This window comes from Elaeis guineensis, chromosome 1, assembly GCF_000442705.2.
Source record: "Elaeis guineensis isolate ETL-2024a chromosome 1, EG11, whole genome shotgun sequence".
NCBI lineage: Eukaryota > Viridiplantae > Streptophyta > Magnoliopsida > Arecales > Arecaceae > Elaeis > Elaeis guineensis.
In genome coordinates, this window is record NC_025993.2 from 20,795,717 (window position 1) to 20,861,240 (window position 65,524).

A 65,524-nucleotide genomic window follows, 5' to 3' on the forward strand; every position below is an offset into this window, starting at 1 on the left:
ATCTTTCCCCAACTGCTCATGCAGGAAAAATCGAACTTGCTTAGGTGCTCAATCATCTCAATCATGTATAATACATGATCAGTGACTAATGCTCATTTCCTTATTTGAGTATTGAAGATGGCACAACTAGTCTTGTGCCTCTCAACATCGTCAGGTGTGCCAAAAGACTCGTTCAACATTTACAACATGTCCTGTGATTGAGCATTCTCAAAATGATGGCTAAACTTATTATTCATCATCGCCAACATAATACAATAAATCATAGTCCGATCATTGAGCCACTTCTGATAAGTATCTCTAATCGAGCTACGTACATTTAGAGCTGGCTCCTCGGATGCTGGATTTGTTAATACATACAAGATCCATTCATGCTCTAAGATAATTTTAAGCTTTCGATATCAGCTATCGAAATTTAGTCCCATCAATTTATCACTATCTAATAGTGATCGGAGCGATAAGGTGGTGGCCATAACTATAAAAAAAATCAGAACCTAATTAGTATATGAATTGATTAAGCCTAAAGATATGAATTTTAGTCTAAAAGTTCTTCCACTATTTTATTCAAATTGATAGTCTCTACCTTCAATTCGAAGAATTACACTAATTCCTTAGTGGATATTAGAATCCACATAGACTGCACATGAGTCCGAGTGTGGCTCGGCCAACCCTTATATACCCATGGGTAGGTTTTTAATCAATTATTTCATCAAATAATTTTTAGTATTCAATTTTGCCCTAGATACCTCTTCAGCAAGCATGTGGTGCCTCCACTGAAAGTTTTGGTTAGGTCCAACCATTAACATGCAAAAATTTAGTATATCTAACAAATGAGTGACCAGACTCGAGTGTGGCTCAGCCAACCTGACCATCATCAAAAAGATATAATTAAAATAATATATTATGAATGATAATTCTGATAGCCAGATGAGTACCAGGCGTGTGGCGCCTCCAATGATCATCTAAACTGTTGGACTTATTATCACCCAACTTAATGGAAGGATATGATCTAGTTATCACCATAATTATTTTATTTTTAGTGACCTAATAATTTTAGAGGATTTAATTAGTTGAATTGAGAGATAAGAAAAGACTTGACCAGTTAATCTTAATCCTCCCACTGATTTCATCAAGTCAGATTAAAGAAGATTAGGTAAAAGCTGGTCCAGTCAACCAGTCATAAATCCTTTCACTGACTTCACCAAGTCATGAAGAGGACTCAAGATAAGTCAAACTAGGGGCACCTAAATTAGTCACACTGATTTCTTAGTTAGCATGGGTCAACTCCAATCATTAAGTGATCTAATCAAACCATGATTCACCATGTTGGCCAAATAAGGAGATCGATGGGAGGGATATGCCATTAACTCGACATAGACTCAATCTATATGAGTAGCTCCCAATTAATGACCATCGATCAAAGCTGCCATACTTACCTTGACACCAACTGATTAGTCATTTTCAATTTGATCAACTTATAGATTTGAATTCGATCACGGAGCTATGATCAAAATCCATATTGGTCTAATCAAAGACATGGACTTGACCAATTACATCTATTGAAATTGATCAAGAGAAGAAATTGACCCAATCAGAATTAACTTTTAATTAAATTTGATCAATTACTAACATAGTCCATTATTAATGATTTCTAACCCTAAGTCTAACCCAGTTAAATGGATTTGACTTGAGCTAACCCATTAACCCATGAGTTATAAAACTAATGCCTTAGATCTTTGATTCTTAAATCTAGATCGCTTAATTCTTAATTAAATTTGGAACTGATATGGGTTCGATGTTTGAAAATAATTTTTAATTTTATAAAATATTTTTACAATCAATTATCTAATGATTAAGACTCTAGTTTCAGATCTAATATATATTATTTTAGATCTAAAATAAAATTTTAATTTTTTTTTCATTGTTCATTGTTATGAAAAAGATCGTGCAGCACCTCTACACGCCATAGGAGATCCCATCGAATGGGTAAATAAGATTGTGAAATCCTGATTTCTCTTATGACAAGACGACTATGAGGATCTATCCAATCAGATTACTATACTACTCAAATTTAAAATTAACTATTTAGATCTAATCTAAATAATTAAAATTAGATTATATGTAAAAAATTCATATCATAAGAAATCTTGCTCTTATACCATCTGAAGGAAAAATGGATAGTTCAAAGTATGTATTTTTAAAATTTTACAACAGAATAATAAAAGATTAAATATTTTAATTTTTTAAATATATCTTAGATCAGATCTAAACTACCATTAAAGATTTATGATATAAAAAATTTATATATAAAATCTGATATAAAATAGAAAACTGCATCGATCACATCGATGTCCTCAATCTGATCTAACTTTTAGATTATGTCGGTAGAGTTCAGAACTCATCACCTTTTTATGGGTCGATGATCTCTACTGCTAATAAATATGGTACAAAGCTCTCACTGATATCGAGCAGCCACACAGATCGTCCGGCCTCTACAGATCATCCACTCGAAATTCTAATCGGATCTTCCTTTACGGGAGTGCTAGCTCATGTCGAAGGCTCTGGATGGCTAATCCAAACTTCTTTCTTTGGATCTCCAAGATTTCTTTGGATCAGAAGATGAAGCTTTATGAGGAGGTGGTGGTGTGAAAGATTGGATAAGACTTACTCTTGTATTTTTCTTCTCACAAAACCTAGAGATGAAACTCTAGAACCCATAGCTCACGCTCGAGAGGAAGAACAGTTCTTCTGTTTCTCACGCACGGAAGCCCAACCCACTCTCAACTTTTTACGTCCCCTCTCTCAGGTTTCTCACACTAAAAATCACTTTTAATCTCATACAAAACTAATCTCCTTTTAACGTTGGCATCCCATGGAAGATAAAGATAAGAATAAGGTAGTTTCGATTCAAATTCAAGTGTTGGTTGATCCTTATCATCAATTCAAATCAAATTGAATTAAATTTTAAATCAAACTTTATCTTTATCTTATGAACTTAGAGAGAGGTTGACTAACATCAGAATGGTATAAAAAATCTCACGCAAAAATACTTTATGTATGGAGAAATGTGATGGCATGAAGAGGAGAGTCCAACTCAATTTGGACTCTAGATTTTTATTCAAATTTAAACCAATTTGATCTCAAATTTAAACTTACCAATTTCTAATTCAAAAGGACTCAGATGAGGATGTGGGAAAGACTTCTTGGCATGAGTTAAAATTATGTAAAATATTTCTCATATGAAGAATAAGAGGGCACAGATAAAGGAGGTGCAAGGGATTCGAATTTGAATTATTTTTCTCAACCAATTAGATTCTTAACCCGACCAAATTAGGTTAAACCCAATTGGACTATTAAACCCAATCTAATTAGGTAGCAAATAGCTTTAATCAAATCTTAATCAAATCAAAAATTAATCAAGCTCAAGTCTTAATCATATCAGGAATCGAACACCCTTAGCAATTAGGTCATCTCATAACCTAATTGAGTCAAATCAAATTAAATCCAATTCAATTAGATTCGATCCAAACCTCAATGTTCAATCAAATTAAATTAATTAATAATTTAATTACTAATCAATCCTCTTATAATTCATCAATAATTAATGAATTGATTTATTGCAACTTTTGCATAGGGTTAATCATCAATCGAATTGACTGTTTTATCCTAGAATGATTCTTAATCGTTGATCAGCCATATGATCAGTCAGAAACTTCTTTTGAGTGTGATCCTATAGGTTCAAATCTAAGCTGATAGTATGAGAATAATCTTTTTATACCAATCAAAGTGACCATCTGGCAATAATATCTGACGTCCGGATAGGTCAAAAGATTACAAAGCATCATTCAAAAACCTATTGGCATATAGTTACCGTATAATTCATCCCTTTGACCCAAATGCTCAAGGTGACCTAAAGTTTAACTGCCAATCCTGATATGGTCATCCACATTATATTTTAATTTTTAAAATTCATCACATATATTATCCCGACACGTGGATTACCCCGACCAAGGTTTTACTGAATTGAAACACATTGATATATTAACTCCTACTTATTTGAAGGGATCAATTCCATTTTGACTCACACATAGACTTCGTAAGTACTTGAGTATATCCAAAAATCTTTCATCACTAAATTAAAAATTTAGATAGTCCGGCATCAAAGCATAGTGAGTTACTTGCAAGTCACTATGGTGATCTCAGATCGAAGGGACACTTATACCCATATCCTTCAGAGTTACTCTTGACAGCAAAGTGCTTAGCAATTAGTCATGTTCAGTAAGATGTACTCCTACGTCTCACTTGCATGCCATGCCAGTATCTCTACACTCCTTGGTTAGGAGAACAACCAACGTACATGGTACACAACGACCTATACTTGATATAGCTATCGTCCTAATAATAGTATATCATTTGGTCATGAACTTAAGGTTTAAGGACTAAACGATATATCCTTCTATATCAAATCAAATAGTCTTAAGGACTTCATCACATAACAGGAGTTCAAAATGAGATGTACACAGTGATGAAAAAATTAAATAATATTTATTAATTCAATAATTCATATACAATTACAATGATAAGCACAACCGTTAACAGGTTGACGATTGGCTTTGGGACACAATTCCCAACACATGAAACTCCCCTTCTCTGGCCCCGACATGACCCATCCCCCCACCCCTCCCTTCCCCGTAGGGCCAAAAAAAAACTATTTACCTTAAAAGTCAGCAGCGACAGCGGTGATGGTAGCATCGATAGTAGCAGAGGGGGGGCGCTCGTCAGCAAGGAAGCTCACGAGGATTTCGACAGGTGAGATGGAGGGAGAGAGGGAGAGAATCGGGAGGGTTTCATGAGAACAAAGGAAGTAACTTGAAATTTTTATAAAACTTTTAGCGACGCATTTATTAGCGATGCAAATAGAATTTCCATCGCTAATAATTCTCACTAAATTTTTTTCTAAAAATCTTTTTCCTCTAAAAAAATTTAATCAAAAAAAAATTTTAAAAAAATAATTTATGATGAAAATTAAATATATGTCACTAATAAATTTTATTACCAACAAAAATAAAATTTTCATTCCTAACAATTTTCATCAAAAAAATTTTTTCCCTCTAAAAATTTTTCACTCTAAAAAAATTTAACAAAAAAAATTCAAAAAAAAATTACGATGATAATTTTAATTATTTGTGACTCTTATTTTTTATCATAAATAATCTACTATTTATTTTTTTTAAAAATTTTAAATTTTCATAGATTATTTATGGCTGAAATTTTATGTCACAAATAACAAATATTTGTGACATAAAATTCTTTTGCATCATAAATATTAAATTATTTATGATATAAATATTTTATTATAAATTATTTATTTTTTTAAAAAAAATAATTTTTTATCAATTAGTTGTGATGAAAAATTTTAATTATAAATAATTTAATATTTACAATATAACTAAAATTTCTATCATAAATATTAAATTATTTACAATAAAAATTATTTTATATCATAAAAACTCTATATTCTTGTAGTTTATTTTTTTTTATTTTTTTTGAATATAGTATAATTTTAAAATTTAAAGCTCATCTTCACCATTCATTATCTAAATAATTATCATTAAAATATCATCACAAAAGATCACCTCGATCTGATAGCCCTAGCTATGTCGATCAATAAAATTTGATTTTGATGGTCACGAATGATTGCATAATGATTTGATAGATAGAGACATTGATGGGTCTAAAAATCTATAATAATAATTTTGATGATATTTTTAACATACTATCAAAATTTTACTTCAATCAGACATTATTATCAAGGTCAATTTAGTATGGAATGATTTGAGCCATTAAATGAAAAATGAGTGATCAAAAAGCCAAATGACGTCTGATTATATAGGTGATTTTTTTAGATAAATGATCTTTGCTACCATTGTGATCATTTGTATAGTGATGATCGTAAAATTCAAATCATATGTATATGAACCATCCAAAATTCTATATCTATTGATATTCATTCTTAAAGTCCTTAAATAATTAAACTTACACTTTTATAAAATCTACTTAACATGGATGCTTCATATACGTGCAGTTTGTATTTTACGATCACTACTGTATAGATGATTAAAATAGTAGCAAAAATTATTTATCTTAAAAATCATCTTATAATCGAATGCCGTTTGATTTTTTCATCACTTATTTTTCATTTAACGGTCCAAGTCATCCCGCACTAAGTTGACCATACTAATGATTTTTGATTGAAGTAAAATTTTAATAATGTGCTACAAATATCATCAAGATCATTGTTCTAAATTTTTGGATCCATCTGTGTTCTCTATCTATCAAATCACCATGCGATCATTTGTAACCGTCAAAATTAAATTTTATTGATCAACATAGCTAGGACTATCGGATCGAAGTGATCTTTTGTGATGATATTCTAATGATAATTATTTGATAATGAATGATAATAAATTTTAAATTTTAAAATTATATCATATTCAGATAAAAATAAAAAAAAATATTCAATTGCAAAATATATTTACGACAGATTTTTTGGTTGTAAAATATTAAAAAAATTTATGATTGAAAAATTAATTATAAAATATTTGAATTATTTTTTAATTTATAAAATATTTACATTGCAAATATCTGATATTTATTTTTCTTAAAATTTTTGATTTTTGTCAATTATTTGCAATAAAATTTTGCATCACAAATAATTTAATATTTGCCATGCAAAATCCATTTTGTATCACAAATATGAATTATTTGTGATGTAAATCTTTTGTATCACAAATAATCTAATATTTATTTTTTAAAATTTTTAATTTTCATTGATTATGTGTGATGAAAAATTTGCATCGTAAATAATTAAATATTTGCGATGTAATCTATTTCTACATCGCAAATACTAATTATTTATGATGAATAAGTTTATGCCATAAATAATCTGCTATTTATTTTTTTTTAATTTTTAATTTTCATCAATTATTTGCGATGTAAATTTTACATCATAAATTTAATATTTATGATGAAAAATTTATTTTACATTGTAAATACAGCTTATTTGGGTTGTAAAAATTTACGTCGCAAATAATCAGATATTTTTTTAATTTTTTTTTATTTTATACTATTATTTATAATAAAAATTTTTGCATTATAAATAACCAAATATTTGTGATGGAAAGTCAATTTTTCATCACAAATCACTTGTATTTGCGATGTAAAAGCTTTACATTGCAAATAATCAGCAAAATTTTTTTTATATTTATGATTCTCATCGATTATTTGCGATGCACATTTGCATTGTAAATAATTTAATATTTGCAGTGTAAACTAGATTTTACATCATAAATAAATATTATTTATGATAAAAATATTTTTTCATCATAAATAATTTATTATTTACTATGAAACTATTTTTACATCGTAAATAGTATTATTTACGATGAAAATATTTATGTCATAAATAATTTCATCGTAAAAAATCTATTTTCTTGTAGTGCTATGATATAGAAGTATACATTAATGAACTGTACATAATCCAAAAATAATTAGTTAGGACCAAAAAAATACGGGAGCAAGGGAAACAGATAAGCATCATTTTCATACATCACTCTATAAAGGTCCATTGTGAAGGAGCTGATCTAATGAATGATAAGTGCAAGAAGATTTAGATGTATCTTGGTCCTTCTATATAATAATACTGCATAAAATATGCAGGTATTAAGAAAAAAACTCATGGTAAATAATGAGATGTAGAAAATATATTCTACTGACTTACTCAGATTGATCTTCGTCAACATAGAAACCAATTGATGCTTCAAAATATGATGGGAGTATACATTCCCCTTCTCATGATAGGGCATCTTTGTGCCAATCATATTGGCCTATTTGGCTACACTGATATTTCAACATCTATATATAATTGTACTAGAATATCGATTCTACTAAAAGAGATGAAGTAGAAGAAATATTTTTAAGTGAATTGAATGTTTGATATATGTCATGCAAGCACATGATATGATGATACAAAATATCATTAGTGAGTGAATAATTAATACAAAAAAAATTTCTAAACTTCACTGGGGGGGGGGATGAATTTGCTTGGTTCTTAACTATCATAGCTCCATCAATGCAGCAGTTATAGGCTATAAAAATAAAAACAAGTAAGCATTTAGATCACTCTCACTGGTGTGTAAGGTCATACTTCCTTCATCCATGTTTCTCTCCTATTGTTTCTTCCTTGCATGTTTATAGATTTTAGGGAGGTATGATATGGCCGTTTCTTTCTCAATAGGTTTTCTCTTATGAGTTTCTATTTTCACTTATTTGTATAATGAGGATATATATTTCATGACAGCACATTTCTTCTTGCACTCAACTTCAACCTTGAAATTAAGTTGATAAGAATAAACATGTCGGCACACAATAAGCATTCATATTACAATATGAACTGTTGGGATATACCGACCGACCCCTGTATGCCGACTTACCCTCGGACCTATCCGACCGACGTCTGACTCTACCGACCCATGACTCCGACAATGACTGCCGACAATGGCTACCGACAATATGCAGCCGAAGGTATGTCGGTCGAACAGACCCATACTGTTCCCGACCGACCGAGCGACCGAGCCCAAATCACCGACTCACTGTCGGGGGTGGTAGCCGACGTCCGACTTCCACAAGTTGCCAGACCAGCCGACGGTGTCTCCGGGTCATCACCCGACGTCCCGACAGTCGAATACCGACATATAGTCAGCCAGTCCGTCCAAACACCGTATGACTGCTATGAGCCATTGTCCTGTCAAGGACATGCGGCATGGTCGCCCTGGGGCATTATCCTGCCAAGAACATAGATTGATCCCAGTGACTTGACAACCCATGGTGATTTGACAGTCCACAGTGATTTGACAACTCTCTAGTTGTCTGCATCATTAATGGTGGGACCATACTGTGTTCTACTATAAAACGGGGCAAGGCAATAGTATTGGTAAGTCCTAAGTTCTAAGTTTCGAGAAGTGCCTCTAAGCTCTTGAACTCTCGAGCTCTCTCTCTCCCCCGCTGAGCCCCTGATTTTTCACTGTTTCCTAGTCTCCTCTCTGACTTGACCGTCGGAGGGTCCCCGTCGAAGGCACTCTGATCTGTGAGGATTTTTCTTGCAGGTGCGCGACACCAACGATCGGGCGACGGGGCGATTGGCCGCAATAGATTTTGGTGTGCCAGGTAGGGGGCATTCGACAGAGGTAAGCCAGCGAGCTCCATAGAGCTTGAAAAAATCTCTCGAGATGACGAAAATTAGGGCTCAGTGATCGAGAGCTACCGGGTCGGTGAGGCGCTCTTCCCATCGGAAAGAGGCCCCTCCTTCACCTTCCATGGTGGAGCCCAGCTCTCCGCATCTGGTGGTGACTACGGAGGTGCAAATCATCGCGATCGTGCGGCAAATGACCGTTCTGACGGACGTGGTCAAAAGTCTCTAACAGCAACTGACTCAGTTGCCGCAACCGTCGGTGGAACAACCAGCGGCGCACCCTATGCTGTCCAAAAGCAGCTGCCGACGTCCGCATCAACTTCCGTCTCCTCCATAAGAGTAGCCGTCTCAGTGCTCCCACCGAGAAGGGGCGAGGCGGCCACGGCACGACATCCATCGATCTCAACATCCTTCTCCTTCCCAGCTGGAGCGGCGAGGAAGGAGAAGCAACTGCGGACACCGTCCGCCTCACTCTGAAGTTCGTTGGGAGGTTCGACCCTTGGGATTTCACAACACCAGTGGTTGGACGACTACGAATGTAAGTTCGAAGAAATCGACCGTCGGCTTGTCCAACTCCAGGTGGATGGTCAGAAGTCTTCGAATGACGTCGACTTCCGGACCACCCAACCTCTCTCTCGATTTATCCTCAACAAATCGATCCCTAGTCGGTTCAAGATGCCTCACGTGGAGCCTTACTATGGCTCCACCGACCCAGTTGACCATCTGGAGAGCTACAAGGCTCTCATGATAATTCAAGGGGCAACCGATGCCCTCCTATGCATCGACTTCCCCACCACGCTCCGTAAAGCTGCCAGAGCCTGATACTCCGACCTCCGCTCAGGGAGTATCCATTTCTTCGGACAGCTCGAGCATTCTTTCATGGCCCACTTCAGCACTAGCCAGAAGCCACCGCAAACCTCGGAAGTCTTTTCTCCCTCAAATAGGGAGAAAACGAGACGCTCAAATATTTTGTAGCCCGATTCAACGTGGCCACACTTGAGGTTCAAGACCTCAATGAAGACATGGCTATCTCGGCCATGAAGAGGGGGTTAAGGGGATCCCGGTTCACATATTCCTTGGACAAGACCCTCCCCTAGATGTATGCTGAGTTGCTGGACCGCGCGTACAAATACATGTGCGCGGACGAAGGAGCTTCCGACTGGTGCCTGATCGAAGGCGCGGGTCAAAAGGAGAAGCGAAAGAAGAATCGGGCTGCTGCTGAACCCAGCAGGCCCCCGACTGACAAACGGGTCTCGCCCTGACGATGGAGTCCGAGATCGCCCCGACACCAGAGTCCGAGACCGACGCACCGCAGGTATGACTTCTACACCCCTCTCTTCGCTCCTCGTACGTAGATCCTGATGGAGATCGAAGGAGCGAAATATCTGCAGCGGCCCCCGCCTTTGAAGGCAAAGGGCCTCGATCGGAGGAGATACTGTCGATTTCATCAGGGCCACGGTCATACCACCGAGCAATGCATCCAACTCAAAGATGAGATAGAGGCCCTCATACGATGAGGGTATCTCGAAAAGTACCGAAGGGATCTGCAGGCTTGACCCCTTCCTGACCGACAACCCCAACCGACTGGAGAGGCAGCGAACAATCAACCTACTGCTGGAGTCATCAACATGATCTCCAGACGACTGGATCAAGGAACGACTGCTAAAGAGAAGTCGACGAAGAGGCCGTGCCAGGACAATGTAATCATCTTCACTGATGAGGATGCTCGGGGAATCCAAACTCCCTATGATGATGCTGTTGTTGTTTCGGCGACAATAGTGAACTATGATGTAAAATAGATTCTTGTCGATAATGGAAGCTCCACTAATATTTTGTTTTACTCGATCTTTTTTCGAATATGACTATCGACCGACCGACTCAGGAGAATCTCTACGCCCCTAGTGGGTTTCGTCGGAAAAGCCGTCGTGGTGGAAGGAAAAATTACTCTTCCCGTGACATCTGGGACTGAACCACGACAAAGCACCGTCCACATGACATTCACGATCATCCAAGTACCTTCGGCCTACAATGCCATACTTGAAAGACCCAGACTAAACACCCTCAGGGCGATAGTCTTGACATACCACTTGCTAGTCTGATTTTTGACTAAAAACGGAGCTGGAGAGATGCACAGGGATCAACAACTTGCTCGACAATGCTTCCAAATCTCTACTTAAAGCAATGAATCAAAGGACTCCCTGACGGTCGACAAGCTGGACCAACAGGAAGAAGAGGAGTGGGGTGAATCGGTTGAGTAGCTGATTTCCATCCCGATGACAAGAAATCCTGAACAAGTCGTCTGGGTCGGATCGCAGTTGATCGACCCGGAGCGACGACAGTTGATAAAGCTGTTGAAAGCTAATGCCGACATATTCGCTTGGTCGGTAGCGGATATGTCCGGCATACTTCCGAAAATAATAACTCACCGATTCAACATCGCCCCTAGCATGAAGCCAGTGAGATAGAAGAAACGGACCTTCGCCCCCGAAAGACAGAAGGCCATCGATGAGGAAGTGGACAAGCTACTCGAGGTGGGCTTCATCAGAGAAACCATATATCTTGACTAGCTCGCTAATATCGTCATGGTGAAAAAAGCCAACAGAAAGTAAAGGATCTGCATCGACTACACCGACCTGAATCGAGCCTGCCCGAAGGACAGCTTCCCACTGCTGAAGATCGACCAACTGGTGGATGTGACATCTGGTTATCGACTGCTCAGCTTCATGGATGCCTTCGTCGGATATAACCAATCCAGATGGTGCCCGAGGATGAAGAGCATACGGCCTTCGTGACCGCCAAGGGCCTTTACTGCTATAGGGTGATGCCCTTTGGTCTGAAGAATGTCGGAGCCACCTACCAATGCCTCGTCAATAAGATCTTCAAAGATCAAATCGGGCGCAACATGGAGGTGTACATGGACGACATGCTGGTGAAGAGCACGCAGGCTTCAGATCATGTCCAGGATTTGGAAGAAACCTTTCACACTCTTCGACGACATCGGATGAAGCTAAATCCGACTAAGTGCACCTTCGGGATAGCTTCGGAGAGGTTCCTCGGGTTCCTCATTTTCCAGCACGAAATCGAGGCCAACCCCGAGAAGATAAGGGCGATCATCGACATGCGACACCTGAACACTAAAAAAGAGGTGCAGCAGCTCAATGGAAGGATCATCGCGCTCAGCCGATTCATCTCTCGGTCGGCTGAGGGATGCCTCCCATTCTTCAAAACTCTAAGGTAGACGAAGGACTTCTCATGGTCGGATGAGTACCGACAAGCTTTTGAAGATCTGAAAAAGTACCTGACTTCTCCGCCCCTGCTTGTAAAGCCAGAGGTCAGAGAAATATTATACCTTTATTTAGCTACCACCCCAGAGGCAGTTAGTTCGATGCTCATCCGAAAGAACGAGAGTCGAACTCACCAGTCCGTATATTATACTAGCAAAGTGCTCCACGGGGCTGAAACTCGATACTTTAGGGCAGAGAAAATGATATTTGCCCTGGTCGTATCCACGCAGCGACTCCATCCGTATTTCCAGGCACATGCTATTGTGGTTCTCACCGACCAGCCCCTGAGGGCGATCCTCCACCGCCCCGACACATCAGGATGACTGACGAAATGGGCGGTGAGGTTAAGCGAGTTTGACATCCAGTACCGACCGTGATCTGCTTTTAAAGCCCAAATCCTAGCCGACTTTATTGCGGAATACCCGACAGCCGACCAAATGTCGGAAGGTGGGAGCTCCAAAGAAGCTGCAACTCCTGAATTTGACCCCGGGTCGACCTAGGTGTTACACATAGATGGAGCTTCCAATGCCCAAGGGAGCAGGGCCGGATTCCTGCTCACCAACTCGGAGGGAGTGGTTACCGAGTACGTCCTCCAATTCAACTTCAAAGCTTCCAATAATCAAGCCGAGTATGAAGCAGTTCTCGCTGGCTTGAGAGTGGTGAAGGAGCTCGGGATCGATAGCCTCAGAGTCTTCTCTGACTCCCAGCTGATTGTGGGGCAAGTCAAAGGCAAATTTGAAGCGCGGGACCCGACCATGGTTAAATATCTCCAGAAGGTGAGAGATCTCATGGCACACCTCAAGTATTTTGAGATCTCCCACATTCTCAAGTCGGAGAATGCTCGGGCCGACGTGCTCTCCAGGCTTGCGACATCTGCCTACGGCACTTTGGACCGGACACTCGTGGAGAGTCTCGAGCAACCGAGCATCGACAGGGCTGAGGAGGTACTGCAACTGATGATCGAGCCAAGCTGGATGGATCCGATCATTCAGTACCTGACTGACAGAACCAGCCCTGAAGATCCCGTGGAAGCCAAGCGACTCCGGTGGGTGGCCTCCCAGTATGTAATGATAGATGGGTGACTCTACAAAAAGTCATTCTCCCTCCCCTTGCTACGGTGCCTGGGACCGACAGATGCGGACTACACACTCAGAGAAGTGCATGACGGGATCTGTGGGAGTCACCTGGGGGGCAAATCCTTGACCTACAAAGTCTTGCGGTAAGGTTACTACTGGCCCACCATGAAGAAATATGCGGCTGACCTGGTTCGGAGGTGTGAGCCGTGTTAGAAGTACGCCAACTTACAACACCGGCCCGCTAACCAACTGACTTCCATTGTCGCCCCATGGCCCTTCGCCTAATGGGGGATCGATATACTTGGCCCTTTCCCTCCAGCGTCTGACCAAAGAAAGTTTATAGTTGTCGCGATCGACTACTTCACCAAGTGGATGAAGGCCGAACCTCTGGTGCAAATTATCGAGCATAAGATGGAAGACTTTATCCAGAAGTCCATCATCTTTAGGTTCGGACTACCGCACACCATCATCACTGACAATGGGCCACAGTTCGACAACAATGATTTTAGGAAGTTTTGTGTGAGATTTTATATCACGCACAGACTGACCTCGGTCGGCTATCCACAATCCAACAGAGAAGTCGAAGTAACCAACCAAACCATTCTACATGGGTTGAAGACTCGATTGAATGAAGCCAGAGGCCTCTGGGTCGAAGAGTTGCATTCGATCCTGTGGGCATACTGAACGACACCCCGAGCTCCGATCGGGGAATCTCCTTTCAACCTGGCTTATGGGATGGAGGCAATGATCCCACTAGAGATCGGGCTACCATCGACTAGAGTTGAGCAATACTGTGAACCGGGCAACTCCGAGTGTCAGAGAGCTGACTTGGACCTCCTGCCCGAGCTCCAATACAAGGCTCAACTCCGCATGGCCTCCTACCGACAAAGAGTGACCCGGTACTACAACACTAAAGTTAGGCCAAAGTCCTTCAGACCCGGAGATCTGGTTCTAAGGAAGGCGGAAGTCTCGAAGCCTCACGATCAAGGAAAACTATCCCCAAACTGGGAAGGACCCTACAAGATTGCAGATACCTGTAGGTCGGGCACCTACCGACTTGAAACCCTGGAGGGGACGGCCATTCTTCGGACCTAAAATGCTGACAATCTGAAATTGTATTACCAATGAACTCTGTATGCCCCTCTTGCTCGGAATACAATACAACTTCAAAGCTCCAGAGTCTACAAAGTTTGGCTCCCCACCGAAGGTCAGCCCGTGTCAGAAATACGGGCCTCGACGTCCCGACTTGATCCCAACGTCTCGCTGGGAATCTACGACTCTATGTCGAGTCTACGACTCGATCACCGGCTCTACGCTGAATCTATGTTTTGATTGCCGAATCTACGTCGAGCCTACGGCTCGATCGCTGAACCAACGACCTTCACCTCTAAAGGTAAAGGGCTTCGACCAACGTAGCTGGCTAACTTGCCTACTTAGCTTTGACTGAGAAGGGTAAAATGCCAAGATGCACCGTGACGTACCCGCCCGACCAAGGTCTAGGCAATGGGTATTTGACTTACGACATGCCGACTCGGTTATGACCGATCGAAGGATATCCGGCTTGCCACCGTTTATCATTCACCGTGATGTACCCGCCCGACCAAAGTCTGAACAACGGGTATTTAACTTACGACATGCCGACTCGATTACGATCGATTGAAGGATATCCAGCTTGCCACCATTTATCATTCATCGTGATGTACCCGCTCGATCAAGGTCTGGGCAACGGGTATTCGACTTACGACATGCCGACTCGGTTACGACCGATCGAAGGATATCCGGCTTGCCACCGTTTATCATTCACCATGACGTACCCACCTGACCAAGATCTGGACAATAGGTATTCGACTTGCGACGAACCGAGTTGGTCACGATCGATCGAAGGATATTCGACTTGCCATCGTTTACCATACGTCCGACGTGCATGCCCGATAGAGGGTCGGACGATGGATATTCGACCCTTCATCGGTATCCTATCCGAATACGTCAGACCCTACTCGACTATCGGACTCTACGAAGTGATCGTGTCGACATGCTACGTTCGGTGATTGGCCGACGTTCGGCCTGACATACAAGCCCGACCAAGGTTCGGGCGGCAGACACTCGACCTATAATCGGCACGACACTCGACCATTGGATCCTATGCTCGGGATGCCGGCCTGCGATCGGGGCTTGCGCTGACCTTGGCACGGTGCACTACTTTGATCGGCTACACTCGACCCTACCGAACGTCCTAATGGGATATGTCGGAGCTATGACCCATGCACTCGGAGATGGCTCGGTAAATTAAACACATTCAACCGCATGCGAAAAAAAGTATGAAAAGTCTTTGATTTTGCTAAGTTGAAATGACTTACAAAATTGGGTCGAAGTCCGGTTACAAAAATTGGGTCGAAGCCCGGTTACAAAATTGGGACGAAGCCCAATTACAAATATCAAAGACTAAACAGGAAAAAGAAATACAAAAACAACGGGCAGATACTCCGACTATTCGTCGGAGTAGACTTCTTGCACCGGGTAAAGTTCGGGAGCAACTGACGTGCCCGCTCAGGTCGGAGAGGGACTGGGGGTCGGAGCCGCCTCATCCTCGGCAACTCGTTCCGTCGACAGTGGGTCAGCCTCTTCCTCTGTGGCTTAGTCCTTCGACCCTGGAGGGACGATGCCGCTCAAGTCGAGCTTCGGATGCAGACTCTGAATCACATCCCAGGCATCCTCGTACCCCACCCAATAGGAGGCGAAGCCGCTCTCGAGGAGCTCCTCCCGGTACTCGTCCGAGCCACGAAAGTCCTCCACCGCCCGACTCAGCGCCTCCTTGGCCGACTCCGCCTCCGCCTTCGTTATGTCGGCATCGGCTTGGGCGGAGAACAAGTTCTCCTCGGCCTTAGCCAGGTTCTCCAAGCTAACGCGAAGCTGTTCGCGCTCGGCCTCGAGCTCCCTAACACAGTCGTCCCGCTCCTGCCGCAGTCGGTGAACGAAGTGGGTCTTGCGCTAGATTTGCTCGCAAGCCGATTGAAGTTTGGCCTCTGAGGCGGCTAGACCCTTGGTGAGTCGGGAGATCTCCTCCTCGAGCCTAGCCTCACGATCGACCAACAACTTCAGTTGGTCCACCAGCGTCGCCTTCTCAGCTTCAGTGGTCTCGACCCTATTCTTCCAGGCCGCCCAGACATCGCCGAACCTCCGGTACCCAGCCTTCAACTCGGACATGTTGTAGATCAGCTGCAAATAGAAGGTCGGTCGTCACAAAAATGAAATGATAAAAATAACGATGAAGGAAAAAGAAAAAGAAGAAGAGCTCACCTGGATCATGGTCGGATAAAAGGCAGAAAGCATGTCGGACACCAACCGACCCTTCAGGAGCTCCCGGTCGGTCGGGAGGATGGTTTCCTGACACAACTTCCTAGCCAAATTATGGTTGGCCAGGGCCGACGCTCCTTAGGGAACTTGGGCGTCGGACGATGCGACATGGCCCACCAACCTTGTGTCGTCCGCCAGCACCATCGGTGCCTTCCCCCGGTCGATCGTCCAAGCCCAGAGGTCGGAGAGAGACGGAAAGCTCGAGCTCGACTGGGTCCCTCCCGAGGGTGCGATGGGAGCCACCGCAGGTCATTCGGGCTCACGTGCTTCGGCCCGAACCTCTTCCATGGGTGGGGGAGCCGACACTCCTTCGGCTGCCCCCTCGGCCGCCCCTTCCTCGGATGGTGCCTCGGGTGGCACCGTCGGCGCTGACAGGGCGATGATCGGCTCATAGCCCGATGCACGTTCGGTGTCAGGCTACACTACCGCCGTCGCAATGTCGGTCGGCGATGCTATTTGAGGCCTCTTGGGAGGACACGAAGGTCCGACCCCGGGCGTCGATCTCTTCCTCGCAACATGTTGTCGAATGTCGATGTTGGTCAGCCTCACTGTCGACGGCATCCCTGCAATTTCAACAAAGGGTCAGCACAAGTCCAAAGATGGATAGAAAAGATAAAGGACGATCGACAGACCGAGATGTACCTAAACGGAGAACCGAACTTAGGTCGGTGTCGTACAGAGCTTGCTCGATGATGAGCTCCCTCTGCTTCGGCACCGACACATCCTTCAGTCGGTGAAAGTCCTCTCGGTCTCCATCCTCCACCTGACTGTTTTCGTTCGGCTGAGTCCGAGGGTCGCCCCAGCGGGAAGGGAACCCCCAAGGTAGCGAAGAGAAAGCAAAGAAAAATTGGTTCTTCCACCTGTGGATCGATGATGGAAGACTGATGATGAACGAAAGATCCTTCCGGAGATTGAAGAACCACCACCCTTGAGCTTTCGGGTGGGATCGGAGGATGAAAAATGCCCGAAAGAGAGAAATATGAGGAAAGGTTGGTAAAAGCCGACACAATAATGCGAAACTGATTATCAACCGGACTGAGTTCGGTGCTAGTTGCACCGGACAAAGCCCGTAATAATCCAGAACGTTCTAGACAAACTCCGGAATCGGGAAGCGAAAATCTGTCTGAAGGTCCTCGACATAAAAGATCACCTGGTCCAGAGGCGGGTTGTTAACCCGACCCTCAGCCCCAGGGGCAAAGAGCTCGAACTGCTCCGGGATACTGTACTGCTCCCTGAGCCGTTCGACGTTTGCCCCCGAAAGTGAAGAAACCTCCACCTCCAAAGTCGATCGGGAATCGTCAGTCGGGTTCCCCGACTGACTTCCTCGAGGAGAGGTCCTAGCCATAACGCTAGCCTCGGAAAGGAGAACAAAAAGAAAATGGCAGAGGAGAAAGGGCACAAGAAGACAAGAGCGGACAAAACTTTGAGAAGAGTTTCAAAGGGAGAGCACGGAGACAACTACCTGGAACTGGGGGACAATTTGACAAGGCCTCAGTGCCAGGAATGGATTTGCAGCAAAAAGTGAAGTTTTGGATGTAAGTGGCCGCATATATATAAGGCCCTTCAACGATCGAGATGAAAGCACGCTGAACGAGGGCTTTCCGGATGCCGACATGTGGCACCGCCTGGGCCCTTCCTCAGTTCGATAGTTCGACGCATCTGCCCCCAGATCAAGCCACGTCACCTCCATCCACGTGAACAGTTCCGGCCCAATGACCCCCTGACACGTGGCGGAAAAGCCGCATCTCGGGATTCATTAACCGACGGCGGTTCATGTTCCTAAGGAGACGGCGGTTCATGTTCCCAAGGAGATGACGGTCCATGTTCTCAATGGGACAGCAGTTCACATTCTCAAGGGGATGCCTGACACTGGATCGTTTGTTGATACGGTCGCTAGAGTCAGAGCATGACGTGATGGATAACCACTCCTTTCGTCCGAAGCCGTCGCCCACGTGGAAACGCTGGCCAACATGATATCCGACTCAGGAGTGGGGGGGGGCAACTGTTGGGATATACCGACCGACTCCTGTATGTTGACTTACCCTAGGACCTGTCCGACCAATGCCTGACTCTACCGACCGACGACTCTACCGACCGATGACTCCGACAATGACTGTCGATAATGGCTGCTGACAATATGCGGCCGAAGGTATGTCGGTCGAATAGACCCATACTGTTTTCGATCGGTCGAGCGACCGAGCCCAAATCACCGATTCACTATCGGGGGTGGCAGCCGACGTCCGACTTCCGCAAGGTGCCAGACCAGCCGACGGTGTCTCCGGATCATCATCCGACGTCCCGACAGCTGAATACCGACATATATTCGGCCAGCCCGCCCAAACGCCATACGACCGCTATGAGCCATTGTCCTATCAAGGACATGCGGCATGGCCGCCCTGGGGCATTGTCCCGCCAAGGACATAGATTGATCTCAGTGACTTGACAGCCCAAGGTGATTAGACAGCCCACGGTGATTTGACAGCCTCCGGTGATTAGACAACTCTCTAGTTGTCTGTATCATTAATGGCGGGACCATACCGCGTTCTACTATAAAATGGGGCAAGGCAACAGTATTGGTAAGTCCTAAGTTCTAAGTTTTGAGAAGCGCCTCTAAGCTCTTGAACTCTCGAGCTCTCTCTCCCCCGCTGAGTCCCTGATTTTTCATTGTTGTCTAGTCTCCTCTCTTACTTGACCGTCGGAGGGTCTCCATCGAAGGCATCTCCGGTCTGTGAGGACTTTTTTTGCGGGTGCGCGACACCGACGATCGGACGACGGAGGGATTGGCCGCAACATAAACTATAAGGAAAAGAGGATTTAGCAGTACTTTTTTACTACGGATATAGAAAACTGTTAGTAAAAAAGATTTTAGGCAGCATTTTTTCGAATTCGTTGGATAAAATTTTATTTTTTTTGGTCAGATTAATCATTGAAAACAGTCTTATTTTTTCCGGCGATTCAATAAAATGACTGAAAAAAAAATATTTGTATCAGCAATCGTATCATTCCGTCGGCAAAAATGTTATTCTTACCGACGGCAAAATTAAACCGCTGGGAAAGACGCTATTTTATCCGTCAATCTTTCTTAAACCGCAGGGGATGGGAAAGATATACATCGCAACAAAACCCAAAATATCCGCGCGCACGTCCCTCAGCAGAGCTTCCTCTTTTGCGCGCGGGTTTTTTTTTTCCAGGCCCTTCCTCTTCCAGCCGCGCGGGATTTTCTTCACACCCTTTCTCCTCCGTCTTGCCTCCCCAAATGCCGATGAGCATCACGGGCGTGCCGTCTCTGCGATCCATCTGACGGCCAGGAAGCCTCCGTCGTCTTTCCCCTAGGGCAGTGGGTGCCCAAGATTGCCGTGGACGCATACGTCGCTCCCAACGTCGTCGTCGCCGGCCAGATCACCGTCTACAACGGCGCCTCCATCTGGAACGAATCCGTCCTCCGCGGCGACTTCAAGAAGATCACCGTCGGGTTCTGCTCCAACATCCAGGAGCGCTGCGTCCTCCACGCTGCCTGGTTCTCCCCCACAGGTCCCCCCATCCCCCAATCGATCCCTTTATCGTTTGTTGTTTGAATTAACAAGCTTAGATTGGATCTTTTCTATTTTTCTTAACTTGATCTGAAAATTTAAATGGAAATGGTAAAGCTTATGATGCTTAATTAGGTTGGAGATAGGGTTAGGGATGGGAATCCAAGGCCTTTCTAATGGTGCTGGGTGCCATGTTTTCTTTGCCAACAAGTTAATCCTGTTCTCTTTTCAATCACTTCTAATTGCTCTTTGCTGCCGTAGTGAATGTGATAGACAATTGGTTCCTAGAAGCAGATAGGCTGGCTGGACCCCTCTGATATGCACTAGAAGGCCTACTCTGATATGCTGCACCCCTCAAAATCCAGCAAGCAGGAAGGTAGCAATTGGAAATAGATGCTGCCAAATCAATAGCTGTCAAACATAGAGGGTGGCTCATTCAAAGAGAGATTTGGTTTAAAGGCTAGATGTATGGACTTTTAACAATGCTGCTAGCTTTGCATCTTGATGTTTTAATCAATCTTTAACTATAAAGACAGAACATTAAATGATCAGTGGGTTGAAAATCATTACATTTTTAATTAAGATGCAAAATTTACATGACGACTCTGATTATCATACTCAGCAAATATGTAACAAAATGACAAAATACAAATGTTTTGTTTAGTTACAATGTTTACAATAATTTCTGGATGTGCTTTTAAAATTCATACATACACACACACACACACACGATGAATTTGTACTAGAAACAACTTACAATTTTTCCCCAAGAATTCTGTGCTTAGTTTAGGTAAATTTGACCAGTACAACCGAGTCTTATTTACGCGATCAGTTACCAAATGCTTTTTTGCTAAAAACTAAAAACTGTTTAATAAGAATGAGATGCAGGTCTTTTGCCTGCTAAATTCCCCAACCAAATAGAGCGTCAGTGCGTGTCATTGCACGGCCCAATCTTGCATTCATTGAGCACTGGGTCAAGAGCCTAAGACATCCGGCTACAGCAATGCCGCATTTTGAATTCTCAAAAGGTTCCACATTTTGACATCGCATTGCAGGTTACATCAAAAAAAGACAGTACATTAATTAATCCAAAATCCATATCTCAACGGTGCTGCATTTCCACCATCTTGGCTGTTTCTGCCAGGGTAGCCCGAGAAGAAACACAACTGGGGTTGGATAACAACTAGGGATAGGACATTTCCCTGTTCTAGGCAGAGAAGAAAGTTGGAAGTTTCATGGAATTTTCTATGAATTTTTGTTGGCAATTCAATATAATGGTGATATAGTGAATGGGGTGTGATGCCCTTGATTATCTTGTATGGTATTAAGTGTCTAACAAAAAATGTTGTCGGTTTTCATCATAATTTTGATGGTTAGAAAGTTATATGCTATCAAGTGCTTCATTCTTGGCATATTATTTCTGATTGTAATTTATGAATTGTTTATTCTGAAATGGAACATTAGTTACAGCAATATCACCTTTTTATATACTTGGAAGCATACCAACCGACTCTTTTGTTCATGCATCCGATATTGTAAGATTAGCTTTTCTAATTTGGTGGGAATGTTAGAATTTAGTGTCAACTTGTTTGTACTAATTTGTGTGTCATCTGATGTTGAGTTGTAAATTCGCTAAAGCACATCTAATCAAGAGAAGCTGTTATCTGTTCAGGGGTTCATCTGACCCGAGAACATGAGCGTAGTAGGAAATTTATCTATTACCCTGTGGAAAATGGTGAGGTTTCATTATTTTTTGTACAGGCTTTGTTTACATATTACTAATTCCCTGACGCATTTCATTGGAAATACTTGCAATCGCTTGCTCAAGTTATTTGTCATGATTGTTTTGTGCTCTGAGATTTGTCCTTGCTCGAACTAATGAAGATCCATGCTTAGCAAAATACAGGGGATGCTCTGTTTACTATTATGACATATGGTGGATGCTTCAATTCTATGTAATTTTGCCTTTTTTTTTTTACTAAAGCAATTGATGGGTAATAGTGCTATCTAGGTTATGTTAACTTGAAATTATTATTTCTATTCAGCTCTTGTTTTTGTAATTTGCTTCATGTTAACATGACATATTTTGTTGAATTGAGGACATTCCTCATGTTTCAGAATATTGTCTATAATCAGTAATTATTTCTAGTTCAAGAAATTTCAGAATGTAGGTTAAACTTTTGTATAAGGCTATTGTGCTTAATTGTTCAACATATTTGGCTACACTTCTATATCAGCGTAGCTATAGGCAATCTGAGGCCTGTTACATTTTAATTAAATATTGGTCACGCAGGTTTGGAAAAGAATAATTTTGCAGTTTGTAAGTTGCTATTCTGTATTCCAAGTTATTGGATTTTCAGATTACTCGTATGTGGAGTTCGGCGAACCAATGATTGCATTATATCAGTAATCCCAATGATTGCATTGTTATGTATTGTTTTATTGCTTGCTCTTTTGCACTTTTTGTTTATTTAGGCTGATGTTTGATGAATATAATTCTTGTTATGAATCATATTCTTTATTTAATTACAGAACAATTGGGATAAAAGAATAAGATCCCAACAAACTGGCACCATCAAGATAAATTGATCATTCCTTATTACTTTTTTTATATATTTCATATTTATTTGAATTATATTCATATCATATTGATAAATTGTAAACTCTTTTTATAGGAAGGAAATGAGGTTATCTTAAAGATTTCAAAATGGGCACAAAAAATTGAGGTGGCACATGGAATACTTATAAGTAAAAATCCATCTAAAATGGTGGGTAATACTATTCTAGGGACCGAATTTTGAGAGATTTATATTGATTTTTGTAAGGGTGCAAAATGAGCCGTTGATCCGAACTGATGGACTGTATCAAATTATTAGTGATGCTATTGGGTCAATAATTGCATGGTCCTCTACTTTTGTACGTATTACAGCTTTTTATCTATTTTTTATTAATTTTTATTACTCTTATATATTATTTATTTATGGACTAATTATGCTTTTTTTTTTCTTTGCAGATTGAACTTGCCAATAAATGATGTGAAGCTTCTAATCATTAATGTATATAGTCATTTTTTTTTTGTCTATTTGGGATAATAGTTTTTTTTTAATCAAAATGTTAAAAGATATATCTACAATTTTGTTTAAAAAAATTATACTTTCATCACTGTTAGTTTTGTTACATGAAAAGCTCTTCTTATTGTGAACTTTTATTTCATTTATAGAGGAGCAGATTCTTGTAGTGAGTGAAAGTTCATTTCAGAATTTTGATTAGTTATTTATTTTCAGGCTCTAAAGTGGCTTTAACATGCAACTGAAAAGAAAATACGCTGTATTCATGTTATTATATTATTTATTTTTTTGAAAAATAACATATAACATATTGCCAGCAGTCATATTAATTGTTAAAAAGCTAATCCCAGTGGTCATATCTGCTGCTAAATATGTATTTGTAATGATAAAGGCATTGCTAAATGTTTATTTTCAATGGTTAAAACCGCTATTATAAGATTAAAATTTTTCCTACAGACAATCCCAGCGATTACAAATAATCATTAGAAAAAAATTTTAAATCTTTGTCCAGCAATTTTGACTACTGTGATATGTTTTTTTTTCTGCAGTCATAACTAATAAAAATCTTATTATTTTCGGCGGTCATGACGATCGGTAAAAGGTTGAAATATAATAGCGACGGTACCTTCACTAATAAAAATCTTATTATTTTCGGCGGTCATGACGATCGATAAAAGGTTGAAATATAATAGCGACGGTACCTTCTCCAACGGCATAGCAGTGGTTGGAAAATCAATGGTAAATCTTTTTCTAATGGTTTTTCTTTCTTTTACTAGCGAATCTAATCGCTGCTAAAGCCTTTAGTTCTTCTAGCGATGAAAACCATACCTTCAACTATAAATTAATAAAAACTATCTTCATAACTTTACTACTATAAAGGATATTCGGGTCCACTTCAGTTGGATGGATCTCTTCACTTAGAAAAGAATAGTTTATCCTTACCTAATAATAAAGATTATTTAGATCAAAAATAACATCATATCTAAATTTCTAAGCATCGTACTCACCTTAGCAAGAGCTACATCCATGCCTATAATGTCATCGCTGGCATCTTCTCAATGCACAAAAATCTCCTATCAAAAGCAAAAATTTATATATCATCCAATGTAACATACTCGATAGGTTGAGGATCCTCTAAGTAGAAACCATAAGAAATCAAGGATCTCTTAGCCACTGCCATACATGTCTCTAAATCATGAATAGGATGTTGTCTAAGCTGACTAGATGATGAAATTTGAAACATCACAAAACATTCTAAAGATTGTATGCAATAAGCAATGTATAATGAAAAAGATATATATTTCTACATAATAAAATTTTAAATATACCATTTAAATATAGTGTGCCAAAAAGCATGCTAGCATATAACATCTGTGTGCCAAATAGAAATAAGTATGTGTCATATGAAGACAATTATGTACTATAAAGAATATAAAGTTATGTAACAGAATACTGGTCATGTGCAATGACAGTATATGTGTGTTTGAGGTGGATTTTATTGTATGTCAACACATCGCATGTGTGTGCCAAATGAAAAATAACATGTGAGTTATGTAACTAATGTGAAGTATAAAAAATTAAAAAAATTTAGATTATGTATGGGTCTACCCCTATATTGAAACCGACCCTTGTGAAAGGATGTGCAACTCATCTTCCTTAGGCTCTATCCTCTTGATCAGCTGACAAGGATAAAAAAAATAATTATGCATCAACTTGAAATATATATGATATTAAATACAAAATGTATACCTTAAATCTTTTTAATCTTTTTATAGCTTTAGTGATCGCCTTCACTTTGTGAGAGAATTGCGCATTGCTCCAATGCAAGAGATAGGGATTGATGAATGGTGGTCTGTGATTTTTGACTAGACTATTGTCATACCCAACAACCCATGCCTGCACAAATAAAGCAATGTAAGTATTATATTTTAAAAAATTTAATTGTGTATCATAATAAAGCAAGATTAGATTAACTATGTATCATAATAGATTAATTGTATACTATAATAAACTAATTACGTACTATAATAGATTAACTATGTATCATAATAAATTAACTATATACCATTCTATATTAATTGGTACTATACTAGACAAACTGTGTATTATACTAAATTAACTATATGCCATATTAGATTAACTCTCAAATAATTAAATTAAAAGTAAACATAAACAAACTCACCACCAAAGCCACCATACATCTATCCATGTATCCAGTAGAGCCTCTTTCGATCGTATTCCTTATATATGCACACTTTCTCTGCTAGACTAGGACTCTGTTGTCGAAAGAAAAGAAAGAATTGCAAGATTTCAATTATACGATCCTAGATTATCCAAATCATCTTCCAATTATACGATCCTAGATTATCCAAATCATCAATGGATCTAATGCCTTAGGAACATTGTAGTGTAAAATGGAAAATAAGATAGTTATAAAAATATAAAGAACTTAACACTTAGTAAAGTCTTTTACATCTTGTAACTCAGACTTTCCAACAAGATACATCAATTTATTTTTTACTAAATTCTTAGTGGTTTTTGGGTAGACACCATCAAAAAATTGGATGATGAGGTCCAATTGAACCCTTCTCTCCCTATGTAATTTAATCTCATCACTTGTGGCCCTCAAATCAAAGATGAGGATAATGTAAGTCCCCACAAATGGTACTACCATTTTACCAACTGAAAGCCCTTTCTCTCAATATCCTAAAAGGAGAGCAATGTATTTAATAATGGCTTGCTCTGCTTGATGTATAGAAACTAGAGCAAATGGATAAATAGAGTAGCAAACACCCTTGCCTTCTGCTCCTCGGACACAAATCAAATTCAAACAATACATAAACATCATCATAATAATACAAATATATGTCAATCAAATTTATCTCAAAAAATCTAGAAAAAAAAATTGTAAATGCAAAGCTACTGCTAGAGAAGAAAAATTCTATTTCATAAATAATAATGTCTAAAATAAAATATGAAGTGAATTGTAATATGATAATGTATAATAGGTTACAAACATCTTAACAATCTTCCAAACTGCAAAAAAATAATAGCTGTAAATTTAACCAAACAACTCCAACATAATGGAAACAATGTTAAAGGATAACAAAAGCAATGGCTTCCTCTGAGAGGTTGTTACAAACAAGTCATCCACATAATTCAACAATAAAATTAGAACATTTTAGAGATGGGCATAAGCTCACAACAAGGTAATCAAACATAGATATCTAAGGTCAATGAATGGGTATTTAGATAATATCCATATCAGATTTGTAAAAGCTTGTAATTTTTAATGCCCTAACTAAAATTTCTATGACCTCTTGCCAATTCTCTGCTACAACTTGATCAACATTTTATAAAGGGCACAAATCATACTTCAGTGGCAGTCACTGTTCTTAGAATGAAGAAAGCAAGCACATGGACAAGAGTTTGCAATCCTACAAATTTAACTCTTATTGGTTTGATAATAAAATACAAACCCAAACTAAATTAAAGACAAACCATATCAACAAACAACCATTCAGACATTTCCTAATCAAATGATGATCTTTGTGCAGTTCATACAAGAATTTCTAAAACATAAGCTATTTACAGTGAAGAATCGAGCTGTATGCTTTTGATTCAGTATTAATCATTGTAATTACATAACTTTCTTTACAAAAAATGTGAGACCTAAGGAGTAACTATAACTCTCTAATAGTAGCATCATTAATGTAAGGAATTGCTTCCTCTCTAGTAATCTGTTTCTGTTTTACCAATCCTCTCACTAATGTATTCATGTAATCATTTGAAGGCCTAGATTTAGGTAATTCACTAGATCTAAATTGATCAATCTATGAGCATGAGCACCTGTTTCGTTAAAAGTTGAATACATATCAAATATGGGGCAAGCGCTTTATTAGTTTAATTATAAAAATAAACATGTAGAAAATATATCAGATATGTGATGAAACACTAAAAGTTATCAATGAGAAAGCACTATCCTATTCCCACCACCTGGGATTCGCAATTACTGGAAACATACAGATCATCAACCGAATTGAAGCAAGTAACATATTTAGAATCACTGAGAAACGTCCATAAGAAGGCAATATTCCACTGGCAGGGCATAGTAACAAAGAAACAAATACAGAGAGGGGTAGGACAAGCCATAGCCAGGAGGAGGCTGGGTGGGATGGAGAGGGAGACGGCGTAAAAAGAGAAGAGAGAAGAGAGAGAGAGAGAGAGAAAATTACCAGCTAGTCTCGCCTCCATCTGCGTCCGCCACCGTCACCATCGTGGCCATCAAAGAGAAGGCAAGAGAACAGCGTGCATCTGTTGCTGTCAGTAGCATGGGTACGTAGAATTGTATTGAACTTGGCCGTCGATTGACTGCTCGTCGGAGAGTAGAGAAGTCGGGAGATAAAAAATCCCATTCGGAAAGGAAGTACCATATTCATTGAGGGCAATTTCGTCTAATAAATATTGAAAGTTAAACTTAATTTAAAAATGGACCGAGAGATTTAAGTTGGGTCGGCAGGGATTAGAAGTTCAAGTCTGGTCATTAAATTCCCTGGAAAATTTAGAGCGGAACTCGTTGCCGTTTACTAGAGAAAAAAATATGCATTGTTCACAAGTTAACGGAGAGTTAGCCAAAGATGGGTTCTTTCTTTTTATTATTTATGGATAAGAAAGAAAATATTTAATTAAGCGTCGGAACCAGGGAACGTTTCATCCAAGCGAGCAGAAAATTTATTCTCTTGTTGGTAAGAAATTAAGAGTGGGTTGATTAATATTTTAGTCAGTGATGCAGTGCAGAGAGCCACTGGACCTAGGAGATTGCCTTGTAGCGTACTTCCAAACGCAACCAACAATTTTGCTGCTGAGGGGAAACTTGGACAAGGAGGATTTGGGGAGGTTTACGTGGGAGTATTGCTTGACCCAAAGCTTGAAGTGGCCATTAAAAAGATCTCGAGAGAGTCTCAGCAAGGGAGGAAGGAGTATATATCTGAAATCACGATTATCGGCCAAATAAGGCATCGCAATCTTGTCCAGCTTATTGGTTATTGTCATAAAAAGGATGACTTATTGCTTGTTTATGAGTATATGCCGAACAGAAGCCTTGATTACCATCTATACAACAAGGATAGATTGCTTGCATGGCCGGAGAGGTACAAGATAGCTTCGGGGCTGGCCTCAGCATTGCTTTACCTTCATGAAGAGGGGGAGCAATGTGTTATCGACAGAGATGTGAAGCCAAGCAATGTGATGTTGGATTCAGAGTTCAATTCTAAGCTTGGTGACTTTGGATTGGCAAGGCTCGTCGATCACGACTGCGACCCACTACCAACTGTTCTGATGGGGATAAGAGGATATATGGTGAAAGAAAAGGGTCCTACAAACCAATCGTATGTATGTTATGATGGGATTTTTCTTTATAAATTTTTAACTTATATAATAATATTTATTATTTGATAATAAAATGAGACATTGATTTATCATTCTAGCTGCATAATATTATGTCTAAGATTATGATGAACCTCAAAAATTAAGATAATGATTTTAGGAGACATGAATGGGTCATGTTAGTGAGATCTAAAACTCTAATCTTAAATATTTTTGATCGTGGGAGCACTGAGTTGGGGATCAGTATTCCGAAAAGACTGCCACATCCTATGTATACTCGACGGAGATGATAGCTAATCTCACTAGCTACTTATGTGGAGACACTAATACAAGAATGTGGGTGCTCATTTGGATATGAGTCTATTGAATTGACTCGCTGACAAGAAATATCTTATAGAAGCCTTATTTGCATGTCAAAAGATGGTTCTACAAGTGAGAGTTGTGCAAGTAATCTTTAAACCTAAGATCATTATAGAATCTCGTGCACATGAACTCATGTTTTGGTTCATGCGGAGTGTGTATGAAGGTTATGAGTTGGTCAATATGGAATTGATCACTCCTAGTAAGAAAAGATTACATTCTGTGAATTCTCATCTCTAGATGACTCGAAAAAATTTTTTTGGCCAAAAGCAGGATGGAGATTAGAAAGAGTTTCTAATGCTTTATCATCAGAATCATCATTGAATGATGGAGAATCAATATAAATATGTGTTTGAGTTTGACATTATTCCATACTCATGAATATATTTGAGATGCAGGAATGATCGAAGAATTGAATTGCACGGTAACTTACCATTGAAGGGTATATTTGGTATTTTCATCAAATTTCACATCTTCTAGATAGTCATGATATATTGTTAGATATTAATCTTAACTTATAGATTTAATCAAATTAAAGAGTTTAATTCGAGTACCAATTAGAAAGGATTCTGATTGTTGAACTCGGATTAGCTCGATTGGATCTAAATCAGTTAAATTGGAGTCTAATCAAATTAGGTCAATTTGCATCCGGATCTATTGCTGGCTAGATATGGAACCTAATGGGTCATACACATAAGAAAATTAGCCAAGGACCCTTTTTGAAAAGGTTGATTAAATTTTTGGATCCAATCAAGATTTTCGTTAAGTATGCTAGCACATGTGGAAACCCTAGCTCCTTGAATCAGATTCATATTCGATTCGAATCTTGCTTTCTGATCAAACCAAATTATGCCATGGGCTAATTTGGATTTAGATCTAGGTGTGACAGCTATTAGATGGTGCCACCTTATCTTGTGGGGTGCTATGACCAAGAGTCCAAGTTTGATTGGACTCTAGGCGTGCAAAAGAAGAGGGGGCATGCGTATTCGCATGAGTAGAAGGATGGAGTCCTTCTGGCTTAAGATTTAAACATGTGTGCACATCACCTTCCATCCTCTGGTACACATCTCAAAATATGAGTTGTAATTTTTTTGGATTTTATGCATGGAGAAAAGTTGGAAAAAAATCTGGTTGTGTAGCATGCGTGAAAGGATGAGTCACACGACTCCTCGCATTAACGTTTTTTTCTTCCATTGAAACTTTATTTGAATGAGGCATGATCTATCAAATAATATTTTTTTTTGAATCCATATTTAAATGAATATTTATCTGGAATATATTCAGACTTATCTAATTATCAATTGGATGCCAGAAACGTCCCTATCGAGCATGAGCATAGTGATAAGTTTATCGCGTGAAGAGATGCGTGAAGGAATCCTTTCGGAGATTTTCTTATTTTGTTATCTTATCATCTAGAATTAGAATTTAATCCTCTTGCCACATGGCAAGTTCTAGGTTTTTTTGATTTGAGAAGGGATGCGAAAATATCCCTTCTCTGGATGCATGCATGGGTAAAACTTCAGATCGACGTATCAGGCAAAAGAGTTCTTTTGTTTGAAGACTCTTAATTTTCTAATACACAAATTAGATAGGACATTTAGAATAGGCATATCCTTTCTTTTAGGCACCCCTCTAATGCCTATAAAAAGGCTTGCATGCTGGTGTCCGAGGTATTCCAATCAGCTTTCCAATTTTATCTCCGAGTCTCTCCTTTCTTTTTTACAATCTATCCTAGTTTTAGGACAAGACTTTGGCACTTAAGACAAAGCCTAATCAGATCCAGACAAGGGTGGAGAAGGTCCTAAAGAAGGAGATTTAGAAGTTCAGAGGAGGTTCTAAGAGGATCGATTCAGGTTCTTAGAGAAATCTGATCGATACAAGGCTAATCGAATTCTAGGGACTAGAACTCTTGAAGTAAAGTTCAAAAAGGAGTGCTATTCTTGGCTCAACTTCTGTGTGGATCACCGTTGGAGGACGGACACTTGAACGTCTTGTGAAAATTGGAATTAGCACTATAGATATTCTTCTTATCCAAGATTAATTATACTTTGATTGTTATAGTCAAGGGATTCTGGGTTCTAGGGTTTCGATGTGATAGGATGTTTTAAATAAAAAATTTTAAACACCCAACCTTTCCACTGCCCCATCAAAACCTAACAGTAGTATCAGAGCCTGCCTTGATTAATACAATGAAATATTGGAATATAATCTTGATTGTGATCAAACTAGATTTTTTTGGTTTGGTTTAAGTCGGACCAACAATTGAACCCAATGAAACATCCAAATCTAAGCATGTCTTAAAGATATGTTTAGATACATAACATTATGTTCAGAGGCATGATGTATGGATTATATATGCATATGTAGATATAGAATATTTTTCTTAGTAGCCTAGTAGTCAGATTGGAGTTCATCACCAAACCATTCGGTTATAAGAGTAAGTAAGATTCAAAGACCCTCTTTTTCCATTCCATGGGATACTCTTACGGCATGTAGAGCTGCCACTGTGATGTCCCAAGAAGAAGAACCACGAAAAGAGTATTTTGTGTTGATACATGCTACTAGTACTTTATGCATATGATATACTTAAGTTGCTATGTTATAATCATATTGTATGATTATGATTTCATATCTTAGATATATGATTAGATGCCATGATTAGTTGTTATGTTTATGAAGTTACAACTATTGTAGTGCATCATTATGTATCTTGGTTGAGTTAGGATTTGCATGAGATCATTAAAGCCCGCATAAAAAATATATTAAGTCATAATGTTGTAAACCAGCAGCTGACCAATTTTTTGAATTGATGAATCAATTGGTGTCTAAGGAGTGTTTCAAATGTGGTGATTCTTTAATTGATTTCGTTTGCTGGTTTGACCAATTTATTGATGTCTAAGAAAAGCAATGGGAGGACTCCCACCAATCTTATTTAATACTTTTCTAATCAATTGGATTAGTTCAAATCTTGAACGAAAGTTGCTCAGTATTTTGAACACTACATATATCTTCCTTCATGCTAAGTCAATAACCTATCAAAAATCATAGTAGATTTATTGTGATATCTACAAGATTTTCTATCGGGATTGATGTGGGGTTGTCTTGGTGTATATTAGATGCTTTATGACATATTTTGGATATGTTACTTTGTTGTGATATCCACAAGGATAGTATTTTTTAGATATGACTATATAAAAATGAAGGGTTTGACTTAACTAAAAAATACTATAGTTTGTTATGATATCCATAAGACTATGAGTATTTTTAGAGACAAGAATTATGTTAAAAGTTGTATGGGGTGCAATTGGAAAGGTTGTTCTATTTTTGAACTCATTGAGGTTTGTTGTGATATCCATAAGACTTTATTGAGAAATTAGGATCTCAATCCTATTAAGAAACTAGACTAGGATTTCTCATTTACCATAAGAGAGGAGTATGGTATCTGATAAAATAGTAAGAGATATAACTAGTCAAAAGATCTCATCTAGTTATGCATATCAACCATGAGTAGTCTACTTATATTATTGTTCTTTGTTTATATAGATTTTATTTTGCATTATGGCTTCTTTATTTTCGCTGCATAACATCATAGATGATAATAAGTTATCGATCCAAACTATATGGATTAGTTGAGAAACTTGCAAATTAGGTTCGTACTGAAGAAGAACTTCGATATTTTAAATATTTTTGATCCTGGATTGGTCAGTGATAATGTTTACAAAAATAAAAAGGCAAAAGTTGTCAAATTAGATACCATATATTCATTTTATGGCAATTTAGACATTGAAAGAATAATTGCAAGAATTGTCTTGCAAGATTGAAGTAGGATGCGAGTATAGCACCAAAAGGTGTGTACATGATGTAGACCTATTTTTCATTGAGTGGCTCAGACTCTGACACTTGGATATTGGGTACCACCTATGGATCACATATTTATAATTCATTGCAGCGACTACAGAATATCAAAGATCTGAAAAGATATGACTTTGAGCTTTATGGTACAAGTGGATAATCCATTAGCACAGATGCTGTGGGAACCTATATGCTCAATTTATCTTTGGATAAAATTTTAGAATTAAAAACTGTTATTAGATGCCAAAGGTCATTAGAAACATTATTTCTATACCTTTGTTATTAAAACAAGATTATGAAATATGACTAATGAAAAATGGATGCTCCATTTTCTTTTCTCATAAATTTTGTAGCAAAGGTTATATTGATAACAATCTTTTAATTCTTGCACTCAACAAAAATATTTTTCATATTGAAAGAAATATGAAAAGAAAGAGAAAAAATATAAATATCACATATCTCTGGCACTGCTGCCTTGATCATATTAGTAAGATTAGGATAAACAAGTTATACAAAGGAATACTGTTGGGTATAAAATACCCACAGCCGAAGTCCTCAGTGGAATCGACTACACGACAACTTCACCCGGACTCCTACGGGAGCCGGGCTCCGTCACCGAGAACTCCAACAGCTTCAGCCGCAAGCAGACTCCGCCCGGACTCCTACGGGAGCCAGGCTCCGCCGCCGACATCGACTACAGGACAGCTTCGCCCAGACTCCTACGGGAGTCGGGCTCCGTCCTCAGCATCAACCGCTGGTAGGCCTCGTCCGGACTCCTACGGGAGTCGGACCTCCCCTTTGACTTTAATTGCAGGGAGACTTCGCCCGGACTCTTATGGGAGCCGGGCTTCATCCTCGACGCCAACAGCTTCAGCCGCAAGCAGACTCCGCCCGGACTCCTACGGGAGCCGGGCTCTGCCGCCGACATCGACTACAGGACAGCTCCACCCGGACTCCTACGGGAGCCGAGCTCCGCCGTCGACATCGACTACAGGACAGCTTCGCCCGGACTCCTACGGGAGCCGGGCTCCGTCCTCAGCATCAACCGCTGGTAGGCCTCGTCCGGACTCCTACGGGAGCCGGACCTCCCCTCTGACTTTAATTGCAGGGAGACTTCGCCCGGACTCTTATGGGAGCTGGGCTTCATCCTCGACGCCAACAGCTTCAGCCGCAAGCAGACTCCGCCCGGACTCCTACGGGAGCCGGGCTCCACCGCCGACATCGACTACAGGACAGCTTCGCCCGGACTCCTACCGGAGCCGGGCTCCGTCCTCAGCATCAACCGCTGGTAGGCCTCGTCCAGACTCCTACGGGAGCCGGACCTCCCCTCTGACTTTAATTGCAGGGAGACTTCGCCCGGACTCTTATGGGAGCCGGGCTTCATCCTCGACGCCAACAGCTTCAGCCACAAGCAGACTCCGCCCGGACTCCTATGGGAGCCGGGCTCCGCCGCCGACATCGACTACAGGACAGCTCCGCCCGGACTCCTACGGGAGCCGGGCTCCGCCGCCGACATCGACTACAGGACAGCTTCACCCGGACTCCTACGGGAGCCGGGCTCCGTCCTCAGCATCAACCGCTGGTAGGCCTCGTCCGGACTCCTATGGGAGCCGGACCTCCCCTCTGACTTTAATTGCAGGGAGACTTCGCCCGGACTCTTATGGGAGCCAGGCTTCATCCTCGACGCCAACAGCTTCAGCCACAAGCAGACTCCGCCCGGACTCCTACGGGAGCCGGGCTCCGCCGCCGACATCGACTACAGGACAGCTCCGCCTGGACTCCTACGGGAGCCGGGCTCCACCGCCGACATCGACTACAGGACAGCTTCGCCCGGACTCCTACGGGAGCCAGGCTCCGTCCTCAGCATCAACCGCTGGTAGGCCTCGTCCGGACTCCTACGGGAGCCGGACCTCCCCTCTGACTTTAACCTTGACTGCAGGAAAACTTCGCCCGGACTCCTACGGGAGCCGGGCTCCATCCTCGACTCCAACGGCTGCAAGGCAGACTGCGACCGGACTCTTACGGGAGCCGGACGGACTCCTACGGGAGCCGGACTCCGCCGATAACTTCAGCTGCGAGCAGACTCCGCCCGGACTCCCACGGGAGTCGGGTTCCGTCCTCAACGTTAATTGCTGGTAAGCCCCGTCCGGACTCCTACGAAAGCCGGACTTCACCTTTAACCTTGACTGCAGGAAAACTTCGCCCGGATTCCTACGGGAGTCGGGCTCCATCCTCAATTCCAACGGCTGCAGACAGTCTTCATCCGGACCTCTACGGTGGCCGGACTATGACCACTGCCGAACTTCAGCCGACAGATCAGTATCAGCACTCCCAGGCCATGATCGCGGCCACGATTCTGCTACATTTTCTGCGGCGGATTCCGTGCAGCTCCACCACTCCCTGACAGGCCGCAGTAACGATCGCAGCACTGCTCCACTCCCCATGACGGATCCCGCGCGGCTCCATTACTACCTGACCAGCCACGATAAACGGCCACGATCCTGCTCCACCTCCTGCAACAGATACTACGCGATTCTCTCATCCACTGGCATGTCACGACGGCAAAACGCCGCCCCACTTCATGCGGCAGACTCCACGTGGCATGCCCCAGCGATAGCCACGGGTCCGTTCCACTACGCTTCGCAGCAAACTCCGCCTGACCCTGGGCAGTCCACTGCCAGATGGTTACAAATGTCGCCATCAATTCGTTGCTTCCTCCGTCTATAAAAGGAAGACTCAGATACGTTATTCGATAAGCTCATTTCTTATCTCAAAACTCTGCTAAATTCTCCGTTCGAGCACTCCATTCTTGTTGAGGCAGAGAACTGACTTGAGCATCGGAGGGTCTTGCCGGAGCAACCCCACCTCCGGTTTAGACTTCCTTTGCAGGTCCCGACGGCGACCGCGGCTTCCCCGACTCTAGCTTCTCCGGCGCAAGCAGATTTTTGCACCAACAGGATTGGCGCTAGAGGAAGGGCCTGAGCCTTCGCGGTACCCTTGTTCTTAAAGGAGTGTTCAACGGAGCCGCCTCCGATCGTCTCTCCGACACCCACTCCTAATTTTCCCCCGCGAGATCCACGCTCGATGCCTCCACGCAAGGCGTCCACACGACGGTCCACGGCCTCCGCGGCCAGATCTCAGGCTCCGGCCTCCCCTCCTGTTTTCCAGCCTCCTCCTCCTCCGGCAGCGGCAGTCGGCGCGGAGCAATTTGACTTGCTGGCACAGCAGGTCAGAGGCCTCGTCGAAGCTGTGCAAGCAATGCAGCAGCAGCAACCGCAGGCGTCGGCGCACCCGGAAAGGGCATCTCCGGAATGTCAGAACCCGACGGCGGGGCGGGCCACCTGGGCCAGCCACCCCGTCCTTCCCAGGAAAATAAATCCGAGGATAGAGAGCCCTCAATCGGACCACGACTCCACCCCTGGAAGATCCCTGCCCCCGCTCTGCCAGAGGACCCTCGAGACTCGAAGTCGAGAGGATTTTCTGGATCGGAGGCTCCAGGAGATGAACCGGCGGATTAAAGAACTCCGCCACGCGCCCCCCGCTCATGGTGAGGATATTTGTACTGACCCTCCCTTCTCTCAAATGATCATGCAGGAACCGATCCCGCCAAACTTCAAGCTTCCCCAGTTCGAAAGCTACGACGGGACTTCGGACCCGGTTGATCATCTGGAGGCCTTCCGGACGATGATGCTGCTTCACGGTGCTCCTGACGCCATCTTATGCCGGGCTTTCCCGTCTACTTTGAAGGGAGCAGCGAAGAACTGGTACTCGACTTTGAAGCCGGGCACCATCTTTTCCTTCGATCAAATGAGCCACCAATTTGTGGCCCATTTTGTCAGCAGCCGGCGCCCCCGGAAGGGTTCGGAGTCCCTCATCAACATCAAGCAGAGGGAAGGAGAGTCCATACGGGCCTACGTTAACCGCTTTAACATCGCGGCGTTGGAGGTCCGGAACTTGGACCAATCAGTTGCCATGGCCGTCCTGAAAGGTGGCCTTCAGAAGAATGATCTTTTGTTCTCCCTGGAGAAGAAGTACCCCAGGGATTTTGCCAATTTACTGGCTCGGGCTGAAGGATACGCCCGAGCGGAAGAAGCCTTTAAAATGAAGGACGAAGAGACAGCAAGGGAGCGTCAAGCGGGAGATTCGAGTAAGCCCGCAGTTGAGAAAAGGCCAAAGGAAGCCCGGCCACGTTCTCGATCCCCTCCTGGACATAAGCGCGCCCATACTCCACCCCGGGCACGCAGGCAGAGAAGCCCGGACCGTGGGGTTCGGCGGGGCTCCCCACCAGGGAGATTTCGCAACTACGCCCCCCTCAACGCCTCGAAGGCCTAGGTACTAATGGAGGTCAGGGAGCAGCTCCCTAGGCCGGAGAGGATGCGCACACATCCCGGGAAGCGCAACCCCAACAAGTTCTGCCTCTACCACCGCGACCACGGCCACGACATCGAAGAATACATCCAGCTCCAGGATGAGATCGAGGAGCTCATTCGGCGAGGTCGACTCGACAGATTCATCCGCCGCAGGCCTGAGGGTAGAGGAGACCGGCCAAAAGCCCTCCCACAGCCTGAACCGCAGAAAAGGGAGGAGCAACCTGGGGACCGGCCTCCCATCGGGACCATCGACTCCATCACCGGAGGGCCTCAAGGAGGAGCGAGAAAACTGTAAATGTATCACTTACGATTTCACCTTGAATCTACTTTCCTTTTTACCTAACGTGCCCTTCCCACCTGACGTAGATTTATTATGACTGGATATGATCCCTCCAAAAATAAAGCCATGTCAGGAACAGGAGGAGAACCTCGTCCTAACACGAGCAAAGTCAAAGGCCTGGTTCTTTTAAACCGGATGGGGGGAGAGGCCTTACAATGCCCTAATGCGCCCCCACAGCCATGTCAGGAACAGGAGGAGAACCTCGTCCTGACATGAGCAAAGTCAAAGGCCCGATTCTTTTAGACCGGATGGGGGGAGAGGCCTTACAACGCCCTAATATGCCCCCACAGCCATGTCAGGAATAGGAGGAGAACCTCGTCCTGACATGAGCAAAGTCGAAGGCCCGGTTCTTTTAGACCGGATGGGGGGAGAGGCCTTACAGTGCCCTAACGCGCCCCCACAGCCAGGCTGGTAACGAGGGGAGAACCTCACACCGGCTCGAGCAAAATGGAAGGCCCGGACTCCTACGGGAGCCGGGTTCCGCCCGCAAGGAAGACTTCACCCGGACTCCTACGGGAGCTGAGTTCCGCCCACAAGGAAGACTTCACCCGGACTCCTACGGGAGCCGGGTTCCGCCCGCAAAGAGGACTTCACCCAGACTCCTACGGGAGCCGGGTTCCGCCCACAAGGAAGACTTCACCCGGACTCCTACGGGAGCCGGGTTCCGCCCGCAAAGAGGACTTCACCCGGACTCCTACGGGAGCCAGGTTCCGCCCGCGAGGAAGACTTCACCCAAACTCCTACAGGAGCTGGGTTCCGCCCGCAAGGAAGACTTCACCCGGACTCCTACGGGAGCCGGATTCCGCCCGCAAGGAGGACTTCACCCGGACTCCTACGGGAGCCGAGTTCCGCCCCCAAGGAAGACTTCAACCGGGCTCCTACGAGAATCGGGCTCCATCCACGACTTCTGCAGCGAGGGCTAATGGTGGCGAAACCTGGCCGGCTAACAAGATCAGATGAAAGAAAAAAGTCCCCTCCCAACGATGTCAACATCGGGCAAGACAGATGGCAAGAAAGGTTCGGCAGACAGCGATATTAGTGCAGCGCGCGGACGAGGTAACGCAAAACGCTCTTTTTATTCCATTTCTGATATACACACTACAAAGCCAGGAAGGCCAAGGAAAGGAGGGCAAAACGACAAAAAGGAAGTAACTACATGATAAGACAGAAAGGCAAAAAGAGCTCTAAGGAGGCCCTGCTCCCTCTGACCTAGAGTTATCTATTCCGTCCCTCAACCAGGACTGCCTCAAATTCTCTATTTCTCCTTCTAGCTCTTCCCTCTTTCGTAGTGCGTCCTGGAGCGCCCGACGAAGTTGCTGGCTCTCAGCCTCCGCTTCTCGATGCCTCTTCCTCAAAACTTCAGACTCCGCCTCCGCGTCTGCGACGGCCCGCCGCTCAAGTGCCAGTTGGATCTTCACTTGTTGCAGCTCGGCTGACTTCTCCCCGAGGGAGACAGAAATCCCTTCAACAGTGCCTCTCAGGGCTTGGAGCTCTTCAGAATCTTGGGCGGAAGTAAGCTGCGCCCTGTTAGCCAGCTGCCTCTGGAGACAAATGACTTCGTCGGCCGTCGTCCGGAATCTCCCTTTATACTCTTCCACCTGCCGGCGTCAGCTGGCCCGCTGAACGTCGTGGCTCATCTCGGCGTCTTGAAGCTGCTTCTGAAGGACGGAGACCTTCTGCGACCACTTCTGTTCATCATCAACCCAGGCCAAGAGCCGGGATGAATTTTCTTCCAGCTGGCCGATCTTCCTCTTCGCAGCTGACAGTTCCACCTTAAGGGCGCTGATCCTGGCTTCTTGAGCCCAAATACGGTCGCTGGTGCTCTTCTTGCACTCCTCGAGTTCCTTTGCGAAGTTCGTCTTCCTCCGGCTGTAATCCATGATCGCCTTCACATGGAGACTCCGAAAGTGGGCGGCCTCAGCGGCGGCTTCAGAATGGCCTTCTCTCGATTTGCGGAGTTCGCCTTCCATCTTCTTCAACTTCTTCATCAGGTGAAGGACCCCTTTTTTCAACCGCTGGATTGTCGATTTCAGTGGGACCCCCAGGGGCAAGGGGAGTGCTTCTGCAGGACACTGCCATCGGAAGGCAAAAGCATCAGGGAACGACTCATTGCAAGGAGAAAAGCGGAAAGAAGGAGGAGGGGGAAGGAGAAGCCATCCACAACAAGAAATTCGACTTTATTGATTGAATAATTGTGAAGACAAACAGAAAGGAAATATTGTGACAAAATAAGGGCATAAGATCAGAGGTCTCAGACCTCAGGGGCGGGAGGTGGAGAACCCGGCACGGGGGATGCGACCGCGGTGGCGGCAGACGAGGGGCCGGCCTCGTCTTCGGACTCCTCAAGGAAGCCGAGGTCGAGCTCGGGGAATTTGCTGGCCACCTTCTCTTGACAGAGCTCGAACCCCTTGGTGAACGCCTCCTGGCCGAACTGGACATTCAGGTCCCTCATCTCCGTGGAGGCCTTGAATTCCTCCACCACAAGGGCCCTGGCCTCCGAGACCAGGATCGAAGTTTGCTCGACCAAATGGGCGACCTCGGCCTCCGCCTTCCTCGCCGACTCCTCCAAGATCTGCCTCTCCTCCTCCCGGGCCTGCTTCTCTCTTTCCAGGGCCTCCTGGAGGGCGGCTACTTCAGCCGACTTCGCTTGGAGGCGGGCAACCTCGGCTTGGCAACGTTCCTCCGCCTGGAGGATGTCCCTCCTCATGCAGCTCACCGCCTCGATATAGGCGAAGAGCTGGTGCCCAATCTGCAAGGACGGATAGAGAATTATGACAGAGGCCGAGTGACCGTGTAAATAAAGATCCGTTTACCTCGAGGAAGGACCCCAAAGAGTCCCAAGCCCGCTGCTCAGAATCGGCGCGGTCGATCCTCCCCACGACGTCGGACAGGATGCAGTCATCGATCAACCGCCTGATCAAGTCCCTATCGTTGAAGGGATTCTCCGATCCCTCCTCGGAGCAGACGGACTCGTCTACAGCAGCTCGGTGGCTACTCGCCCTGCGAGCCACCGATTTCCTCCTCCTCCCCACGGCGGGCGCCTCCGTGGAGCGAACCCCCGAAGTGGGGACCCCAGTCGGTGGGCTCCTCGAGGAGGCCCGGGGAGCCACTGGCTCGGCATCTGAAGGAATGTCGATGGCCGGGACCGCCTGGATGGGCGCAGCCAAACTCGTCTCCTCCGCCCTGGCCCTCTTCGCCGATCCGGAGGCCGCCGCGCCCTTTCTCTTCTGAGCTCTCATGCCCCTGGCGTGCATCCACGTTGCTTCGGCGTCCATTGCTAAAAAAAAAAAAAAAAAAAAAGAAAAGAAAGAGAAGAAAGAAGAAAAAGGAGAAAAAGAAGCAACACCGATCAATCAAGAGTCAAAAAAAAAAAAAAAAAGAAAAAGAAGAGAGTGGGAAGGAAAAAGAAGTAAAGAGAAGAAGAAGAGGAAGGCAAGAAAAGAAAAGATAAGACGAATACTCGCTGGATTCTGGGGGCTCAGGCCGATGTTGAAAAGAAGCTGCTCCCTCAGAAGATTAGGAAGGGAAGGAGCGGGATAAGTTAGAAGCTTCTGGGCGGCCTGGAGGTCGTCCTCCCCCAGGCTGGGAGCCCGGTGGACGGAATCCCTCAGAGAACCCCAAGGGGGCAGGCCCAGTTCCAGGGTCGGGCAGTGGACGAAGAGGTATTTCTCCTTCCAATTGTGAATCGAAGAAGGGGCACCTTTCAGCAACCCCTTCTTACCAAACTGGGAGGAGAAGTACCACCAGTCCTTCACCGAAGGATGGCGTTTGAAGGTATAAAAATGTCTAAACAAGGAGAGAGACGGCTGAACCTCGACTACGTGGCAGAGGGAGAGAAACCCTATCAAAAACCTAAAGGAATTCGGGGCCACGAAAGCGAGAGAGATGTCCAAGAAGCGGAAGAAGGCAGCGACAAAGGCAGGAAGCGAAAGCCGGAGTCCGGCACGGAACGCTTCCTAATACAAACAAAAGCGATCGGGAGGAGGAGTGCTGGCCCGGTCAGAGGGGCCAGGTAGCTCCAGGTCGTACTCCGGAGGAACCCCATACTGAACCCTTATCAGAAGGAGTTCCTCCGAAGTCGAGGAACATGGAATAACGCCCGGTGCGAAAATCGGGCGAGGCCCAGCCCCGGACGCGGGTTCGTCCACAGAGACAGGGACCTGGGGGTTTGAAGCAGAAGAACTCTCGGAACTGCCGGGAGCAGAAGAGCCAGAGGATATTTTGAGTAGTTTCGAAGGGGGGATCTAAAGGACCCTAAAAAGACGGACCGAAAGGGGAACGAGAGGCCGAAGACTAACTCGGAGGGATGCACAAAAGTAATGATGAGAAAAGAAGCCCCTAGGCGGTGAGAGGAAGGTTGGCACTAACCTATATTACTCTGAGGGACCTGGGGGACGAAAAACGGGAGGCACCTACGGCTCGAGAAGACGCTCACTAAAGCAGGGCTCTCGAAGAGAAGACAGACACCAGCGAAAACTCAGGAATGGAGTAGGACGCCTAAAGGAGGGAGGACGGGTTTAAATAGACCCTGGGATCCGGCGCCATAATGATCACGAATCCCCAAGGCCAGTCTGCATCCGACACGTGTCCCACTCCCCCTGGCAGACGGCTAAAAGCGGCTGACGGTTGGCAGGATCATAATTGCGCCGTACCTAGGCCAGAGTATCTGCGGTAATTTCGAAGCGTCCCCTCGTACTGCTCCAATTCGAAAAGACTCCGACACGCGCACATTTAATGCCAAAATATCCGGAGGTGGCAGTGCGCAGGATTCGAAGGGACGGTTTCGGCTGTGCCCATCTCTCTCTCTGTACTTCCTTCGTTTGAAATTCAAACTCGAAAGTAGGAGGACTGGTGTTGGGTATAAAATACCCACAGCCGAAGTCCTCAGTGGAATCGACTACACGACAACTTCACCCAGACTCCTACGGGAGCCGGGCTCCGTCACCGAGAACTCCAACAGCTTCAGCCGCAAGCAGACTCCGCCCGGACTCCTACGGGAGCCGGGCTCTACCGCCGACATCGACTACAGGACAGCTTCGCCCGTACTCCTACGGGAGCCAGGCTCCGTCCTCAGCATCAACCGCTGGTAGGCCTCGTCCGGACTCCTACGGGAGTCGGACCTCCCCTCTGACTTTAATTGCAGGGAGACTTCGCCCGGACTCTTATGGGAGCCGGGCTTCATCCTCGACTCCAACAGCTTCAGCCGCAAGCAGACTCCGCCCGGACTCCTACGGGAGCCGGGTTCCGCCGCCGACATCGACTACAGGACAGCTCCGCCCGGACTCCTACGGGAGCCGGGCTCCGCCGCCGACATCGACTACAGGACAGCTTCGCCCGGACTCCTACGGGAGCCGGGCTCCGTCCTCAGCATCAACCGCTGGTAGGCCTCGTCCGGACTCCTACGGGAGCCGGACCTCCCCTCTGACTTTAATTGCAGGGAGACTTCGCCCGGACTCGTATGGGAGCCGGGCTTCATCCTCGACGCCAACAGCTTCAGCCGCAAGCAGACTCCGCCCGGACTCCTACGGGAGCCGGGCTTCGCCGCCGACATCGACTACAGGACAGCTTCGCCCGGACTCCTACGGGAGCCGGGCTCTGTCCTCAGCATCAACCGCTGGTAGGCCTCGTCCGGACTCCTACGGGAGCCGGACCTCTCCTCTGACTTTAATTGCAGGGAGACTTCGCCCGGACTCTTATGGGAGCCGGGCTTCATCCTCGATGCCAACAGCTTCAGCCACAAGCAGACTCCGCCCGGACTCCTACGGGAGCCGGGCTCCGCTGCCGACATCGACTACAGGACAGCTCCACCCGGACTCCTACGGGAGCCGGGCTCCGCCGCCGACATCGACTACAGGACAGCTTCGTCCGGACTCCTACGGAAGCCGGGCTCCGTCCTCAGCATCAACCGCTGGTAGGCCTCGTCCAGACTCCTACGGGAGTCGGACCTCCCCTCTGACTTTAATTGCTGGGAGACTTCGCCCGGACTCTTATGGGAGCCGGGCTTCATCCTCGATGCCAACAGCTTCAGCCACAAGCAGATTCCGCCCGGACTCCTACGGGAGCTGGGCTCCACCGCCGACATCGACTACAGGACAGCTCCGCCCGGACTCCTATGGGAGCTGGGCTCCGCCGCCGACATCGACTACAGGACAGCTTCGCCCGGACTCCTATGGGAGCCGGGCTCCGTCCTCAGCATCAACCGCTGGTAGGCCTCGTCCGGACTCCTACGGGAGCCGGACCTCCCCTCTGACTTTAACCTTGACTGCAGAAAAACTTCACTCGGACTCCTACGGGAGCCGGGCTCCGTCCTCGACTCCAACGGCTGCAAGGCAGACTGCGACCGGACTCTTACGGGAGCCGGACGGACTCCTACGGGAGTCGGACTCCGCCGATAACTTCAGCTGCGAGCAGACTCCGCCCGGACTCCCACGGGAGCCGGGTTCCGTCCTCAACGTTAATTGCTGGTAAGCCCCGTCCGGACTCCTACGGGAGCCGGACTTCACCTTTAACCTTGACTACAGGAAAACTTCGCTCGGACTCCTACGGGAGCCGGGCTCCGTCCTCGATTCCAACGACTGCAGACAGTCTTCATCCGGACCTCTACGGTGGTCGGACTATGACCACTGTCGAACTTCAGCCGACAGATCAGTATCAGCACTCCCAGGCCACGATCGCGGCCACGATTCTGCTACATTTCCTGCGGCGGATTCCGCGCAGCTCCACCACTCCCTGACAGGCAACAGTAATGATCGCAGCACTGCTCCACTCCCCATGACGGATCCCGCGCGGCTCCATTACTACCTGACCAGTCATGATAAACGGCCACGATCCTGCTCCACCTCCTGCAACGGATACTGCGCGATTCTCTCATCCACTGGCAAGTCATGACGGCAAAATGCCACCCCACTTCATGCGGCAGACTCCACGTGGCACGCCCCAGCGATAGCCACGGGTTCGTTCCACTATGCTTCGCAGCAAACTCCGCCTGACCCTGGGCAGTCCACTGCCAGACGGTTACAAACATCGTCATCAATTCGTTGCTTCCTCCGCCTATAAAAGGGAGACTCAGATACGTTATTCGATAAGCTCATTTCTTATCTCAAAACTCTGCTAAATTCTCCGTTCGAGCACTCCATTCTTGTTGAGGTAGAGAACTGACTTGAGCGTCAGAGGGTCTTGCCGGAGCAACCCCACCTCCGGTTTAGACTTCCTTTGCAGGTCCCGACGGTGACCGCGGCTTCCCCGACTCCAGCTTCTCCGGCGCAAGCAGATTTTTGCACCAACAAATACTTTGACCCATATGATTTTCAATCATTGAGAACTTGTGAATCTTGCCTTATGGGTAAAATGACTAAGACTCCATTCTCTGAATATGGAGAGAGAGTAAAAGAGTTGTTAGCTCTGGTATATTCAGATGTATGTGGATCGATGACAACTCAGGTCAGAAGAGGATACTCTAATTTTATCACCTTTATGGATGATCTATCAAGGTTTGAATATGTGTATGTTATAAAGCATAAATTCGAAGCCTTTGATAAGTTCAAAGAGCATCAAAGTATGGTCAAAAAATAAACTTAAAAAAATATTAAGGTTCTTCAATCTGATCGAGGAGGAGAATACTTATCCAGTAAATTTTTTGATTATCTTTAAAGTACAGATATTCTCTCTGAGTGGACTCTTCTTTCTACATCGTAGTTGAATGGTGTAGTAGAAAGAAGGAATCGTACTTTGATGGATATGGTGCGGTCTATGATATACTTTACTAATCTCCTAATATCTTTTTGAAGATATGCCCTAGAGACTGTCGCATATATTTTAAATAGGATGCCTTCAAAATCTGTTGCAAGTACTCCATATAAAATATGGAAGGGAAGAAAGCTGAATCTTAAACATCTTAAGATATGGGGCCTTATGTCAAAAATATTTTTTGATATAAGCTAAGTGTTAGATCAGACAAATACAGATTGTAGGGTATCCTAAGGAAACTAATAAATACTATTTCTACCACCCTACTGAATAAAAGATATTTGTTAGTAGGCATGCCACTTTTTTAAAAAATAAATTCATCCAAAAAGGAGGCAGTGGGAAGAATATTGAATTTACAAAAGTTTAGAATCTATAAACCAATCTAAAAATATCTATGGTTGAACCACAAAAAGATCCTCAACTAGAAGTATCCAAAGATAAGGTACATCCATAATATACATCTCCTCTTCGAAAGTCAGACAGAGTGCGTCAAGCATATCTGAGATATGATTTTATCATTAAGAGTGATAATTCGATCAACATCATTCAGGATGATGATCTATTGACCTATTTTGAAGCTGTCATAAGTAGAGACTCAGATAGATGGTTGGAAGCTATGAAATCTGAGATGGACTCGATGTACACCAACTAAGTATGGATCTTGGTTGATGCATCTGAGGGTATGATCCTAATAGGGTGCAAGTGGATCTTCAAGAAGAAGATCGGAGTAGATGATCAAGTGAAAACCTACAAAGCTAGGTCAGTGGCAAAGGGTTTCAGACAAAGACAAGAAATTGACTATGATAAAATTTTTTCATCAGTGGCTATGCTCAAGTCTATTCAGATTTTACTTCTATAGCTGCATACTATGATTTTGAAATATGACAGATGGATGTCAAGACCATTTTTCTCAATGATAATCTTGAAGAAGAGGTCTATATGACTTAGCCAAAGAAATTTTCTTAAATGGGAGGACAAATCAAGTATGCATGCTAAATAAATTCATCTATGGATTGAAGCAGGTTTCAAAGAGCTGGAACATCCGATTTGATATAACAATCAAAGAGTTTGATTTTATCAAAAATGAAGATAAACTATATATGTATAAGAAGACAAGTAGGAGTGCTATTATCTTCTTGATTTTGTATGTCGATGACATACTGCTTATTGAGAATGATATCCCAATGTGACAATCCGTTAAGACTTGGCTATCGAATAAGTTTTCTATGAAAGACTTGAGTAAAGCATCATATATATTGGGTATAAAGATCTATAGAGATAGATCTAAGAGGATGCTAGGCTTATTCCAGTCACGGTACATAGATCTCATGTTAAAGAGATTTAATATGGAGGCAAATAAGAGAAGTTACTTGCCTGCAAGTCATGGTATATGTCTCTTTAAGAAAATATATCCTAAGACACCAGAGGAGAGAAAGAGGATGAACGAAATCTCTTATGCTTCGGCTATGGGATCAATTACGTACGTCATGCTATATACCAGGCCTAATGTAGCTTATGCTTTAGGCATAGCTAGCAGATTTCAGACTGATCCAGGAGAGCATCATTGAAAAGTTGTGAAAAATATTTTGAAGTATCTAAGAAAGACTAAAGATATTTTTCTCATATATGGAGGAGGATCAGAGTTGAAATTAGAAAGATATATAGATTCTAGTTTTCAATCTGATCTGCATGATAGCAAGTCAATATCAGGATACGTGTTTATCTTAAATGGTGGAGAAGTAAGTTGGAAGAGTTTCAAACAGCAAACAATAGCTGACTCAACCACTGAGGCAGAGTACATCGCTGCTAGTGAAGCCACTAAGGAAGCTATCTGGATGAAGAAGTTCATCATGAAATTAGGAGTTGTTCATGAGATTGAAGGATCAGTGCCATTCTATTGTGATAACACTGAGGTCATTATTTAAGCTAAAAAACTTAGATCTCATCAAAGATTCAAGCACATCCTCAGATGCTTCCATCTTGTTTGAAAAATTATAGAGAGACAAGATGTTGTCCTTGAACGAGTTGACATAAAGAATAATATAGTAGACCCATTCACTAAGACCATATCACAGTAGCTATTTGATCGCCATCTTGATTATATGGGACTGAAATATAGAGGTGATTGGCTTTAGTGAAAGTGGGAGATTAAAAGAAAAGTATCCTACAAACCAATCGCATGTATGTTGCGATGAGACTTTTCTTTATAAATTTCTAACTCATGTAATGGTATTTATTATTTGATAATAAAATGAGACATTGTTTCATCATTCTAGCTGCATCTTATTATGTCTAAGATTATGATGAATCTCAAAAATTAAGGCAATAGTTTTAGGAGACATGAATGGGTCATGTCAGTGAGATCTAAAATTTTAAATTCTAATCTTAAATATTTTTGATCGTGGGCGCATTGAGTTGGAGATCAATATTTCAGAAAAACTGGCACATCCTATGTGTGCTCAATAGAGAGGGTGACTGATCTCACTAGCCACTTGTGCGGAAACACTAATACAAGGATGTGGGTACTTATTTGAATATGAGTCCACTAAATTAACTCACTGATAGAGAATATTTTATAAAAGTCTTACTTGCATGTCAAAAGATGGTTCTCTAAGTGAGAGTTGTGTAAGTAATTCATAGATCTGAGATCACCATAGAATCTTGTACATATGAGATCATCTAGGTATGGCATTAAGATATGTACGAGATGTTCTAGATATGGTAGAGTGTGCATGAAGATTATAAGTTAGTCAATATAAAATTGATCACTTCTAGTAAGAGAAGATCGCATCCTGTGAATTCTCATCTCTAGATGACTCGAAAAAATTTTTTTGATCAAAAGCAAGATGAAAATTAGAAAAAATTTCTAATGCTTCATCATTAGAGTCATCATTGATTGATGGAGAATCAATATGAATATGTGTTTGAGTTTGACATTATTCCATACTCATGAACATATTCGGGATGTGGGGATGATTGAAAGATTGAATTGCATAGTAACTTGCCACTGAAGGATATATTTGATATTTTCATCAAATTTTATATCTTCTAGATAGTTATAATACATTGCTAGACGTCAATCTTGACTTGTAGGTTTGATCAAATTAAAGAGTTTAATTCGATCATCAATTAGAAAGGATTCTAATTGTTGAACTCGGATTACCTCGATTGGACCTAAATTCGTTAGATTGGAGTCTAATCAAATTAGGTCAACTTACACTCGGACCTACTACTGGCTAGATGTGGAACTCAATGGATCACACATATAAAAAAATTAGCCAAGAATCCTTTTGATAAGGTTGATTGGATTTTTGGATCCAATCAGAATTTTCAATAGGCATGCTAGCACATGTGGAAACCTTAGCTCTTTGAATTGGATTCAGCTTCAGTTTGAATCTTGCTTTCTGATCAAATCAAATTGTGCCATGGTCTAATTTGGATTTAGATTTGGGTGTGGCAGCTATTAGATGGTGCCACCTTGCCTTATGGGATGCTATGACCAAGAGTCCAAGTTTGATTGGACTTTAGGTGCGCAAAAGAAGAGGGCACACGCGTATTTGCATGAGCAGAAGGATGGAATCATTCTGACTTAGGATTTAGATATGTGTGGCAGCCCACATCACCCTCTATCCTTTGAGACACATCTCAAAATATGAGTTGTAATTTTTCTAGATTTTATGCATGGAGAAAAGTTGGAAAGAAATCTAGTTGTGTAGCGCGCATACGAGGATGAGTCACGCGACTCCTCATGTTAATGATTTTTTCTCCCATTCAAATTTTATTTGAATGGGGCATGATCTATCAGATAACATTTCTTTTTGAATCCGTATTTAAATGGATATTTATCTGGAATATTTTTAGACTTATCTGATGGTCAATCAGACGCTAGAAACATCCCTACCGAGTGCGCACGCTGTGATAAGTTTGTCGCGTGAAGAGATGCGAGAAGGAATCCTTTCGGTGGTTTTCTTATTTTTTTGTCTTATCATCTGGAATTAGAATTTAATCCTCTTGCCATGTGGCAAGTTCTAGATTTTTCTGATTTGAGAAGGGATGCGAAAACATCCCTTCTTTGGACACACACGTGGGTGAAACTTCAGTTCGACGTATCAGGCAAAAGAGTCCTTCTGTATGAAGATTCTTAATTTTTCTGATATGCAAATCAGATAGGACGTTCAGAATAGGCATGTCCTTTCTTTTAGGTGCCCCTCTAATGCCCATAAAAAGGCTTGCGCACTGGTGTCGGAGGTATTCCAATCAACTTTTCAATTTTGTCTCCGAGTCTCTCCTTTCTTTCTTACAATCTATCATAGTTTTAAGACAAGATTTTGGTACTTAAGACAAAGCCTAATTAGGTCCAGACAAGGATAGGGAAGGTCCTAAAGAAGGAGATTCAGATGTCCAGAGGAGGTTCTAAGGGGGTCGAGTCAGATTTTCGAAGAAACCTGATAAATACAAGACTAGTCGAGTTCTAAGGGTTAGAACTCTTGAAGCAAGGTTCAAGAAAGAGTGCCGTTCTTGGCTCAACTTCTGTGTGGATCACCATTGGAGGACGGACATTTGGATATCTCATGAAAATTGGAATTAGCACTATGGGTATTCTTCTTATCCAAGATTAATTATGCTTTGATTGTTATAGTCAAAGGATTCTGGGTTCTAGAGTTTCGATACGTTAGGATATTTTGAATAAAAAATTTTAAATATCTAATCCTTCTGCTGCGCCACCAGAATCTAACGTATGGCACTTGAATATTCTAACCTGAATATTGTAATATAGGTATGAGAAATAATGTTGTGTTATTTTTCAATAGGCTTATTAGCTGTCTTCAAGCATGCGACAGGGCAAAGCATTCTAATTGTTTTATAGTTTTCTTTCTCGAAACGCTTTAGTAACTCAGATATGTAACTCAAAGTCACTCAGCTGATGTGTTGTATTCTTCTTGCACCCTTGGATTTAGCTTTGTGAACTGCGCCATGTTTTGAAGCAATTTAAAGCGGATGGTGCAAGAAAGCTGAGTGACTTTCTTGTTTGATTTTTCTGAGTAACCACGCAATTACTCAACTGCTAGTAGGAATAAGAATGGCTATACATGTTGCGTCAGTATCTGTGGAATGTGTGGTTGATGTTTGTATTATTTTGTTTCTGTTGCTTTATTTATAGGAACAAACAAAAAGCAAAATGCTGCAAAGTCCATTTCCGAATGGACTAACTTCATGATAGCAAACTTTGTTCCAAAGTTGTATCCAAACGTCAAAAGTATTTTTCTATCTGAGCTTTTGCTTTATTATGTTTGTCATGCACGTGCAAACATATCCAACTAGTAAAGATTTTGGAGTTAGGGTTACCTGACAGCCGAGAATATAATAAAAATAAATAGCCTGCACATAATATCCAAATCTTTCATTTATCAGGCTGCAAGTGGACATTTCTGCATTAGATGTTGACTATCTTGTCCTTATTCCAAGCAATGGTACGCGTGCGCCGTCTAACATATTGTATACTAATTATAAAATTATCATCAACTTGCTTCGTCAGTGGCTACCACCGGAGGTGGCAGGGAAAATGTACCACGAACTTTCATCATAAATTTCTCACAATAAGAGAAGGAATGAAAGAGAAGTCTTTCGAAATTTATCGGATTAAACCCATGGCCCATAATAATATATATCAAAATTTATTTTATATATTTAAATTTAATCTAAATTTTAACTAAAGATAAACACGATACGTCTGCGATTTGTACTTGAATTTCTTTTACATCCGTTTGTTCAGTTAATTTAATAATTTTTTTTATTGATTTTCGAAACGAATCTCTATTTTTTAACTATAAACTATGTATTATGCAAGAATATTTAGTTGTCCATAAAATTTTTTAATTCTTATGATAGCAATATTGAGTCTCTGATTCCAATAAAATGATAAAGATATATTTGATGATTATTAGGATAAAATCAAACTGTATATAACAATAATGGATGTCCAGACTAATAATTTAGATGTTGCCTTTAATAATGAGGCATGTTACAAAAGAATACATCCTACAAACTTAGTTCTCAACTCATCTGTGAGAGCTTATGAGGTCCTTCCATTGAGAATACTCGGATTGAGATCGGAAAACTAAGGTGCTATTTGTGGACAGTGAGGAGCACATCCTGCTCAGTTTCTTCTTATAATTGTAGATAGGTTGATTATAGAGATCATAGATAGCATCAATGATTTCTCCTTTATATAAGTTCTATTGTCCTATAAAGTTGAATATTATGATATCGAAGCTATACAGGTTATTTGACTTCATGATTGAAACCTTTATGTCTATATAAAAATTTTATGGATATAAATTAGATCAGCCATCTTAGCCGATTGCTTGTGACTGTAGTCTAATAAACCATTCCCAATAGAGGCCTGTGTTGTTTTAGTTATTTATTTATTTTATTAGGCCTATGATTTTTTTTAAAGGACCATGAATTAATGTTTAAATAAATAAATAAATAAATAGAGGATAAAATTAAAGGAAGAAGAGGATGAGGGTGCTCACATTATTCCACTGTCATGCCCTGCTCCTCTCATCATGAAGGCTAGCTTCTGAGCTCCTATCGTCATGCCCTCCTCTCACTGGGATGGCCAGACAGGTGGCTGATAGCCCTCTGGCATGGGTCGGCAAGCAAGCTCATCGAGTTGCTGCATCGGTTCTCTGCTATTTGCTGACCACCCACTGCCCATAAAAATAAGGAGAGGGAGGTTGAAAATAGAACCGTCGGAACTCGATAAAGTGGTGGTTCCTCCTCAAAATCGCCAACATAAAGGGATGGTGGGTCTTGGGGAGAGGGCGGCGGTCGTGATTGGGCCTTTCTGGTAGCCATTGACCAAGATTTGGTGAAGGGAAGCACCAGTTTGGCCTCTCCTCCATCAATCTTCTAGGGAACTAGCTAATCACTGACACACAGGTGGTTGGGAGGAGTTTATGGGTTGGCCGTCAGTGTTTGGATCGGTCGGTGATCCACTAACAGAGAATCATCGAGGAGGGGGTTGCCAGTCATGGTGGTTCCCACCCCTCGATTATGATCGAGAAAAAATGGGAAGAAGAAGGAAAGATGGGGAACATGTTTAGATTTTGGGTTTTGACCCAAAATCCGAAACCCAGTTGGACTTGATTTGTTAAAAAAGGATAATTTCATAATTAAGACCCAAGTAAAGTACTTTATTGCACAAAGGTCTTTCGATAATTGCATTCTGGTCCCTATAATAGTACTTTATCACATAAAAAGCCCTATATTATTATCATATCCCTGTAATAAAGTTTATTATGTAAAAATCCTCTAATAATTATAATAAGGTTCTGATATATGGTTTTATTACATAAAAATAAATTAATTTGCACATTACATTTTTTTTATGTACTATTTAAATTTTTATATACAAATAGAGTATTATGAACCTATTATCGTATTCTTAATGATATATTCATGCCATATTATATATATAAAGTTTATTAATACTATTTATAAGAAATTAAAAATTTTTGATTTGAATGTTCGATGCAATCCAATAAAGTTTTAATAGTGTCATATAGTTACGTCTAAACTATTAAAATATTGATTTCCTCCCAAAAGAATATCTTCATATTCGATGTTTAGACAGATGAAATGGTGAGAGTGTATATTGGATTGAGTGATCTTTTTATATCCAAAGATACGATGTTTGTTTATATGCATTATGCATGTCTTGTTAGGTTTACTAGTGATATGACATATATATCGCTAAATAGATATAGCCAATAGTATATTATGGCACTTATCCAAATAAGAGATATAAGATGTACCTGATTGTCCACTAAAGTTAAATATCAAAAAATTTATTTACTTTAGATAAAGTTTAATTATTATTTAGTCTTATTATTTGATGATAATATGAGCATGTATTTTTTGTAGCACTAATTTCTACAATGATTGATAGTAGCATAGGATTTTTTTTAATAGATCAAATTTCATAGAGTAAAAAGGGAGAATAATACTCATATTGGAATGTGCTGATCTTGATCTAATGTTTCGAGTGTATGAATCTTTGCCACTTATGAATAAAAGTATATCAGATTAGAAGAGCTTTTCTGAGAAATGGGAGGGTTCCAATCGTCTCAGTTTGCCCCTAATGAAATCCAACAAAGCCAAGTAGATTGGGGGATACATCCTTTATATTGTAAGACATACAATTTCTTAAAAACTATGGAGAAGCAATTTGTAAGCTCTAATAAAGTAAAAGCCAATATCCTAATGATGAGATTAGTTTCCATAAAATATACAAACAAATTGGTATACATAAGCACATTATAGAGATAAGGGATATTATAGTGCAGTTAAATGATATTAAGATTTTCATATCAAATGTATTTCTAGTCCACTTTGTTTACTTCTCTTTAATTAAAATATGATCTCTTTAAGATCTCCTATAATATATATGACGAGGATTGGATAGTTAATGAATTATTAACAAAATGTATGCAAAAGGAGGAGAGATTAAGAGGTAAGAAGATAAAGAGCGTGAACTTTCCTTCACATTAAGCTAGCGGGAAAGTAGATAAAGAGAAGGGTGCCTCCAAGACCAAAGAGAAGAAGGTATTAGCTAAAGCTCTCAATAAAATTCTCAAATGCTTCTTTCGCAAAAAGAAGGGACACCTGTAAAATCTGCATAAAGTATAAAAGTGACTACAAAAGAAAGACACCATTTCCTCTTTTATATATTTTGAATTTAATTTAGTAAATATTTCTAATTCTACTTGATGAATTGACTCTGATATATTTGTATATATTGCCAACAAGGTGCAGAGCTTCCTATCAAGAAGGCCTTTGACTAAAAGTGAATAATCCATTATCATTAGAAATAAAGCATGTTCACAAGTCAAGATAGTTGGATACTACAAGATAATCTTAGATTCTAGATTTATCTTACATTTAGATAGAACCTTTTATATTCCTTCTTTTTTTAATAATTTAGTTTCTATTCTAGCTTTGGACAAAGTTGGTTTTCATGTTTCTATTGGAAACTATAAATTTGATCTAATAAAAGACTCTATAGTTGTTAGTTCTGGGTTGCTATGCAATGGCCTTTATAAATTATTTTTTGCATCATTCATTTGAGCAATCTTTCCTTGTAAATTCTTCTTTTAGCAATAAAGAGGTAGAATTAATAAAAATATCTCTATATTATAGCACCGAAGATTGGGGCATATCTCTGAAGGAAAGGTCAAAAGACTAGTAAAGAATAGAATCTTGGGATCATTAAATTTCACTAATTTTAAGACCTAAGTTGACTACATAAAAGCAACAAAGACACAGACATACACATCTCAAAAGGAAAGAATGAAAAATCTTTAGAAATCATTCATACTGATATATGTAGACCTTTTTTCCTATGTCTAATAAATGAAAAGTATTTCTTTCGGATTCATTTATTGATGACTATTCACAGTATATATATATATATATATATATATATGTACCTTCTATTTGATAATATTTTTAATTTTTAAAAAAAATTAAAATAGAGATAGAAAGATAATCATGAAAAATGATTAAAATAGTCAGATCTGATAGATATGGAAAGTACTATGGGAGACATCTAAAGATGCGACAAAGGCTAGGACAATTAGCAGAATTCCTAAAGAAATAAAGGATTATAAATCAATACACAATATCTGAAACACCATATCAAAATGGTATAGTTGAAAGAAGAAAAATGAATGGTTAAAGAAATAGTTTGAACTACGATAAGTTATTCTATTCTATTTATTTTATTATAGGATGAGGTTGTAAAGACAGCTATACATATCTTAAATAAGATCCCTACTAAGATAATTCAAAGGACTCTTGATGAGTTACGGATGGTAAGAAATCTAGATTGAAATAAATGCATATATGGGGTTGTTCAACTGAAGTCAAAGTTTACAACCCATAAGAAAGGAAGTTTGATCTATGAACGATCAGTGATTTTTTTATTGATTATCTGAGACGTCAAAAGGTTATTGATTCTATTATCCATATCGTATACCAAAGACAGTAGAAACTAATAAAGCTACATTTTTAGAGGATGGTATGTTTAGTGGGAGTGGAGAATCTTGAGCATTATTTTTTAAAAAATATAGAAAATAAATTTAGTGCCTAAAAAGTAGATTAAAGTGATGATTTCTATTATTATTTCTTGAGATAATATTCAGAACTTCAACAAGTTTCATCCCACGAGATTTCTATTGTTGAAGAAGTAATTGTTCGACCACCATCACAAGCGGATTAAGGGACATCTCTCTAGAGATCTACTATAATAAAAGAATCAGCTATATCTTCAGATTATATGGTATATCTGATTGATATGGATGGAAAGGATGATGATCTTGAGATGTTCTGATAAGCCATGAAAGATGAGACCTTTTCACAATGGTTAGATGCCATGAAAGAAGATCTAAGCTTATGCATAACAACCATGTTTAAGAATTAGTTGATCTACCTGAAAGGTTACAATCAATAGGTTGCAAATAGATCTATGAGATTGAAAAAAGTTCAATAGTAAGATTGAACGATATAAAGCTATACTTGTGATAAATAAGTTCATAAAAAGAAAGGCATTGACTTTAAAGAGACATATTTTTCTATTTTATTTAAGGAATTTTTTTATCATTATTATAGTTTTAGTAGCTTATTTTGACTTGGAGCTACATCAAATAGATGTGAGAACAGTCTTTCTTGATGGTGATCTAAAGAACCTACATCGAATAATCCAAGGATTTTGTTGTTAGTAGATAAGACATATGGTTTGCAGATTAAAGAAATCTATTTATGAACTTAAATAGGCTTATAGACAGTGGTATTTTAAATTTAATAGGATAATCACTTTCTTTAGATTTGAAGAAAATACTATTAAATGTATATACATGAAGGACAGTGGGAGTAAATTTATAATTTTGATATTATATGTGGATAATATTATACTTGCTAGTGGTGATCTTGGTCTACATAAAGAAATCAAATATTTCTATCCCAAAACTTTGAGATAAAAAAATAGATGAAGCTGCTTATATTATTGACTTTGTGATAATGGAGATAGATATTTAGGGTGACTTGGACTATCTTTAAAAACTCTTTAGAGATTAGAAAAATTTGGAACAACAAATGCTTCCCCCGGTGTGCTCCTATTGTAAAGCATGGTAAACTTAATAAACTTTAATATCCAAGAAATGAATAAAAAGAGAGAAAATGAGGTCTATACTCTATACATCTATTGTTGAGAGTTTGAATTATGCCAAGGTTTGTGCATGTCCAAATATTGTATTTATTGTATCGAAGTTGGGGCATCCAGGAATAAAACATTGAAAAGTTACAAAGAAAGTCATACATTATTTGTAGGGTATAAAATAATACATGCTCACCTACGGATGGTATGGTCATCTTAAAGTAATTGGCTATTCAGATTCGGACTTTGCTAGAGCACCGATAGTAGAAAGTCTACCATCGGGTACATCTTTCTTCTTGTAGGAGGTATTATATAATGGATAATATAAAACATCTTGTCACCACATCCACTATGGAATTAGAGGACATAACTTATTATGAGACTTCCTCACAAGTCATATGATTGTAGAATTTTATTGCAAAATTTAGAATTATGACTCTATTAATAGACCAATCAAAATATATTAGGATAATAATTCTACATTGAGGTTCTCCAATAATATGAAGAGTATAAGCACTTAAGAGCACATTAGTCTTAAATATTTTACACTTCGTAAAAGAATAAAGAAAAAATAATATCTATGAAATATATTAATACAAAGCTAATGATTGCAGATCCATTGACTAAAAAACTTTCTCAGGATTTTTAAAAAAATTCACATTAAAAACTTGATTATGAGGTGTCATTAGTATTGTGATGCATAAAAGGTCATATGTTGATTAACAATATATTTGCTATCATGATTTATATTGATGATTATATTATAATTAAGTAGATAAATTATATCCTACAAAAGTATTAAGTTTTTGATTATGGCGGCATCAGTTTTTTGATGATCAAATTCAGATAAATTTTATTAAATATTTTTAAAATATTATAAAATAATTAAAATAAAGATGATAATGTTAGGTTGGGCCAAGTAGGAGAATGTTAGAATTTATCCGATTAAGCTCATCTAGATGTAGCCCACACTAATACATATTGGAATTTATTTTACATGTTTTAGTTGATATGGATTCTGACTAGAGGTAAACTTTCAATAAAATGATAAAGATATATTTGATGGTTATTATATAATAAAGTCAAAACTTTAATAATCATTGTGGATAACGTCCATCTTAGTATTTTTTTGATAGATTCAAATATTACCTCTGATAGGTAAGGCAAGTTATAAAAGGATACCTCCTACGAACTTAGTCCATAACTCATCTAAGAGAGCTTGTAAGGTCCTCTCCATCAAGGATACTCAAAGTTGAGATTGAAAAATTAAGGTACCACTCATGGACAACAAGAAGCACATCCAATTCAGTTTCTTCTTATGATTGTAGGTAGGCTGATTTCAGAGATCATGGATGGCATTAATGCCTTCTTTTTCGTGTAAGTTCTATTGTCTCATAAAGTCTAATAAAATATTGATAGAATAGTAAGATAGAGTGAAGGCTTTTGGAGGTCCATTGAGAATTTTCAGAGAATGGAAGTTTGTAAAACCATTGAATGGATACTTCTATGATATTATTTTTCACCTTTGGGTAGGTGGTACTATAAGAAAAGAGATTTTTAGCGATGAATTTATTTACGATGAAAATTATTTCCATCGTAAATATGAATGTCAACAATGTAAAAATTTTTTTATCACTAATAATAAAATATTTACGATGATTTCAAATTTTTATCTTAAATAAGAAGAATTAGTGACAAAAAAATAACTTCCATCGTAATAAATAGCATATTTTTGATGAATATTTTTATCATAAATAAAAAAATATTTTTTAAATTACAAATATATAAATATTAGTGATGAAGGTATTTTCGTCGGTAATAGTCAAAATTTTTGCGACAAAAACCACATTTTTGTCGTCAATAATCCTTATATACACTAAAAATACTCGTCACTAGTAAGTCAAGAAAAATTAAAAAAATAGATATTTTTAATTATTTACGATGTAAGTTTGAATCAGAAATAATTTCATTATTTATGATGAAAGATGATTTTGTGTCGCAAATAAGAATTATTAACGATGAAAGTTCGTTAATACTTTAAAAAATTAGATAAATTAAAAATTTAAAACATAAAAATTATTTGCAATGAAAATAAAAATATCATAGATAATTAAAATATTTATGATAAAAATATATTTTTTTATCAAAAAATATTGACAATTTACGATAAAATATTTCGTTGCTAATAACTGAGAAATAAAAAAAATAAAAATTCAAAAAGTAAGGTATTTGCGACTTAAGATAAAGATTCATCATTAATAAGGTATTTTTCACAATAAAATTTTTTAGTCATAAATAATTAGAAAATAAAAAACTAAAATAAATTACAAACTATTTACGATAAAAGCATATCCATCGTTAATAGTTCAATTATTAGCGATGGAAACATATTTTTCATCATAAATAAATATATTTTAAAAATTTAAAAGTAAAAGATAATTTATGATAGAAACTATTCATCATAAATAATAAACTATTTGCGATGATAAATCATGTTATGATCACAAATCGTCAATTATTTACGATATAAATTTTTCATCGCTAATATTTAAAAAAATAAAAAATTTTAAATTTAAAAAAACTAAACTATTAGCGACTGATATATATCTTTCCATCGTTAAAATATTTTTTAATGATGACAAATTTCATCGCTAATATTTTAAAAATTTTAAAAATTTAAAAAAGCTTTCATATTGAAGGATATATATTATAATAAATTTTTTTATATTTATAAAAAATTTTAAGATAGTTTTAAAAAATAATATGTGTAAAATAAAGTTATGTAGAATATTAAGATATGTGTATATAAAAGGCACATGAAAAATCATAGTCTATGAAGATTATGTTGTCACAAATGTTGGGGCATGGGAAGGTCGAAGGGTAGTTCTAGAATAAAGATGATGGTAAATCTAGAGGATGGTAGAGTTGCATCCTTAGGTGTCTGCATTATTATATATATATACATCATGGTAAATCTGAGTCTGTCTTGGACCCAGAGATGGCAGCATGCAGCAAGAGGAGGAGTACACTCACAGGTTGGCAATTAGATTTTGATTCTTTTATGTATCTTGTTACAGTATTGTTCAATTATCCTTTATACTTTTTATCCTCTTTAAGTATCTATATAGAGTGCGTTGCATACAAGCAAATGGTATTGAACATGTTAATGGGATGCATAAGGCCTCGTTGGCTAAGTTTTCTGTGCTTTTTCCATAATAGCCCATTAGGTACCGAAGTTCATGCTTCCTACATGATCCAATCTATATCCAGTCAGAATTGCTACTCCTTTTTCTTTAGTAAAATCACTTTGAACCTAAAATCACTTTGAAAAAGATATGTGTATATATATACATATATACATATACACACATATATATACATATATATATATACACAAATATATACATATATTATTGTATTATTGTGGCTAAGAGATGAATGGAAGAAAATAATACGAAAAAAAGACTTGGTCAGGAGAAATTCTTTTTTAAATGAGAAATTATTTTTTATTGATTATTAGCGATGGAAAAAAATTTTCATCGCTAATTATGTAATTAGCGATGAAACTCTATATTTTCATCGTAAATAATATTTTCGCGGGGGGTGAATTTTTTCAGTGAAATTTTTTTTGGTAAAAATTATTAGCGATGAAAATTTTTGTTTCGTTGCAAATATTTTTTTGTTCAAATTAGTTGTGATGAAAATTTATTATTAGTGACTAAAACTTACGTCGCTAATACCCCGCGTCCCATCAACTCCCATCAGAAACCCATTTTTCTTCCTCGTTCCCCCCGGTAGTCTGGCTTCTTCTCTCCCTTCCATGAGCTTCCTCCCCCCCAGTGTCTCGCATGCCTCTGGTTTCCTCCACCGTCGCTATCGCCGTCGAGGTGAGTCGACTTTAACTTTTTTTTTTGGGTGGGTTCGGGTCAGGGACGAGGATGGGGAACGGCCCGAGGCCGGTGTGCCGGGACTGGCATGTTGGGGATGGCGTGCCTAGGTCGAGATGGTGGGCCGCGGCCACGTGGGGCCTGCGACAACGGGCCTGGGATGGGCCAGGGCTGGGGTCGGGGAGCCGGAGCCAGAGTCGGCGACGTCGACTCTTCATTTTTTTTGGGGGGTTGGTTCGGGCTGGGGACGGGGAACGGCACGGGGCTGGCATGTCAGGGCAGGCATGCCGCGGCTGGCGTGCCGGGGATGGCGCACTTGGGTCAGGATGGCGGGCCGCGGCCACGTGGGGCCTGCGGGCTGGGCCGGTGACTGCGGGCTGGGGAGGGGCCGAGGCTGGGGTCGGCGACGGCGGGCTGGGGAGGGGCTGGGGTCGAAGCCGGAGCCAGCGACTGCAAGTCGGGATGGGGTCAGGTCGCAGCTGTGCTGGGGCCTGCAGGCCTGGATGGGGCCGGTCGGGCTGGGTCCGGTCGGGCTGGCGCGAGTCGGGTGGAGCTGGGGCTGGTCGGGTGGAGCTGGGTCGGGCTGGGGTTGGTCGGGTGGAGCTGGGTCGGGTCGGGCTGGGGCGGGTCAGGCTGGGATGGGGTGGGTCTGGGATGGTAGGGTCCGGGCTGGGTCAGTTTCGGTTCGGGCCGGGATGGGCTGGGTTGGGCTGGGTTGGGTGGGGCTGGGGTGAGTTGGGTGGAGCCGGGTTGAGTTGGGCTGGGGTGGGTCGGGTGGAGCCATGGCAGGTCGGGTCGGGTCAGGTCGGGTCCGGTCCGCACCGGGCCGGGCTAGGGCAAGTGGGGTCGGGATGGGGCGGGTCAGGTCAAGTCTTCATGAGGATGAAATATGATGCTGAAATTATTATAATTGTTGCATATTATTTTTTAGTGTTACTGTTGAAGTTAGTTAATTATTTGACTAATTATTTTTTCACTAACATAATGCACATTGCTGTTACTTGTTACACTTAAATTATTTTATGTGCTATTTTGTATGCTGCTGAAATTATAAATAAAAAAGATATTTTTATTTTAAAAAAATTCTATTGAAATTTCTGATCAAAAAATTTCAATACGAAGTTATTTCTTTTTGATAAATTAGAAATCCATCTTTGAATAAACGTTCAAAGATAGTACTTAAATTATATTGAGCTGTAGATTTTCGTTCAAGTTTTGATCTTCATAAAGAACGAAACTTGGATGTCTCTGAAGGAAAAACTAGCTTTTTCCGTCATAGGATCTTCCAGATCCAATGAGATCTGAGGCAGAATATTTTAAAAAAAAATCCTACGATTATTTCAGATCTAAAATCTATTAGATCTAATTTCTATCATCTGATATTAAATCTAAAATTAAATCTGAAAACATGAGGAATAGAGAAATACCTCTAGGATAATTTGATTACCCTGTAGATGATTGCAGCAATGCTCGAGGTTCTGATGTAGCCACGCAGTCGTCTGACCTCTACCGGTATCCACTCAAGTAGGATCTAGATCATCTTCTCCTCATGAATCTTCACTCCAAAAATCAGATCTGGATCCGATTTGAAAGTTCTTCAAAAGACCTTCTGAAGTTAGAGCAGCGGCTTCTCGACAGATTGCTACAGCCTCTTGATCGGGCCGCCAGCATGCCTTGGATTAGCACCAGATGGACATCCAACTTCTTGGGCGTGTAGAGGGGAGAGAGAGCACCAGAGGGGATGTGGAGAAGTGGAGTTTCAGGCTTTTGTTGGGTATGGTGCATCATCATTTAACCCTAGGCACAGACAGGGTTTAAATAGATCCTGCTACGCCACGCAGTGACACATCATTCGATCAATCAAAAAATTTCAATTAATTTTGAAAAATTTTGATTAGTGGAGTGATGTCATCTGATCATATCATTTGAGAATCCCCATAATCTCTCCTGCTGTTGGCGCCAACATTGGATAAGCCCAGTGAGGTTGGCGCCCAACAGTCCAAGTTGATCAAGGCATCAGAGTTCTCATCTCATGGGACTCTGATCCTTATCCAATTGGGGCGCAAGCCCAATCTGATTATGGCACCCACTTTGAGGCTGAATTTAGTAGGTGGACACTCCATAAAAACTCTCCAATGACTCTTGCCAAGTGGCTTTCAGTCCAAGATCCATGGGTCAATGTTTGACCGATGTCCGAAAATGAAAAATGGCAGGTGACAGGAATTAGCAGGTATTTATCTTTAATTCATCTCATAAATTAAGATAAATCCTTTTTGAGCTGGACTGGCTCCATTCAGACTGAGAGAAACCTTCTCAAGATTCTCTGGGTGCGTTAAATCACATTTGGCTCAGTCGAGATAGAAAAGATTACACGAGGAGAAAGTTAGGCTCAATCGTGTGCTAGCACGATTTCCTTGAAACTAATTGGATCTAATCCAAATCAATCGAACTGGGCTAGCTCAATTGATGACATCCAGACCCTAATCCTTATTTGTGTGACCTAGTTAGGTTCATTTTTGTATGGTAATGAGACATGTCATGATCTCATCATCGATATCATCGAAACTCCTTTCGATGGATCAGAACTCTTCTAATTCAGACAATTAGAATGATCGATCATCAAGATCATTCTAATTGCTCTCAAAATCTACTAGTGACACCTAGCAGTATATGGTGGCAACCCATCAGAACTGAAGACAAACCTCTCGGTGCAGCTACCTGTGTGATTGAGTTCCTCTATCATGAGTTCTGACTGAATTAGGGTTAAGGTGAACTCATCAAACCCAACATTAGTCATATAAATCAATCGATCGATCTGAGTCCGATGTGAAATCTTAATAGAAATTTTTTTTTCATTATTTCACTCTGCCATGGCCATGGGCTTAAGGACTCGATCTTTCGATCATCATAGGACTACTCCTCTCATCTACCAAGGTTGATAGATCCCATCTTGGTTCGATTTGGTTCCTACAATGAATATGCTATAGCCAACATACACCTCAGGATTCTAAATGGCTAGGAGATCGAGTTATGGTATAGTCAAACTATAACCCACTCAAGGTGAATTGTCGATGTACCTCAGGTCAAAGAACTAGACACACAGCTGCAGCATCGAGCTAGTCATCGACGAGAAGGTAAACTTCCTTATGACTGCTCAAGGTGGTCACGCTCAGTACTCTCGTTCTCAATGAATACCTATACTCTCACTCCAGTGTCTCCACACCATAGACTCAAGACATATCTACCTTAAGAAAGCGATCCTACACCAACCTTCCGGATCGATCACCATCCTCGTGATGATCCTATGGTCAGGAGCTGTTTATGAGTTAGTTATGTAAATTTATGCCTTAAATTTTCAACTCTTAAAAATATAAATTAACATTCCTACTAACTCAAAAGATGTATCACAGACATAATGTACACAATGTGATAGTAGAATAATCTTTTTTATTCATTTATAGTCAAAATTATAAATTTGTCCTTAGATTTGTATAGGAATGTGTCAGCCAATCTGGCATCTAGGGCACACATCTAATAAACTTCCACTTGATCTAATGCCAATTGGCTACATATCTAAGTCCCATCTTCTCAAGGTAGGCTTGGATCTTCTGCTGGCCTAATGATTTTGTCAGTGGGTCTGCCACATTGTCTGTGGAGTCGACTCTCTTAACCTCGACATAATCTTTTTCGAGGTAATCACAGATCAGATGGAATCACCGCTCGATATGCTGAAACTTCTGGTGAGACCTTGGTTCTTTAGCTAGGGCTATGGCGCCATTATTGTTGCAGTGAAGAGGGACGGCATTTGATGACATCACTCCAAGCTCTGCGGCAAACTTCTTATACTAAAATGCCTCCTTCGCAGCTTCCGATGCAGCAATATACTCTGCCTCTATGGTGGAATCAGCAATCACCTTCTACTTAGAACTCTTCCAGCTAACTGCACCATCATTACAAATGAACAGACTCCTAGATGTCGACTTTCGATCTTCTATATCAGGCATAAAGTCTGAGTCTGTAAATCCCTAAACCTGGAGTTCTCCATTCCCAAAGACTAGAAATATATCCTTAGTCCTTTTCAAGTACTTAAGGATACATTTCACAGAAGTCCAGTGCTCTTCGCTTGGATTCGACTGATACCTGCTTGTGACACTCACAGCATGAACTATATCAGGTCATGTACATAGCATGGCATACATGAGGCTCCCTATTGCTGAAGCATAAGAGATCTTGCTCATGCGTTCAATCTCCTCAGGTGTGCTAGGACACATCTTCTTGGAGAGATGAATGTCATATCTAAAAAGTACTAAACCTCTTTTGGAGTTTTTCATGCTAAACCTTTTTAGCACCTCCTCTATGTACATCTTCTGTGAAAGTCCCAGCATCCTATTTGGTCTATCTCTATAGACCTTAATACCCAGTAAAAAGGATGCCTCTCCTAGATCTTTTATAGAGAACTTCTTAGACAACCATATTTTGACTAAAGTCAATATGGGAATATCATTCCTAATTAGGAGGATGTCATCTACGTACAGTACGAGAAAGACAACTGCGCTCCCACTGACCTTCTTGAACATACATGGTTCCTCCTCGTTCTTGATGAAATCAAACATTTTGATCACATCATTGAAATGAGTATTCCAGCTTCGAGATGCTTGCTTAAGTCCATAAATGGACCTTTGCAGCTTGCAGATCTTGTGATCATCATCACTGGATGTGAAATCAAGCGGCTGTTTCATATAGATATCTTCCTCAAGATATCCATTTAAGAATGCCGTTTTCACGTCCATCTGTCATATTTCATAAT

General features: G+C 41.3%; 1 protein-coding gene and 2 long non-coding RNA genes across 3 annotated transcripts; all 3 read left to right on the forward strand.

Moving 5' to 3' along the window:
* Positions 1 to 20,006: 20,006 nt before the first annotated feature.
* On the forward strand, positions 20,007 to 23,653 carry LOC105032561 (uncharacterized). Its single transcript, XR_003798737.2, has 4 exons — positions 20,007 to 20,492; positions 22,164 to 22,226; positions 23,167 to 23,407; positions 23,505 to 23,653. It is a non-coding gene; the product is annotated as an uncharacterized lncRNA (long non-coding RNA).
* On the forward strand, positions 20,501 to 21,964 carry LOC140855382 (uncharacterized). Its single transcript, XR_012138341.1, has 2 exons — positions 20,501 to 20,677; positions 20,822 to 21,964. It is a non-coding gene; the product is annotated as an uncharacterized lncRNA (long non-coding RNA).
* Positions 23,654 to 27,890: 4,237 nt separating the features above from the next.
* Positions 27,891 to 60,046, forward strand: LOC105032573 (L-type lectin-domain containing receptor kinase IX.1-like). Its single transcript, XM_073252508.1, has 3 exons — positions 27,891 to 27,894; positions 28,340 to 28,917; positions 59,948 to 60,046. The coding sequence occupies exons 1-3, from the start codon at positions 27,891 to 27,893 to the stop codon at positions 60,044 to 60,046; spliced, it is 681 nt and encodes a 226-aa protein (XP_073108609.1).
* Positions 60,047 to 65,524: the final 5,478 nt, after the last annotated feature.

Bases quoted from the DNA above. Each gene is read 5' to 3' on its own strand.
- LOC105032573 (XM_073252508.1), top strand. The intron at 28,918-59,947 runs GTGAAAGAAAAG...ATCCTCTTTAAG, and splicing joins TGGGGATAAGAGGATATATG to TATCTATATAGAGTGCGTTG.